Source organism: Rutidosis leptorrhynchoides, chromosome 1, assembly GCF_046630445.1.
Source record: "Rutidosis leptorrhynchoides isolate AG116_Rl617_1_P2 chromosome 1, CSIRO_AGI_Rlap_v1, whole genome shotgun sequence".
Classification (NCBI taxonomy): Eukaryota; Viridiplantae; Streptophyta; class Magnoliopsida; order Asterales; family Asteraceae; genus Rutidosis; species Rutidosis leptorrhynchoides.
In genome coordinates this window covers 628536479-628602500 of record NC_092333.1, presented here as the reverse complement: position 1 = coordinate 628602500, position 66022 = coordinate 628536479, and the positions used below count along the sequence as shown (strand labels likewise).

The 66022-nt window shown below is 34.4% G+C and overlaps 1 protein-coding gene across 1 annotated transcript; it reads right to left on the bottom strand.

Annotated features, from left to right (window-relative positions):
* Positions 1-24859: 24859 nt before the first annotated feature.
* On the bottom strand, positions 24860-38000 carry LOC139885623 (cullin-associated NEDD8-dissociated protein 1-like). Its single transcript, XM_071869372.1, has 28 exons — positions 37803-38000; positions 36687-36766; positions 36373-36542; positions 34937-35147; positions 34084-34249; positions 33843-33972; positions 33307-33421; positions 32982-33139; positions 32760-32883; positions 32047-32097; positions 31889-31971; positions 31352-31436; positions 31133-31234; positions 30924-31022; positions 30402-30512; positions 30097-30321; positions 29191-29283; positions 28949-29070; positions 28372-28534; positions 28052-28291; positions 27648-27896; positions 27337-27513; positions 26800-26946; positions 26546-26662; positions 26182-26350; positions 25648-25725; positions 25400-25538; positions 24860-25171 (listed from the first exon to the last, which is right to left on the bottom strand). The coding sequence occupies exons 2-28, from the start codon at positions 36720-36722 to the stop codon at positions 25075-25077; spliced, it is 3657 nt and encodes a 1218-aa protein (XP_071725473.1). The 5' UTR covers positions 36723-36766; positions 37803-38000; the 3' UTR covers positions 24860-25074.
* Between the last annotated feature and the right edge of the window lie 28022 nt (positions 38001-66022).

Here is a 66022-nt window from a genome sequence, read left to right as displayed (position 1 = left end):
AGTAAAAATACATCATAATATAAATAATATACAGATTACATATTTAATTAGTAAAACCAATGTACATATTACATATCACATATGATAATATTAGGTAATCCTAATCTAAACCCTAAACACTATAATCTAAACCTTACACTCTAAAATGTAAAGTCTACACCTTAAACCCTATACTTTTCTAAGTCCTTTGATTTAAAAAACTAAATCTAAACCCTAACCCTAAACCCTAGAATCTAAACCCTAAACCTTAACCTAAACCCCAAATCTAAACCCTAAACCCTAAAATCTAAACCCTAGATCTAAACCCTAAACCCTTAATCTAAACCCTAAACCTAAACTCTAAACCCTACACCCTAAATCTAAACCCTAAACCCTAACCTAACCCCTAAAAACTCTAAACCCTAACCCTAAACCTTAAGCCCTAAAATATAAATCCTAAACTCAAAACCCTACTCCCTAGAATCCTAGAATCTAAAAAAGGGTTTAGATTATCTCGTGTTTTTTTTTAATTATTAGAAAAGTGTATTTTAGGGATAAGTGTTTTAACAATTGATTTATAATTTAAACCTATAAGATGCAAAAAAAATTGAAACATTACCGTTTGTATGAAACTCGTGATTCAGGAAACGATTGCGATGAAGATATGCAGCTTCAATTCACCCATATGAATCAACCTTTTAGGCCCTAGTCGACCTTACAATTAATGCGCGAAGCCCTAGATAGAATCTCCGTATTCAATCTTCTTCAATTAATTGATTGAAGGGTTTAGATTATCCCGTGTTTTTTTTTTTAAATATTAGAAAAGGGTATTTTAGGGATGACTGTTTTAACAGTTGATTTATTACGTAAACTTTTAAGAATTCGGGTGCCTTTAAAGTGTTGCGATGGACCGATTTCATTTATGTAGAAGATGATTGAGATGTAATGAGATAAAATTTAAGATTAAAAAATGCCACTTAAAACATCACATAATGAAAAAAAAAAAAAAAAAAACTTCTTATTCCTAGTCATATGATATATTTTTTAAATATCCCTTTTATGTTAACAGTAGTGATTAAGATAAAAAAAAAAAAAAAAAATTCGACACATTTAATACGAACAAAAGACGCATTTATTAATAATGGGTCGAAATTGCTACTTCTATACAACAATAACGGAAGAAGCATCAAATTCTCTTATTAGTTAAAGTTTTTATCTTAAAAATTATGACCGTTAATAAAAATTCATAACCCAAATCGACTGATTTAACATGAATAGGTTCAAATTGCAAACTCCACATTGGCTACATGCTGAAAGTTGAATATAAGGACAGTTAATAATAATGGTAACAATGTAAAATTAGCAATCTCTTGTGTATATAATACGATTCCTGGTTAAAGTCATACCTTCAAATTTCATCAATTTTGGCAGTTATATTCTGCTGCTCAACAATGCTCTGGTTCCCATGCCATGTGAATAACGATGAACCAGATTAAAGAAGAAAGCAGTAACAGAATTTTAATGACATTGCCACCTGAGATATCGTATTATATATCGAGTAATTAGTGTAAGTACAAAAATCTCATCTTCCACCATATTTATAAGGAATAATAAATTAATCTTTTTTTCGTCAGATTTGAAGAATAGCACTCTCAACTATCTATAAAGTAAAAAATTAATTTAAAAGGGGAGCATACGGGTTCCACTTGAACGGCTTTATATGGCAAATAGAAATCTTTAGTATCAATCACATCACTGATCAAGAAGATAACTGCAACAGCTACACAATTTTAGAAACCAATAAGAAACATAAATGAGGCTCAGATTAGTGAAAGAAGTCAACCAAGAGAACATGGGCTGCCATGAATGGAATCCAGAGTCTGCATGCCAAGATACGGACATACGTTTTCTCATTGATTGACCTCTCACATGTTTAACATCATAGCCAGTTTCTTTATATCAGTCTAAACAGAGAAATACATAATACGAATTTACGCTGGAAGCGGGCAGATGAATTCAACTTCGGATCACATTGTTAAGATCCTTAAGTTGGTCCTGGGAATTGATAATTATATATTATACATAATATAAATAAGGAATGGCAAGGGTGCAGGGTCGGATAAACCTGGCAGGTTCAGAGTGGCTGACCTATCCTCGAAAATACTATCACTCATGGCAACAACTAACATGTTGCCACGCCAAGATATGACATGTTATTATCCCATTGTAAGGCTCAAGCTATGAGCATTCATGATCACAGCCTCATATTAACTATCACAGTATAACATTCAGAATGCTTCACAACGTATAGTCGAAGCAAAATAATAATTTCAGTTTAAATGAAATCAAAGCAGTAAGGATAAGAAATCGTAAATAGAGAAAGGAGATTACAATCTATGTGAATGAAACTTACAATTGAACACAGCTTACAGCCACCATTACCAATCACCATCTCAATTGAATCCCAACATGTATAGTATAAACCCACATATAATCTCTGCTATAACAACGAAAAGTTACTATTTCAAATAAATACAAATACCTAATATTAAGAAAATAATAAAGGAGTATAATACTCACCAACAGCGATGGTGACGGTTTCTGATGAATCGTATAAAGTCATAAAACCCTAATTTCCAACGGCAAGCATATCGGCTACAATAACAATCACCTGGGTTACCTATTTATCGATCAAAACTCTAATATCTGGTGAGAATTTCAAAGGATTCTGAATATTTCAGCCAAAAGATATAGGCTTTACATAATCTGGCAGATCCGATGAATAACACCGGCAAATACAGGTGGTAGTAACAACCGAAATCAAAACAACAGTCGATTAATCTGACAAAGCTATAAACGACGCACCTCCGTTCCAAACCCTAATGATTGTGGCAATTAATAACTAAAATACATATCAATATCAAGAAAATATATAGCCTGTAAATTCTAACCTGGAAGTGCTCGAAAGAGCTCGTAACAGAACTATCAATTATAGTAGCAACGTTGTGACATGCAAGTTCATAAAAAACTTTCAAATTTGACCTCATTTTGATCCACTATCATTGCACCTGAGCATAATCGCTGATCAAGTTACCTTCAAACTGCCTCATGTAGGTATTGTAGTCTATTGGCTCCAGCCTGACATATGAGAAAGTGCAAGGTCAAGGTCGTAAATCTTGTTTATATTTGACTATGTCACTAACAAAATTGCTCAAAGTTATATTGTTATGCATCATAAACCTATTTTCCTTCTCTATTCGGTAGGCTACTTCGTTAACAGCTACCATATTCAAATAGAATCAAGTAAAAAAGCATGGCGTATCGTAACATCAACCAAATCCCCATTTCCCTTTAGTCGGCCCTTATACATCTGCCACAAGAGGCTACAATATTTCACAACAAAGGTAACCTTTAGGTTGTTTTTTCTAAGATAATATAACTCACAGATCAATAGACCATATTTTCAACAGCTCAATTATTCAGAATTTACATGAGAAAAATAATTATAACGTACAATTTAAATGGCATAATTTTGAAAAATTATAGTAATAATCACAAGATACCCTCACTTCTGTTGGATGATGAACATTTACTTTTGCTGGAAATAATAGTCGACAACTTCGGTTGAACACTTCACACACCAAATAATGCAACAATATCCACCACCATCACATTACCTTTAATCAAAAATAAGAAAAAGTAAATTAATTATTGTTGACGATGATCAAAAGTACCTCATCCACCATGAAGATATATTAGCTCCAAGACATCTACTTCTCGCTCGAATGCAAAAATAAAATTACCAAATCAAAAACATCTTCGTAAATTTACTAATTGCCAACAGGGTTGCACTGTCTTTGTCGTCGTCCATTCATTTGGTCTTCTACTTCCATCACGATCCATATTTCATTAAAGACCAAACGTTAGCTAACTTTTTTGATGACATGTTCTACAACAAAATAGGATAAATGTTAGTCCCTCCCAAAGTGTCCAGTGTAAACAATATTCTTACATGGGTTGGTCTTTTTTTAGATCGAGATCTTCATGCGAGTCATGAAAGTTAAAGACTCACTGCAACAACTCACAATTAAGAGCTCTCTAGTCCATTGGTCAAAAGATATTTTAAGTATATCTTAATTCATAAAAACTCCTAAATTGATTTATTGATAAAAGTATAGTTTAATAGAAATATATAAAAACTTTTGCATTCATATTTGATAAACTATTTATAAAATTAGCACAACCAAGTTGTCATTATCATCTTTGACACCTTCATTAAAACTGACCAAGTAAAAATATATACAAAACAATAAAGAACATACTTTTTAGATAATTTGGGAGTAAACATCTTATAGATCTATCTTCAAGAAATAAAGCATGTATATATACATTAAGTACCAACTTCTAAATATAATAATATGCATATAGTTATATAGTTAGCTTAAGGTAAAGAAGGAAAATCATTATTATTTCTATTATCAATGAGTGATTCCTAAAAAATGAAGTTTGTAGGAAAACTTATTTGTGATTGATCTGTAACAACCCAAACCAACCCGCGATTAAACCGTGTAAAATTACAAAAAAAATAAAAAAATTTGCTGAACTGCCACCTGGCGCGGCGCGCCACCAGGGGTGCGCGGCGCGCCAAACCTGTCTGTCCGGAAAGTCTTTAAACGCGAAAATGTTTGACTAGTTCCCGACATATTTAGGCGTAACGCTTTTAACCCCATGTTCCATATATAAAAACTAGCACGTTCTATTGATAAAATTATGTTTACGAAGCGGGGCCCACATCGACCCAAATTACCTTTTAAGTATCAAAATACAATTTTCGACCATAAGACTTTTAATACAAAACAAAGCCGAGCATGGCGATTGGGGATACGCTACCCAATCCTAATAAATCCAAAAGCAAGCCTTCTACGCAAACTATGCAAGTCCTCTAATCCTCGCGCTTACCCGAGCCACCATCCGCATGCAATCTATAAAAAGAGTCAACAACGAGAGGGTAAGTTAACGCTTAGTGAATGATAATATACTACATACATATATATGTATAAAATGGACACGCCACAAAATAACAAATACCGCATACCGAGGCATCCATATAAGGCACTACACTAAGCATACCGTACGATCTCTAAGCAACGAGCTAAAGATACAACAACAATATAAGTTCACCAACGACGATGTGAACAACGCCAAATAGCTACACCCGGAGGGTTAGCTACAACACAACAATACATTAATATATAACAATATAAACGAACAAGGTTAACACCTTAACCCAATACCGAGAACCAAATACCACAATGAAGATTGGCCGAACTACACGAGCCTTAGTAATCCGAAACCACACGAGATTACTATCTTCACAACATCGAGATTGGCCGAACTACACGAGCCTTAGTAATCCGAAACCACACGAGATTACTACCTCAATAAGATGACCGTACTACACGAGTCACCATGAATCCGAACTACACGAGATTCATTTCCACAATACAATAAGATGACCGAAACCACACGCGTCATCGTGAATCCGAATACACACGCGATTCACTTCTCAATATTATACCCTTCGCCATTGGGGTTATATCAACCACATCACAACCACGTGTGATAATGTACACGCGAACGCGTACTTCGCCAAAGATGGTCAACCAAAACGCACAACCGTGCCAATTGGACTCATACAAAATTCCATCAAATCCATCTATATGTGAAGTGAGCTCTATAGCCGAGAATCACTTCACCCGACCCGCACCCATCCTACACATACATATGCACATAGAATATTATCACTCACCTTGAAGTCTTGAAGAATGCTTCCAAGTAATCCGCAGCTCGCCAATGGAAAGTACCTATTCCATTATCACAATTACAACAATACACTTAGAGTGGATTTACAAATCAACCCAATTCGTCACTTAGTGCAATTTCGACCCAAATGCACTTCCAAGCACAAACCGTGCCCAAAACTAACCAATAATCACTAACACAAGTGAGAATGGTCCTAATACGCCAATTAAACCCGAACTCAAGTGTTAAACACGCGTCATACCCATTTTGACACTAAAACCCTAGTTTTGACCCATTAAGTCAAAATCTCACCATTTACAAGTTTTAACACCAAAACACATTTAACTCGGTTTAATACTTCAACTTAATCCATTTTAAGTTTATAAACCTCATTAAATCGCCAAATGGGTCATAATCACCACCAAACCCTAATTTGACCCAAAGTCACAATTAGTCAACCAAATAACCTTAAATGGGTTTCAATACTTCCATAATCACTAACTTAAGTGATTAAACTCAATTTCAAGTCCTAAACATGGCCAATTAGTTCACCAACCTAAAATCCACCAACAATTAACAATAAACCCAATTACTAGCATCACTAAACCCATTTCATCATCTAAAAGGGTTTTTCATCAAACTAACTTAAACCCTAACTTGAATATCAAATCAAATAGATGAAATTCGGAGTTTGAGCTTACCAATACCACCACAACGTAGCTAGGAACGAAAGGAACAACTTTAGAACTCGAGCTTTTGATCAATTCGGCCTCCTTCTTCACCAAAACCCTAAATCTCTCTCTAGAATCTCTCTCTCTCTAAAATAGTTTGAGAGTGATGAATGGATGTGAAAATGATCCAAAACTGATCCAAACCAGCTAATATGGTTCACAAATCTGGCCCCAAGTGAAATTACCCAATTGCCCTTCATTTAAAACAATTAAAAAGAAGAAGAGAGCTGTCTGCGTGATTTGGCGCGGCGCGCCCCTGACCCGCGCGGCGCGCAAGTAGCCAGTTTCAGATTCTTTTACCTTTTTAATTACATAACAATATTCAACGAAGCCCGTTCTCGAATGTCATAAGTACACAAGTATACAAGATAAATATTCGGGTCTTACAACTCTCCCCCACTTAAACTCGATCACGTCCTCGTGATCCTCGTCACTTAACCAAATGGACCCCACTCAATGGTCCTCAACATACGTCCCAATCCGACTTTCCTAAGCAATTTCTCCCAACGAATCGCCTACAACAACTAAAATCGTCACCCACGATTTTCACAAATCCACAATCCGAGCACTAAAACTATGCTCCTTCCCTAACATCGGGAAAAACTCAACTAATCTCGTACCGAGATATCAATCCCTTAGCGTACTATTACCGAGTATAACGCCAAAAGCAACAAGGTCTCAACCTAAGGTCAACAACCCGAAACGATGAAGACCGAACCAAACGAACCCTTACGGATTACACCAATCACTAAACATCCCTTGTAGTGCGCCATACGACCAATACGCAACTACCGTAACATCATAATCCAACGGCTAGAACCGATAGCGCCCAAAACGACTATGGAAACGCAAAACCCAAGGTGTACGAAATCAACCATCGTCACACCCGTAACAAACATGTGAGCGAAACACGGCTATCGTGTAATAATCCGAAACTAATCCATCCGGACGTAGTCTTCAACAGTTGGTCCCATTGCAATGATCGATTCCAAGATATGTCCTTAACATGAGCAAATGCACAGCGGAAGACTTAATTCGTACCTGAGAATAACATGCTTTAAAAAGTCAACATAAAGTTGGTGAGATATATAGGTTTGATGCTAGCAGCGTTATAACAATGGACCACAAGATTTCATATGTAAACATTTAAATAAAAATATTCTAAGTGGTTGAGCACTTGGTAACCATACTTAACATTTAATCACGTCGCATATTCCCTTTATTATGAAATCTTACTACACCATACCAAGTGTAGTCACAAAACGAAGTACTGTGCAACCGTTGAATACTGGTCGTCCAGTCCGGTTGGGGTTGTCAGGCCCGATAGATCTATCAACAGGATTCGCGTTTACAATACCGCTGTAAATAACAGTTACCAAGCTACAGGGAAGTATGCCAGTGGTACAACTCAACGTAGAATATATTTTTCAGTTACTTGTGTCCATAACGTAAAACATAAAATACATGTATTCTCATCCCGAAATATTTAGAGTTTAAAAGTGGGACTATATACTCACCTAATGTATTTTGTAGTAAAAATACATATAACATCATTGAACAAATGTAAGGTTGGCCTCGGATTCACGAACCTATAACAATTATTTATATATATTAACACATATAATTATGATCGAACGAATATATACTATTGATGATATACTTGTTATTATGTGTTTCACTCGTAACTTAATTAAATAAATTAAAATGTTACTATAGTTTAGTTTAGTGTATATATATATGACTAATTTTGATCGTAATAAGGAGTAGTAATTTTGATAATAATAGTAATATGATTTTTATAAAAATAATAACGATATTAGTAATAATAAAGTGATAATTATAATATTTATAAAATTGATAATAATATTAATTAGATTAGTAATAATGATAATAAAAATAATGATAGTTTTAATAATACTTTTAATAATAATAAAATGATAATGTTTAATAACAACAAAGAAAATAATGATACCTTTAATAATAATAATAATTTCTATAATAATGTCAATTCTAGTAATGATAATAGTAATATTGATAATAATAATTCTAGTAGTAAAGATGTTAAAAATAATAATATTACTGTTATCAATAATTTTACTTATGTTAATAATAACAATAATCATAATCATAATAATACCAATAATACATGTTTAGTGATAGTAATGATGATAATAATATTAGTAATAAAGATAAGATTAGATAGTGTACCCTTATAAAAGCTTCTTAAAAAAAATGCCCCAAACCGGGTTTGAACCCGAGACATCACGCTAGCCCAAACCGACATCCAACCATTCGGCCACTCTTGTTTTTCTGTTATAATACCGAACTAAATTCTTTTAACCAGTTTATTTTCTGTTCTAACTCTTTCATCATCTTCAACACTTCATTGACCAAAACCAAATCAAATCATTCTCTATTATATCATTTAGTAATAATACAGAACCCAGTAACCGTTGTAACATAAATATCAGTCACAAAAAAAATGAATTAAAAGAATGGGTCGGTCACTGTTGCTCGAAAAGTAATGAAGAACCCAAATCCAAGTTTCGAATTTTAGGATGTTTTAGCCTATACTTATAACTTGAAAAAGATGTGAAATTACTCCTAGAATCTATCTGTAACCATAATTGGATCAGAAACATCGAATTGAGGTCGAATTTGTTGATGAACAAAAATTTGACTTTTTGACACATAAACTTTGATTCGATAATTAGAGATGGTTATAAGGAATTAGGAGTTCAAATCTTGCAGATAGTTCAAATGAATAATTCCTAACATATCTGCATTATTGGATTTTGAAAGAAAATGATTTGAATTCAAGTTTTGAAAAAAAATTCCTTAACAGAGGTCACGACCTCTATTCAGTGTTCATGTGATATTTCTGTTAATTACCAATTGATTAGAAACTGTTAGAGTAAATGAAGTTGGTCATTTGCAGCGTGAATTCGATTGGTCTTTTCTTTTTATAACTGAGATTGATCGATATTTAACAAAAGAAGTCGACATCTAGATTCCCAAACAAATGAAAGAGTACAAAAATCAAAAGGTGATTGTAACAGGTTTTTGGACATATCTTTCAGATTTAGATTCTTGATTACCGAATTTTGTAGACAAAATTAATTTAATACAATTTAATTGATATGTATAGCAAAAACGTTCAAGTTTATATGTAATTATTTATAATTATATTAATAATAAATATATTTTCTAATAATATTAATGGTTAATGATATAATAATAAATAATAATTTTGATTTCCTTATGTGTATATATTTGTATATGCATTTATATACGAATCTGTATCTTGTAATTATATATATATAATGAATCATAATAATGACATTATTTATATAAATTTTAACATCTAATATTACTAATAATATTATTAATAACAATAATTTATAAGAGTAGTAATGTTGATATCAATAATAAGTTTAATAATAAAAATGATAATAACTTTTATTATTAATGATACTGGTATAATTAGTTATAATAATATTGATATTATGAATGATAGTAATAATATCGATAAATATAGTATAACGACTTATACATATCTAGTTCTTATATATACATTTATATCCCAGATCAAAATTAATAATATCAATAATACAAGTATAATATCAATATTAACATTTAACAATAAAAGTAATAATAATAATATTTATATATCATTTATATTTTAATTTGTAATTAAAATTAGTATATTAACTTTACACTATATTATATAATATCAGTTTACACATAAATGTTCGTGAATCGTCAGGCATGGTCAAAGGGTAGCTAACTATCCGAATATAGATTTCGAACTTTCTAGACTCAACATTAAGGATTTTTGCTTATCGTGTCGGAAACATATAAAGATTAAGGTTTAAATTTGGTCGGAAATTTCCGGGTTGTTACAGTACCCACCCGTTAAAAAAATTTCGTCCCTGAAATTTGAGTGAGGTCGTCATGGCCAACAATAAGAATGTTTTCATGACGAATATGCGGAAATAATGGAGTTTTATCATTATTGAAAGATATAGATAAAATGATTCAATCATGTGAAGCATACGAGTGAAGCTATCACAAAAGAGTGAAATAAATAAATATGAAAACGTTTTAACCGATGACATAGTTAGGATTGATTTTTGGGATTTAAGGAATTTAAAGAAAATCTTTCGTAATGAGATTTGGTTCTTCGGCGATCAGGATCTTCTTTGATTTGATGCGGCAATCTGTTTCGATTTCTCTTGTCGAATATTTCACTATAAATCCACCTCCTTCATTTCTTTACAACTCATACCTCCTATTCTTTCTCCTCGATTCATACCCTTAGAGTATTCGTCCTTGATATCCTTCTAACTTTCATATCTATCGTTCTTCTTTTTCATCTTCCACCAGAAGAATCTATTTACTTCTACTATCCTCTTGTGTTTTTAGTGTTTCTAGTTCTCCCGTGTCTCTATATCGCTATCTGTATCGATATACACGGTTTGTAATTTCGGGATTGTTATCGGCCTTTGTATTCTTCATTATTTTTCAGAGCCTCATGATTTTGTTTTCTTTTCCCGACTTCGAGTCAAGCGAGTAATGGTCCGAAATTCACACATATGGATTTTGGAATGAACATTGTTAATGTTTTAAGAAAGAAATCGTAATGGCACGATCTTGATTCGTTAAATTACCAGAATACCCTGGAAAAGACTGAGTCATCAAGAAAATATTTCCTTGATATGTTTAGAGATTAGATAGAAGGTAAGAGCCGTGTAACATGGCACATGATGATGGTACTGTAAATCATCACATTCCATTAGAAACTCAACATGACTTACTGTAATATAATGAAGTTGATCAAGTTTCATTATATTATACTAATTCATGCATCAATTCCCAACACTACTCCAAAACATTCATATTTTAATTTCGAAGGTTTCAGAATTTAGAAACTAACACAGTTTCTTTTATTTAATAACGCAGATATTACTGAAAGATACATGATCGCAGATAGGAATAGTTGTGAAAATATCTCCTGAAATATGGAGAATATGTATAACAGAAGATATGAAGATATCTTATAATATCTAAGGTAAGATGATGAAGAATATCATCCGGAAAAGTTTAGAATATCGAGTTGAGTTCTTACTAACGGTTTCAGCAGGTACTGAATCGTTTGGATTCTTTGAAAGAAGATTCAGTTCTTGTGATTTATCCACACCTTCTTTCATACTCTGCTCAATCCGTTTTTCCAGTTCCAAATCTCCTCTTTTTCTGAGCTTTACCATCACATTATACTTTATCGTCAACATTTGACTGCTAAATTCATTTACAGTTTTTGCTGCTTCATCAGCATTTCAAGAACTACTTCATAGTTCAGGGTGTTTTTCAGAAACTTCACATTCGGAATATGAAATTCTTAGGGATAGATGTTATAAATATAACTGGAGAAGTTATGCGAGATTTCAAAATACTGATTGCGGAGTTCGCTAAAGAGATGACGAGCTGCTGGTACATCTGCTGATGACATCACGGAATATAAAAGATTCTCCGGTAACGATGATGAAAGGACAAGGTATAAATATCGCGGTTATAATAGGAGTAGTTTTACTGAGAAGTTGAAGTGGAGCTGTGACAAAATTAGCTTCTTGAAAAGGAATTGTAGAGTTGTTTTTGCTAATGGATGATAAGGAATTTGACGCGGATAAGTTTTAACTATAACTTCGGTTTCGAAAGTTTTTCAGGTGCATAATTGTATGCATAAATCTTTTTCCGTAGACGAGATGCGGCTGGTTCAACTTCTCAATCGAGATGTTTTCAAGAATTATGAAAAGATTTGAACGCGGATTGTAATTTGTCGAGATACAAATGAGGTTTAGGATGAAATCAAGTGGCAAACTTGAAGAATTGTTTATTTTCATATGTTATAAACAGCATTTTAACTCATTTTAATTGTCCAAAGTTAGCAGGACTATTGTCCAATGGTTCAATAGATTCATATATAAATTAGATATATAATATTCGAATTAAATAATACGTATCGTGACCCGTGTACCGGTCTCGGTGTCGATCACAACTCAAAGTATATATATATTTTGGAATCAACTCCGACCCTGTATAGCCAACTCCCACCTTCACATATAGAGTGTCTACGGTTGTTCCGAAATATATATATAGATGGGTCGATATGATAAGTCGAAACCTTGCATACGTGTCCCGTTATTTAAAGTGCGTAAAAATAAATAACAGAAATTAAATGACGATAAATAAAATTGCGAGAATGTAAATTGCGATAAATTAAATGTTAATCAGTTAGCTGGGAACAGTTAGCCGGAACAGTTAGCGTGAAATCCTATCACAATTTCAATTAATTAATTCGTTTGTTTCTAACACTTTTTATTTTGTCTATTGTTTTCTTCTTTATGCCACTTGTTGGATTCTGATCGGTCAAAATCCGAATATGAAATTTGAATAGAAATGATTATTCTGTGGTGAACGGATACGAATATCGGTGGTTGTAAGTAGGGTAATAGATGACCGTTGAATCGGATTCGAAGAATGTACAATGTAACTTGTTAATGTGAAATCTAAATATTCCTCGGGTACTACCCACCCGTTAAAATATTTTCATCATTAACAGTTTGTACGAAAGAATTTTTAATTACAATCTTTATGAAAATATACTTGCATATATATTTTCATCGGATGTAATCATGGATTTAATGAGTCAAAAACTCATCTGATTTACCGTTAATACTAGATTACATAATCTCTAAAACTTTAGGAATTACATATTCACCATGTCGAACGAGAAAAATGAGGTAGAATGATACGTAAAGCGAAGATAGCCGATGTAGATCGATGTGTAGAACGAAATTCATACTCGAAGTACAGATAGTGATATTGAGGTGAGTGATGTTGATATCCGAGGTACAAATTGTGATGTTGAGGTTTACGACGCGGTTGTGGTTGAGGGTGATATGGGTACTGTCGGTGTTGATGATGGTGGTACGGATTATGCTGCTGGTGCTGCTGCAGGTGTTTGTAACCTTCGCACCGTATTCTCCAAAGCCGTCACGCGAGCGCGAAGTTCGTTAACTTCTGCTAGTACACCGGGATGATTGGTGGTTGGAGTGAGCGAATGAACAAGATCTGAAATATGAGATAGTATATAATCATGACGAGATACTCTAGAAATGAGAGTGAAAATGGTTTCTCGAACAGGTTCGCCGGTAAGTGCTTCAGGTTCGTCGCCAAGAGGGCAATTTGGTGGATGGAAGGGATCACCCTCTTCATGTCTCCAGTGACTTAGTATATTACGAACCCACCCCCAATTCATCCAGAATAGATGATGGGAGATTGGTTGATCCATTCCGGTGATGCTGCCTTCGGAGCTTGAATGAAAATCCATATCGGCATAGCTGTCATAATCTGAGGAATTCGAACTAGATGCGGAATCCATCTTGTATAATCGGAAAAATGAATTTTTGGTATGAAATAGATTATAGAAGTTAGATTTGATATTATTCTATACATACTTTACATATGTATATATAATACCAAAATCCCGTAAATTACGGAGAATCTTTGAAAAGATGTCAACTAAAGTCCAAAGTAACAGATATGCTAAGATATGAATTTTGTCTATACACTATCGATGCACTAAATGCAGTAAGACGTGTCTAGACTTATGAATGATAAGCAGGCAATTCCCTAAGGATGATAAGTAGATGATTTCCGACTAGAAATGATAAGCAAAACTTTTGACATGTAGACACGGTCAAAGTCCAGACTCATTAATGTATCCTAACAACTACTAGTCAGACACACTAATGCAAGACCTGGTTCGCTAAGACCAAAGCTCTGATACCAACTGTAATAATCCGAAACTAATCCATCCGGACGTAGTCTTCAACAGTTGGTCCCATTGCAATGATCGATTCCAAGATATGTCCTTAACATGAGCAAATGCACAGCGGAAGACTTAATTCGTACCTGAGAATAACATGCTTTAAAAAGTCAACATAAAGTTGGTGAGATATATAGGTTTGATGCTAGCAGCGTTATAACAATGGACCACAAGATTTCATATGTAAACATTTAAATAAAAATATTCTAAGTGGTTGAGCACTTGGTAACCATACTTAACATTTAATCACGTCGCATATTCCCTTTATTATGAAATCTTACTACACCATACCAAGTGTAGTCACAAAACGAAGTACTGTGCAACCGTTGAATACTGGTCGTCCAGTCCGGTTGGGGTTGTCAGGCCCGATAGATCTATCAACAGGATTCGCGTTTACAATACCGCTGTAAATAACAGTTACCAAGCTACAGGGAAGTATGACAGTGGTACAACTCAACGTAGAATATATTTTTCAGTTACTTGTGTCCATAACGTAAAACATAAAATACATGTATTCTCATCCCGAAATATTTAGAGTTTAAAAGTGGGACTATATACTCACCTAATGTATTTTGTAGTAAAAATACATATAACATCATTGAACAAATGTAAGGTTGGCCTCGGATTCACGAACCTATAACAATTATTTATATATATTAACACATATAATTATGATCGAACGAATATATACTATTGATGATATACTTGTTATTATGTGTTTCACTCGTAACTTAATTAAATAAATTAAAATGTTACTATAGTTTAGTTTAGTGTATATATATATGACTAATTTTGATCGTAATAAGGAGTAGTAATTTTGATAATAATAGTAATATGATTTTTATAAAAATAATAACGATATTAGTAATAATAAAGTGATAATTATAATATTTATAAAATTGATAATAATATTAATTAGATTAGTAATAATGATAATAAAAATAATGATAGTTTTAATAATACTTTTAATAATAATAAAATGATAATGTTTAATAACAACAAAGAAAATAATGATACCTTTAATAATAATAATAATTTCTATAATAATGTCAATTCTAGTAATGATAATAGTAATATTGATAATAATAATTCTAGTAGTAAAGATGTTAAAAATAATAATATTACTGTTATCAATAATTTTACTTATGTTAATAATAACAATAATCATAATCATAATAATACCAATAATACATGTTTAGTGATAGTAATGATGATAATAATATTAGTAATAAAGATAAGATTAGATAGTGTACCCTTATAAAAGCTTCTTAAAAAAAATGCCCCAAACCGGGTTTGAACCCGAGACATCACGCTAGCCCAAACCGACATCCAACCATTCGGCCACTCTTGTTTTTCTGTTATAATACCGAACTAAATTCTTTTAACCAGTTTATTTTCTGTTCTAACTCTTTCATCATCTTCAACACTTCATTGACCAAAACCAAATCAAATCATTCTCTATTATATCATTTAGTAATAATACAGAACCCAGTAACCGTTGTAACATAAATATCAGTCACAAAAAAAATGAATTAAAAGAATGGGTCGGTCACTGTTGCTCGAAAAGTAATGAAGAACCCAAATCCAAGTTTCGAATTTTAGGATGTTTTAGCCTATACTTATAACTTGAAAAAGATGTGAAATTACTCCTAGAATCTATCTGTAACCATAATTGGATCAGAAACATCGAATTGAGGTCGAATTTGTTGATGAACAAAAATTTGACTTTTTGACACATAAACTTTGATTCGATAATTAGAGATGGTTATAAGGAATTAGGAGTTCAAATCTTGCAGATAGTTCAAATGAATAATTCCTAACATATCTGCATTATTGGATTTTGAAAGAAAATGATTTGAATTCAAGTTTTGAAAAAAAATTCCTTAACAGAGGTCACGACCTCTATTCAGTGTTCATGTGATATTTCTGTTAATTACCAATTGATTAGAAACTGTTAGAGTAAATGAAGTTGGTCATTTGCAGCGTGAATTCGATTGGTCTTTTCTTTTTATAACTGAGATTGATCGATATTTAACAAAAGAAGTCGACATCTAGATTCCCAAACAAATGAAAGAGTACAAAAATCAAAAGGTGATTGTAACAGGTTTTTGGACATATCTTTCAGATTTAGATTCTTGATTACCGAATTTTGTAGACAAAATTAATTTAATACAATTTAATTGATATGTATAGCAAAAACGTTCAAGTTTATATGTAATTATTTATAATTATATTAATAATAAATATATTTTCTAATAATATTAATGGTTAATGATATAATAATAAATAATAATTTTGATTTCCTTATGTGTATATATTTGTATATGCATTTATATACGAATCTGTATCTTGTAATTATATATATATAATGAATCATAATAATGACATTATTTATATAAATTTTAACATCTAATATTACTAATAATATTATTAATAACAATAATTTATAAGAGTAGTAATGTTGATATCAATAATAAGTTTAATAATAAAAATGATAATAACTTTTATTATTAATGATACTGGTATAATTAGTTATAATAATATTGATATTATGAATGATAGTAATAATATCGATAAATATAGTATAACGACTTATACATATCTAGTTCTTATATATACATTTATATCCCAGATCAAAATTAATAATATCAATAATACAAGTATAATATCAATATTAACATTTAACAATAAAAGTAATAATAATAATATTTATATATCATTTATATTTTAATTTGTAATTAAAATTAGTATATTAACTTTACACTATATTATATAATATCAGTTTACACATAAATGTTCGTGAATCGTCAGGCATGGTCAAAGGGTAGCTAACTATCCGAATATAGATTTCGAACTTTCTAGACTCAACATTAAGGATTTTTGCTTATCGTGTCGGAAACATATAAAGATTAAGGTTTAAATTTGGTCGGAAATTTCCGGGTTGTTACATATCGCCTCACTAATCCCACAACATGGTCCTCACGACCCCACCATCGACGTATAAAACGACCGATAGTTCCCGCAACATGGTCCTTACGACCCTACCATTGGTGTATCAAACAACCAATAGATCACACGACACGAAGGCTGGCCGAAAACACACGCGCCCTAGTGAATCCGAACTACACGCGACTCACTACCTTCACCACAACAACAATCGGGAATGGCCGAACTACACGCGCCATAGTGAATCCGAACTACACGAGAGTCACTATCCCGGAGGAATGACCGAACTACACGAGTCATTTGTGAATCCGAACTACACGAGACTCACTCCTCAATACAATGACCGAAACCACACGAGTAATTTGTGAATCCGAACTACACGAGATTCACTTCCACAACATCGAGGTTGGCCGAACTACACGAGCCTTAGTAATCCGAAACCACACGAGATTACTACCTCAATAAGATGACCGAACTACACGAGTCACCATGAATCCGAACTACACGAGATTCATTTAGTTAAGATGACCGAAACCACACGCGTCATCGTGAATCCGAAACCACACGCGATTCACAATCTCAACATAGGAATGGTACTCGCATTTCCCACCGGTACTCGCATTTCCCGATAGTGTTACACTATACCGACATAACACTACTCCCTTGATGAAGTCAGCGGACTCCGAAGGTCATACTCCACCAATCTCAACACCGGATGAAGTCAGCGGACCCGAAGATCATGCTTCATCGATATAACACCACGCTCATGATGAAGTCAGCGAACCCCGAAAGTCATGCTCCACCAATCACGTATTCCCATGATGAAGTCAGCGGACCCTAAAGATCATGCTTCATCAAACAACCATACCATAATCGAGCAAGAACCACCTATACCAAACATAGGTACAAAACAATAATTCTCTAAAAGAGAATCCGACACACACATCCCTTAACCGAGGGATTTCACCATGCTTGCCAAACACGTCCATTATCTCTCAACGAGATTTACCACATTACCACCTTGGTGATAATTCAAATCCAAAATCATAAGTACAATTTAACCGAAATTGTACTCTACCACAATCGACCAAATCTAGGTCCCGACACAAGTTTCGGTTTACTAAAACATTGTCTGAAATCTCACACTAAAACCTGCTCGTGCGGGAGTGTAACTCCTCCACTTGGAATTGCGTTCCATAACTGCATCTCGTACACCCGTACAATGCTACCAAAGGTAGACTTTACCAATAATTGGGCTCACACGACCCATTACCACATCTTGCTCCAACCTTGAGCACACGAAGGATTTTAACCAACCCTTAAACACTTTGTACGAAAAGTGTACCGCAACACAATCGGAGTCGAACACCACGCTAGTAGGTATAAAAGAGGCACCTAATGTCGCGTCATAAAGACTCCATTACCAACACACATCGAGATTAAAAACACTCGATCTCAAGGGTTCCAACCAACCGACGAACCTCATGATTTGTCACTTCAACATCAAAGCGAACACGCGCTTAACAACCAAACACCAAAACTATTTTTGTGGCTTGGTAGAAACGTTTCCCAAATACTAAGGAATGCTTGGTTACGCCAAGTCTTACGCCCTTCGCCCGTCAATCAAACATCAACATAGGGTACTTCCATTAGGAACGTCACCCACAGCATAACATGCACAACAAAGGCACGCAACTCAAACTCAAACGGCATTTAATAAATAATCAAAAGACATATTTATCAAAATTAAACGTACCTTAACGTCTCTTGGCCGCACCCGTCCCCGCTAACTTGGGACATTCTGACTTACGATGTCCTTCTTTTTGGCAATTGAAGCACACCATACCATCACCCTTTGGTACCGAACATTCCCAAGACTTGTGACCCCTCACGCCACAATTGTAACATCTAGCCGCACTAGAATCCGACATACCCGTTCGCGTACCACCCGTGCTCACACTCGGACCCTTAGCCCTCTTACTCGGAGCACCATAAGAAACGACCCTTCGCTCACTTGAAGGTTCACCCTTTTTCGATCGTGAATACGACTCGAAACCTCTAGCCAAGTCGAATAATTCCGAAAACGATTTCGCTTGACCCCGGCTAATTTTACTTTTCAAGTCATCATTCAAGGTCCGATAGAAATCTCCCATCAACAAACGATCATTCCCCAAATACTCCGGACAAAAACGAGCCTTCGCTATAAAGGTCGTCTTGAGAGTACTCAAATCCATAGATCCTTGTCGCAAATTTCGCAACTCATTACGCAATTCCCACAAATCGGCCGAAGTCCGGAACTCCTCGAAGAATTCCTCCTTAAAGTCGTCCCACGATAAAGCCATAAACGTCTCGCCACCGACAAGATCAATCTTACCATCCAACCAATCCCTTGCCCTACCCCGCAACAAACTCGTAGCGAGTCTCGTCTTTCTCTCGGGAGGGCAATCAATAGTACGGAAACACCCTTCGACGTCCGAAATCCAAGTTGTGCTTACCAAAGGATCCGGCTTTCCGTCATACATCGGGGGTTTAGTCCTCATGAAGCTCTTAAGATAATGCTCCATTTCACCACTACTTTGAAGTTCGGAATACCTCCTTTCCATTCTTTCTTCTAACTCACCCATTTGCTCCGCAAGGGCGGCCGCAACCCTAGCGTTAAACTCCACGTCATTCGCCTCGGTCTCATTTCGCGTCGTCATTCTAAAGAATGCAAAACGATTAGTCCACGAACGTGTAAAACCGTACGCACGACACAGCCCCATCTTGCTAAACACTCATCGTACATCACTTGTTAGACACGATTTGCACCCGTAATAAGGTTTGCAAGTTCTTATTACGCACACATGCCGCATCGACTCGTTAGTACAACGACCGTCTCGCTCGATGATATACACAAACACAACCAAAATTCTACGCGGTACAAACACACGCGAGAATTATTATCACAACACAACAACATATTAATAATATCCGCATTACTAATATAAACGTTAGTCAACCTATAGCCAAGGCACTAACCAAACCCATTCCGACCCGTAATCCTACAAGTCTCGCAACAATTTAAGCACACACAAGTCTAAGTCTAGGCACCTATCTCAAGTCACCTAAATCCCTTAGACCATGCTCTGATACCACTTGTAACAACCCAAACCAACCCGCGATTAAACCGTGTAAAATTACAAAAAAAAATAAAAAAATTTGCTGAACTGCCACCTGGCGCGGCGCGCCAAACCTGTCTGTCCGGAAAGTCTTTAAACGCGAAAATGTTTGACTAGTTCCCGACATATTTAGGCGTAACGCTTTTAACCCCATGTTCCATATATAAAAACTAGCACGTTCTATTGATAAAATTATGTTTACGAAGCGGGGCCCACATCGACCCAAATTACCTTTTAAGTATCAAAATATAATTTTCGACCATAAGACTTTTAATACAAAACAAAGCCGAGCATGGCGATTGGGGATACGCTACCCAATCCTAATAAATCCAAAAGTAAGCCTTCTACGCAAACTATGCAAGTCCTCTAATCCTCGCGCTTACCCGAGCCACCATCCGCATGCAATCTATAAAAAGAGTCAACAACGAGAGGGTAAGCTAACGCTTAGTGAATGATAATATACTACATACATATATATGTATAAAATGGACACGCCACAAAATAACAAATACCGCATACCGAGGCATCCATATAAGGCACTACACTAAGCATACCGTACGATCTCTAAGCAACGAGCTAAAGATACAACAACAATATAAGTTCACCAACGACGATGTGAACAACGCCAAATAGCTACACACGGAGGGTTAGCTACAACACAACAATACATTAATATATAACAATATAAACGAACAAGGTTAACACCTTAACCCAATACCGAGAACCAAATACCACAATGAAGATTGGCCGAACTACACGAGCCTTAGTAATCCGAAACCACACGAGATTACTATCTTCACAACATCGAGATTGGCCGAACTACACGAGCCTTAGTAATCCGAAACCACACGAGATTACTACCTCAATAAGATGACCGTACTACACGAGTCACCATGAATCCGAACTACACGAGATTCATTTCCACAATACAATAAGATGACCGAAACCACACGCGTCATCGTGAATCCGAATACACACGCGATTCACTTCTCAATATTATACCCTTCGCCATTGGGGTTATATCAACCACATCACAACCACGTGTGATAATGTACACGCGAACGCGTACTTCGCCAAAGATGGTCAACCAAAACGCACAACCGTGCCAATTGGACTCATACAAAAGTCCATCAAATCCATCTATATGTGAAGTGAGCTCTATAGCCGAGAATCACTTCACCCGACCCGCACCCATCCTACACATACATATGCACATAGGATATTATCACTCACCTTGAAGTCTTGAAGAATGCTTCCAAGTAATCCGCAGCTCGCCAATGGAAAGTACCTATTCCATTATCACAATTACAACAATACACTTAGAGTGGATTTACAAATCAACCCAATTCGTCACTTAGTGCAATTTCGACCCAAATGCACTTCCAAGCACAAACCGTGCCCAAAACTAACCAATAATCACTAACACAAGTGAGAATGGTCCTAATACGCCAATTAAACCCGAACTCAAGTGTTAAACACGCGTCATACCCATTTTGACACTAAAACCCTAGTTTTGACCCATTAAGTCAAAATCTCACCATTTACAAGTTTTAACACCAAAACACATTTAACTCGGTTTAATACTTCAACTTAATCCATTTTAAGTTTATAAACCTCATTAAATCGCCAAATGGGTCATAATCACCACCAAACTCTAATTTGACCCAAAGTCACAATTAGTCAACCAAATAACCTTAAATGGGTTTCAATACTTCCATAATCACTAACTTAAGTGATTAAACTCAATTTCAAGTCCTAAACATGGCCAATTAGTTCACCAACCCAAAATCCACCAACAATTAACAATAAACCCAATTACTAGCATCACTAAACCCATTTCATCATCTAAAAGGGTTTTTCATCAAACTAACTCAAACCCTAACTTGAATATCAAATCAAATAGATGAAATTCGGAGTTTGAGCTTACCAATACCACCACAACGTAGCTAGGAACGAAAGGAACAACTTTAGAACTCGAGCTTTTGATCAATTCGGCCTTCTTCTTCACCAAAACCCTAAATCTCTCTCTAGAATCTCTCTCTCTCTCTCTCTAAAATAGTTTGAGAGTGATGAATGGATGTGAAAATGATCCAAAACTGATCCAAACCAGCTAATATGGTTCACAAATCCGGCCCCAAGTGAAATTACCCAATTGCCCTTCATTTAAAACAATTAAAAAGAAGAAGAGAGCTGTCTGCGTGATTTGGCGCGGCGCGCAAGTAGCCAGTTTCAGATTCTTTTACCTTTTTAATTACATAACAATATTCAACGAAGCCCGTTCTCGAATGTCATAAGTACACAAGTATACAAGATAAATATTCGGGTCTTACATGATCTCTTATTGTTACCCATCATGTAAGTTTGTAAGTATTTTAGCGAGCAAGTGAAATTAGTAAAATTAAGATTAACAAAAAAAGTTGACATGAGGCGTAAATAAAGGGGCGTGAGAGATGGTTGGAGAGTAGTGAATGAGCTCACCTACGAAATTTAGATGGGGCTTGTACTTTATCGCAGTTAGGTTTTATCACCATAAATAATCATGTTGGAGAAAGTAACTGTTTTCTACTGTAGGATTTATGGTTTTACAACAAATAATTACATGTCAGTATTCCACCATCACAATGCATCTTCGCTATCGAACCTTTCAGCCATTGTTTTAGCACCATCTGGTGATTGAAACACATACAACTAACTCAATAAGTCACATGAACAATAAACATATAAATAATGGTGTTTTACAAATCATGTTCATTTTTAAGATGGTCAAATTCAAAAATCAAATCAAAATGCTAGAATTAACAACTTAAACATCATGCAACGGCCTACCTGATGCTTGAAGGAAAACAAAATTCCAATTGTTTTGAAACCATCTGCCAATTCTTTTACTTGAGTAACGGTTTTCTAAATAAGCATTTTCATTGGACGATGTTAAATGTCGCGTACATAACATACCTCAAAACAATGTCGTCGGCATTAAATCGAACAGCTTCAGTGTGTCCAACACCTGCAGACACGTTGCTATCTATTGTAGCCCAACTGTCAACTGATAATAAACAAACAATATGTAAACATAAATTAGTTATATATAGATATACAGATTAAATTTAGATTAAACAATGAAAACATATGTAAAGTGGCTAAAATTTCTCATTGATAACAACAATAAAAAGAAGCATATGATTACGTTAAATGTTTCTCTGGTAGCTGGTCAACATATGTAAGACACATACTTAAACAAATCTGGATTAAATTGCGATTAAAATCTTATATACATAATGATGATATATTATATCGATTTTGATTAATTAGAAAACACATACGAAGGACAGAATCTAATTAACATGTCGTACCGGTTAATCATAATAATTTATCCATTAAAAATGAAGTCTAACGTGATTTAATCCATTAATCCGAATCGCATATTTGATTCTATGAACTTTAAGTAAACTAATGATCGATTAAGAGACATCATGAATATGAATTGATTACCTGACTTCGTAGACGTTAGGGTTTCGTTTGTAAAACATAATCTTCGATGATCGACGGATTGTTAATTCCATGTAGTGAACGATCCTATAATTTGTGAAAGAAGGATTAGGTATTTTTAGCCATTGTCTGAAGAAATTAAGGTGTTGGAATTAATTCTAAGAACGATATGCACCTGAATGTATGACTTGTTTTCGATATTGATTGAATGTAGAACGATTAGATCTTAGATAGAGTTTTTTTTTTTTTGATGTTGAGGAGAGCTACGTGATAATGAGAATGAGCTGTGAGCAAAAGGAACCCTAATTTGCCTTAACCTTCCGTGTTATTTTGTATGATGAGGGTATCTTAGACATGGAGTTTATGTCAAATTGATTTATTAGCTAATATTTTAAGTGAATAATTAAGGGTCGTTGGATCAAGGGGTAGTGTAACGTCATTTTCTAATCTAACGGTAATTAAGGGAGTTTTGAAAACAATTATTAGGTAATCGAAACTCTCTCTTAATGTATATAATATAGTAATAATAATTATGTAAGAGAATGACATAAGTCTTTGAAAAAAAAAAGATCTCCACAAAGGAAAGCAAACAACACTTTATTTTCCTTTTTAATTCTTTTAGCTTTCCTTTTTAATCGATATATATGTATATGATATGATACATATAAACTATCTTTCAGTACTTTCTGTTCTATCATGTTTTCTTTCATTCTCACCCATTCTTTTTCCGACTAAAACGTGTCTTGAAATTTAGACACGTTAAGCACTTTTCCCGTACAAATATAATATGAACTTGGTGAACATAACGAATCCACACACGTGAATAGTCAAACGCAATATTTTTGGATATAAATTGGGAATCAAAAATATCATGAGCAGAATATAACTCATCTTGTTTCATTCTCATATCATTCTCCCAATAATAATGACCAAAAACGATCCCTATTTCAAGGTTAAAAACTAGGCCAAAAACCAGGCGGCAAAATCTAACACCTATCCTATACGAAAAAAGTTGAACCCAATCATATTCATAAAATTTATCCCGGCATGTTCTCACCTAGGTACACTGGATTAGACTCCATGTTCACTCGTTGCGGATGGAACAATATTTCTCCCATAGTGGCGGTGATTTCGCTATTTCAGCCATTAGATTTTTGAACTTGTGGCTGCAATCGCCTCCACTGCAAAAAGTGAACTGGTTATGAGTAGATGCCGCATTTTCAATTTCGACCCATTTAAAGATAAACTAATGTTGGGTTTTTTTTGCTTTCAGGGGTCAGATTATAGAGTAAAAAGATTAATTATAAAAAACCCGACTCAAATAAGTTAACATTAACTTTGTACGAAATATCAAGTACATACAAAATTAAAATAAGAATTTGATAAAATATAAGACATGAGGGTCACACCTGATACTATTCAAAGATGCAATAGCTCTAAGTGCACTCCTAATCATGTCTTCATTGCGATCGACTTCTTGCTTTACAGCATCTTGTTTTGGTCTGAAGGTAACAGTTTTCTGGAGTGGGTCGACCAATGAATCTAAAACTGTAAAATTATCAAACATTAGTATTACTATTAGCTAAGATGATAATAATAAATTAATAATGTTTTCAAAATCTAAACTGCCAAAAGATAAAGTCAAACATGTACTAACCTGCCAAGATAGCTGAAGGACACTTGTCAGCAAGTTTTGACAGGATGAGATGGCATGGCATCTTAACATCATAATGATCTGTGATGGACAAATGATAGTCATTATAGCACACTCAAGGTTTTGAACCATTTTAATATTAAAGGTGGGAATCTCAACCCATTCTATCATAAATGGGTCATTTTGGATTACAGATACCAACTTCTAACAAACATGCTGCCCCGATAGGGTCAAATGGGACATTCACAGAGATCAAGAATCAAGATTAACCCAAAGTGTAGTTTCAATGCATACCAACATATATATCGCATTATCCAAATAATAAAGGTATCCTGTACACAAAGTGTTTCGAGTGACCTACATGTGCAAGAAATCACCCATTTTTACCATTCCACGACCCACCCACTTTCTCAACTCTACACATTAAAAAGTTATCGATACTTGAGTAGAAATTTGTGATAAAATCTTGTTCAGATTATACAATAGTCCCAAAATCTATAAGTACAATTACGAATAGAGAGATCATTATGAGCTTACCATCAAGACCAGATTTGAGGTAAGGCACAATAAAAGATGAAGGGTTCAACTGATCAAGGCAATTGTCAAGCAATGTATCTACACATTCAAAAGCTGCTTTCCTCAACTCAAGGCCATCGTCAACTGTATGCTTAAAAGGACCAAGGTCAACCGTCCTAATCAGTTCTTTCTGCACAAATGTAATGAAGTCAACACATGATACATAAATAATGGAAACAAAACAAAAACTTAGTAAGAGAAAGCTCCAGTTAGTTTATCAATCAATATCATTATAATTTATAATTTGCATGATAATCTCTAAAGATAACTTTAGGAAAACTCATTTGATTGCTTTTGACAGGTGAAAGAAAAATATAACAATTACCTTAATAACCGTCTGATCATAAAGATATGGCAAAAGTTCCGGAAGAAGTCCCTTGACGAGGTTTGGCTTGTTGTGACCAGCTGTACTCAAAGCCAGAACAGCAGCACGTCTAACATGCTGCCCATATTTAACACAAATTCAAGCGATCAACAATACAATGTTATTATATATTACAAATATATTAATATTAATATATAATCCAAACCTAAGCCAAAACTATACGATAAAGGAAGTAAACTCTTCATAATACTTACCCGGTCCTGATCCTTAATAAGCATAAGGAATGAGGAAATCTCTGGGTACAAAACCGAATCAATCTTCTCGGGTCTTTCAACTATAGAATACTTCACAGCAACAACTACTGTTGCTCGGGTGAATGCAGCAGGCCTCGTTGTTCGCTCCTACAAAAGTACACACATAAAAATATGAGCTTCAATATGGAACACAAAAAGTAGGCATTCTTCTACATAAATAGGGTGGCATCTTTGACTGATTTTACTTATAATCAGGTCAAGTTGCAAAAGGTATTATCTCAAATGAGTCAGCAGGTGGAACTCGCCAAAGTCTACTTTTTTGCACACAGTATCATATATCTTTTTGTTCAAATATTTACATAAGTATCTCTAAGTTTGAAACAATGTTTCTTATGTGTTCATAAACTGGCTTACTACTCGGTAGAAGGTTTAGAAAACGGACCATAGCAACTCATGTTAAACATGACAGTATTTGACCCATTGACTACCCACATCTAAGCTTAGCCCATAATACATTATTGAAAGATGATAGTATACCTTGAGAGCAAGAACAAGTTTTAAAGGCTTAATCAAAGAAATTTTCCCAAGGCACTCTGCTACCACATTACGAACACCCTCTTCCTCACTTTCACAATAATTGAATAGCAAATTGAGTATCTTTTCAACACTGGAATCTTGAAATTCTGCTTTATCTACAGATTGTCTCACTATCACCTGTAAAATATAAAATGACCATGTCTAAAGTGATGGTTTAAGTAAGACTCTATTTTTTAAATCATTATCTTGCTCATCTACAAGTGCTTGCGAATCGAGATTCTAGCTATAAATAAACACAGGGTAGCAAATACCTCTTTCAAAGAATGGAGTAAAAGATACTGCTTTTTCTGCTGATTATCGATCTGGTTCAAGATAAATGGCAAATACTTGGGTAGATTCCCAACAGCAATATTGCCAAGAGCATAAGAGGCTGCAGATTTGATTTCTTCAAAGGGAGACTGAAAAGATTCAATAACTATGTTTTCTATGTGTGCATGCGAGCTCAAATCTTTTCTCCTCCCAATTTCACCCAAACATAGCAAGGCAATATGTTTCTTGGCCTAAGAAAAAGATGCATACCATCAAGAAAGAGTATTGCAAAATAAATTTCAACAATGTAAATGCTGAAGAGGTTCATGAAACTTGCCAAAATGTCAACTTAACATCCACATGAAATCAGATTACTATATAAGACTGATAAATGTGAGAAACTTACTGAGTTAGAAGTGCTATCATCTTTCAAGATATTTGTAAGCATTTTTACAGTAGATGAACATTTGTTCTCACCAGCAGCCAGGCAAAGTACAGCAACACACTGCGCTATGGAAAACAAAGCTTGTTTTGCAATACCACCAGATTGAGGAGATGATTTAGCGGTAGAAAGAAGAGATTCAAGCAGAACATCAAAACTCGTGTTTGCAGAGTAAACCAGAGTAGCAAAGAAGTTTTGCAAAGCCTACAAAAAACGGGATTAAAATAAAACACACCATTATCCACAAAAATTGAATGCGATAATAAGATTAAGGTGGTAGGTACCAAGAGGGCCTGTCCTTGAAGTAATGCACTTTTGACTAAAGTCAGGGCCTGGGGAAGAACTTTATTTCTGACAGTCAAACCGATAGTTGGACCAGACCTCCTGTCTGACATCAAAGTACAGCAGAGTTCTAGAGCAAGAGCCGTCATATGCAAGTCTGAATCACTGGTAAGTTAGACACGCAAAAGTTAGGCAACACATTGAAATGGGTTCAGATTAAAATGGGTAATTTGTGGATCAAGTCAGGTCGTGTCATTTGACAATACATAAGTTTCATAAATAGATGATGTATTGAACTGTTTTTTGAAGTAAGAAATATATATCTAACATTCTTATTATTAAAAACAAATGAAGTTCTAAGCCTTGGATGAATACACCTTGGGTAACTTTTGACCCGTTAAAATATTAACTACGTTTTTAAATGTGCCCATTAGATATATAATGATAACCCAAATCAACCAAATTTTAAGTAAATGGGTAAGAATTACCACCTCTAGTAGACACATAATAGATTAATGTGAAAAACAAAAGGACATGCAACAAGCACAGGAAACAATTCCAAAATGTCAAGTGGCAAACCTGATCAAAGTTGAAAGTTCCACAATGATAACTTCATAAGCAGCAGATCCAATTTTATCACCATAGGCAACAATCAATGTGTTTAATGTACCAAGTGTTGCCTGCCTTAATGCTCGATTAGCCTATTGTATACAAATTCACACACACAAAAAGAGATCAGACATGATTCATGCTTTGCTCCAACTTCTAATAAACATGGAACAATACCCATCAAAATAGTTAAACATCGGGGTTGCATATACCTTCCGTAGAAATGCAGTTAGCTCCCCAATGACATGTTGTAGCACACATGAAAGGTCTAGATGCAATGGAGATGCAGCTATGACTGCAAAAGCCTGAAATTCAATTCGATAATCAGAAAGAAAACGTCATGCTGTTGCCTACTTGTATCTTAGGGAAACTAAACACCGCAAACTTTAATAAAAAAACAGCTGCACTTGAAAAAGAATCCATTGTTTTATCATTAACAGACACAAAACGAAGCCATAAATCCATAATGCTTACAAGAGAGATATTTGTCATACTTGAAGAATGATATTATATTCATTGATCTCCTTATTATGTCATTTTTGGCAGTCCACTAAATAATCGAGTAAGATATGCTAAAGGTATTAATTTACTCAAACACAAATTTGCAGATATGGACACAATGCATAATTCGTCTGGCCTAAAAACGAGATTTTATTCACCTACGGAACTTTTAGTAATCTCTTAGTAATACCTTTTTTGCTGTTTACAAGATAATCAAGTAAATAAATTAAACTTATAAAGTATTTATTTACCCCCACACAAACGTAAAAATATGAACCGAAAGTAATATTCTACCAAGGTGAACATTCAGGTCAAATCTCCTTCATTTAATATAACAAATGAGGCCTGCTAATTGACTTAAGATATCAACTTCACATCTCAGTATATCTAATCTAATCTACTTCTAGATAAAAAGAATGGCATAAAAAATGTTGTGCCAAAAGAAAGTCAAGAAAGGTACTGAATCAATATGTCTATGGGTTGAATATGTGGAAAGAATATCATTTACCACCCCTCATTTATGTAGGACTACAAGCTAAAACTTACTCCTTTTTAAATGAGAGCTGAAAATTGTCAACTTATTAGAAGTGAACTTTAATGATGGCATTTAAACAAACCTTTACAGCAGTAAGTCTGGTTATCTCGTTTCCCATTCGGTCCACAAGAACAGGAAGGCACGCAGGTAGTTGTGCCGTGAGGTGATCACCAAACGTTGAAACAACAAGCCCCATACAAGAAATAGCACATTCCTTGACCTCCTGGTCTTGATCTTGGTTAGTCAAGCGTGACATGATAGCATTATATATTGGGTGGACATATGGTTTGAAATCATAATCGAACACCTAAAGGAATCCAAAAACAATCTCAGAGACGTAATTGCTTGCTAAAAAGCTTATTTGTCAAAACAGAAATGGGAAATGACCTTGATGTTTGGGCGCACAACTCGAACAAGTTCACCGCATACTCTTAATGCCTCAGCCGTAACTTTGTAGTAGCGTTCACCAACAGCAAATAAAACAGGATCAGAAATAGCCTAAAAATATTAAATTAAACATTAAGTCTATGTACTCTAATCAACCCTACATAGAATAGTCGTTTTAATGTACACGAGAATTGGAAATTTATAGTAATTCTAATAACATGAGAACCGGAACCTAGAAATCCAGCAACAATAATGTAGCACTAGAATTTAAAAATTACGGAATATATATCAAATAAAAATAATATTATCTTGAAAATGTCATAAATGGAGCGAAATATTAACCGTGACAGTACTCATCAAACTTTAAAAACTATTCTTTATATATAAAAAAAAGTATCATAACCTATAGTTTATGATAACAACTTTTGAATACAGCTAGTTTTATAAAAAAACTACAATCAGATTCAAAACTTAAGCTCCTTATATATATCCAGAAAACCAATATAGTTTCTAAAACATTACCTTGATGTACGGATGAAAAACAGCAGGAGAATGGGAAGATAAAACTAATCTTGTAAATATAAGAGCCTCGATCTTCAGGTTTGAGGTTGAAGATTTTTCCTGAAAATAGAAACAATAACAGATTTACACTTGCAGACATACTTTATCATATCACCACAAACAAAAATCCTAGAATTTATAGAGGCGTAATATTAAATAATTTCACTCACGCAAAGAGCTTTGTCAATTCCAGGAATGAGCGATCCAATGTGTTCAGCAAGGCAATCAGGCAAAACAACAACAAGCTCTTTTAGAACCGAAAAGGCACCGATCTGTATGACAACAGGATGGGGATAAAGATCAACCAATTACAAGATATATAAATATATAATTGAGAAAGAAAGAAGTGTAATGGTTAATGTAAAGATACCACAGTTATATTGAATTACCTTTGTCTTGACAGATTTTTCACGCAATTGCTTATTTATAGATTTGACAATCTTGGGTACTTCTTGCTTCAGTGACCATCTGGGGCTACAAGATAGATGAAGAATTTGGATTATAAGCTATAATCAGTTCTTAAAACCACAAAAAGTGAAAAGTGAATTTTGACATACTCGATGAGTAAGCAGTCAAATGTTTCAACACATACACATGATATCAACATTAGAACTACTAACTTCAGGTTTAATCAACTATATCAAAAGCTAAAAAATAAGCATCCAACTATATTGAAAATTACTAGCAAATACACTTTCCCGAAGTTCAGAATTTACATATAAAATGGAAACGGACAACAAACAAAAAAAAAAAGAGTGGTTTTTGTTTCAATTAGATCTATATTACATACAACTTACATGTAGCCTACAGGTTTCCACATACTAGTATAAGATGCTTATGCATAAAGCACAACAAAGATAAACTACATAAACAAATTTAGTACAAGAATCAACAAAAGAGACAGATGGTAGAGTGTGTTCACTTACCTTAGTTTGTCAATGTCAACCTGCCCCTTTGTTACATTTCCTGTTTGACGTAGCAACTCGATGAAGGTGTTAAAAACATCCATCTGCAGCAACACACGAAACTCAACATCAGTAATGCAATCACTTAATGATATAAACAAGGTAAGTTTTCCCTATACCTTGACATTTTCCTCTCTCTCTTTAAACCTATCGATCAACTTCGGACAAGCCTGCATGACATGCACCCAAATTATTAATCAATTTCATGTGCATATTGTGCATGAACACTTGGTAAATTAACCATTCAAAATAAGAAACCAGTGTAGCAAGCCATTGTCCTTACTCCTAGCCTACATGTAAATTATATCAACGTATTCAGCCCAATAACTACCGTCACTTGAAGTAAAACAATTGTAATTGTAATAAGTGAATAAATAATTACCCGTATTAAACAATATCATATACGCACAGTTGTAAACAGATTTGGATATTAGAATGATTGATGTATTCATCGTTCTTGTATTCTCCTATTTACTTTTGTTTAAGTAGCCACAATTCCCATACTTCATACTCTTAACGGAAACCTAAACGTCACATCTTATCCTAAAAGAGATGAAACATTCATTCTAATAAACATCTATATCACTAATGGAGTTAGCATTAGGCTAACCATCACATCTTCTTAGGTGGTCAAACAAAGGGTCAGAAACGCTCGGTAAATAACCCAGTTAGGCCGTGTACTTCTGAGTAAAAATACTCACCCTCCCGGAGTGTTTTAAAAAAGAAATAACTGTTTTTGCTGAGGGTTGTTACAAATAATACTTCATTACTATTTCCAATAAACTTAGGCTAAGTACCAACTACTATTTCCAATAGGTATAAGTAGTATTACCTCGTTATACAGATTTGAGAGCATCTCAGGACGAGAAACGATTAGTGCTGCCAGGCACTTTGCAGCCGCTCTTCGAACTTTCCAGCTGGCATCTTCGTCATCAGTATATTCATTAGCACTATCACTGCAGATCAACCAAACAAGCACAACTCATTAGACCAAAAATTGTCAAAGAAAACCTTAAAATTACCAAATTAAAAGAAAGAGCATTGGCAAACTTACTCATCCTCCTCGTCATCATTGACTTCATCATCAGTGTCCTCTTCCATATCATCAGTGAAGTTGGGATCATAACTAAGATATTCCAAACTAAGATGTAATATTTCATTACAGTATGAGAAAATGTCCCTGGGGCATCTAAGTAGGAAACTTTCCAGGGCCTGCACCACAATTTTTAAGTCCGTATAATAAGTCACCCGCATTAAAGCTTCTGAAATAAATTTAGTGAAACTTGACAAATTTATGGGATCAAACAGCACAGCTAAAAAGGTTAAAAAATACAAGTATACAACAGAACAAATAACATAATGTTGCCAGATAGTGATACCTGCAAACTATACTCGCGAAGCTCCTCATCATTCTCTGATGCATTCATGCAATATTGAATAAGAATTGGAACTGTATCTCCGAGATGTGGACCAAACCGATAACCGACAGCACGGCTAGCATATAAACATTTCAAATTCATTACTCATTTACTCATCAATTATGCAAGTAAAAGGAATAAATGAAGGAAGATGTGACCTTGGAACAAAAAAGTTGTACACATAGTTCTACCTACTCGGTTCTCAATGTACAAACTGAACACTTGAACAAGTATCCTTTCCTTTCAGACATATTATATGATTTAAATCATATGTTTAGCTTATTCTCTTAAGGTGGTCTAATTTAAAACAATCATATGTTTAGCTTATTATTTTCTCTACAATTATCAAAGAATGATCACTAAATGTCATTTCACGCTTTCGGAAATTTTTATTATTTGGTAGAACTGAAGTGCGAAAGTGAAACTAGAATAATTTGAGGCAACACGAAACAATTGGCCTTTAATCATTAAAAGAGAACGTAAGTACACAAACAAACCTTAAAGCCCCAATCATCTGAATGTTTGTACGGGTCAATTCAGGTTTTGTTCCCTTATTTTTTAGAAGCCGGACAACTTCAACGGTGGCCTTAGCTAACAAGTCATCTGAGAGGCTTGAGGCTAGGGAAGCTGCAAAGCAACGCTATTGAGTTAGATATCTGTAAACTAACAAGGCCTGTAGAAAAATACTTTTACAGCAGAAAAGTAATGCTCATTCTAAATAAAAGCCAATCTACTTACCTATACATGATACAGTCTTCTTTCTAACAGTAGCTTGATTAGAACTTAATTGAGGCAGTAGCGCACTTAACAGCAATTCATGATCTGATGTCATCAAATTTCCAAATTTATGCAGGATGTCACATAAGATATCAAGGCATTCACATTTAATATCTGTCTTCAATGCCTGGAACACAATGAACATATGCTTCTAATGAGATGACAAAAATTAAATATTAACTGGTAAGTTGAAGGGAAAAGCTGACTTGACAAGTGAAACATGTCAATGTCAAAACAAAAAATAAAAAGGCAATAAAAATTAAATATGAATGATAAAGATAAAGATAACTAAAAAGGAATAAATAAGATCAAGACTAAAAAAATCATTACAGATCCAATTCACAAAATCCTCCAAGCAACATACAGATCTAACTATCAGTATCTAGTGTTAGTTATGATATCATGATAAGTTTCTCACATTGAGACTTGTAGCTTATGATGTATAGCTTTATGTTAATTAGCACATATATGCAAGACTCTTTTAGCTATAAAAACCAAAAGCAACTTTTTACAATACCAGTCCAACAGAAACAACAATATGTCAATATATGAATTCACCCTCCTAGGCCATTTTTCATCATCAACTTATACCCTTGCAGATAAATTTTTCATAAACTTCTCGTGTAATAAAAATCAATCACTGACAATTAACCTTAAATGAAAATCCCAAATGAATCCTGTTGTATTGGCACATATTATATAGTATACTCAATTATAGCATACCATCACATATATGTCTTGCTAACTATATGACCCAACTATTGAGTCTCGGGATTCAATCATAAATTCGGCTTTTACTTTAACAGTAACTCACCGGACTTGTAATTCCTCCTATCAACTTTGGAGAAATAGAAACAAGAACTGATTGTGCAACCGAGGATATATGGATTTCAGAAAATATGGTCTTCAAAGCTATGCTTGCAATGTCACGATGCTGATCTTTCCCGTTCAACAACTTATCACATAGCTTATTGGTCATATCCAGTACCTGTGCTGAATGGATCTTCTTTACCAGAGGAGCAAGACTGGAAAAAAAGTAATAATGTCAAAAAGACAGAGGAAAAAGCATTAACTTAAAAACCAACTAAATACTCATTAGTCGTGGTAATAAAATATCCAGAAATGAAATTAAATATAACTAAAAACCAACAAATATACTCATTCGTGAGGGTGGCATGAGGCAACTGTTCATCCTTTTCAGATCATGTGTGTATTTCTATATATGTGTATATATATACATATATACGCATATATATATATATATATATATATATATATATATATATATATATATATATATATATATATATATATATATATATGCATGTGCATGTGCATGTGCATGTGCATGTGCATGTGCATGTGCATGTGCATGTATATGTATATGTATATATATATATATAGGGGCAGGATCAATGGGGAAGTAACCAATCGGGGGGAAGCGGGGGGAAGCAATTTTTTTTTTTTTCCCCTCGTTTTTTTGGAATTTTCTTTTTTCAGGCATCAAGATCACACGAAAATATGAACATTTAGAAAAGACACTTCGTGATGAATGTTATTATTTTGGCGGGAAAACGATCGACAAAAATAACATTCAAGATAATATTGTTCGTGAAGAATGTTAACGTTTTTTTTTTTCTTCATGTTTTGTGAAGTAAAATTTAGCCCGATTTAGAGTTTAGGGTTTAGGGTTTAGGGTTTGGTGTTTTGGGTTTATTCCATAAACCCAAAACCCTAAACCGTTCGTGTTAAAAACTTAATCTAAATCCTAAATCTAAACCCTAAATCTAAACCCTAAACCCTAAATTTCTAAACCCTAATATCTAAACCCTATAAACCCTAATATCTAAAACCTCAACATACGCTCGAAAAACACGATAATTGTTATATATTAGTTCTTCGAGCGTTTTTCCGCCAAAATAAAAACATTTATCACAAAGTGTCTTTATTAAATGTTCATATTTTCATCCAATCTACAATGTTCATGAACAAAGTTTTTTCAAAAAATGAAAAAAAAAAAAAAAAAAAAAAAAGATTTTGCTTCCCCCCGCTTCCCCCCGATTGGTTACTTCCCTCTTGATCCTACCACTATATATATGCGTGCATGCGTGCGTGAGAGTGCGCGTGTGGGTAGGTGTGTGTGTGTGCGCGCGTGTGTACAAGTGTGCATATGCATGTAAGTATATGCAAACATTTACTATTGACTAGTGATTCATATTAACTAACTACAATAGAAGTTAACAGGCAAACCATTTAACAGCCAATCCAGACACGTCACCGGCTGCATCATCAAGCTGCTGTAGAACGGTATTAGATAATCTTAACTCTAGGTCACTTTCAAGTCTAAAACCCTCTTTGTTTAATTCATTTAAAAGATCAGAAGTTGCCATATATCTGTAATCTTTATCTTTCCCAGTCATCTGCACATTAACCGTGAATTTTTCACTCGAACAATTTATAATCTTTCAAAGATAACATGACATAAAAATGCTCTAAAAATAAAGTCTTTTGTAGAAGTTATGGACACATGACATATAACAAGAAAAAACTTCTTAGCTTCTCACCTTCTCAAGGATACCAGGTATGGATGAACTTGCCATCTTGATACACGTCTTTCACAAGATCTAACGGTTACTATAAATACCTGAGGAAGTATATGAAAGAAAGAGAAAGTCAGAAGAGAAAACGCTTTCAAATAATTCAATGCACCAAGAAAATGTCCAGTGCATAGACTAGGTGATAATATTACTAAGATGGACAAATAATATGTATAAAAATACACTAAAATTGGCAAAGTCAAGCTAACAATGTCGTCATGGTTAAGGTACAAATTCCAGATATATGCCATGATTTGGTACACAAAGACTTCTTCCTTAAAAGCAATGCACTATTATCATTGATAAAGGAGCATATCCTAATAACAACACAGGCGGCTGAGAATTGTTTGCATTATCACAAGTCGTGAAAAATTGGAAACGTAAAGAGATTACAGTAACCACCTGAGGAAACACAATGCACGTTTTTCCTCAAGCTTACCATATAAAAAGTTTTATGGTGTTCGCATATTTAGAATTAGCCTTTGCTATGATCAATACAAATATTCATAATTAATAGGTAACCACTATAATGCACAACCACGTAAATCAGTAAAATTACTTTCTACTTATGAGTTATGACCAACTGTGTTTGCAATACTATCATATACGTAACAAATAATATCGCATGCGGTCAACTGAAAACATTAACCGCCATAATCCTACTTAAACTTTAAACACCAACCCTCACATTGGCTTCGTTACAAATCATTCCTACGTTTACTTTACAAAGAGACCACCAGCTTCGATAGATTAACCCTAATAACTTGTACTTGTCTAGCTTCCAGTTACTCAGTTCTATTCAATCTAATCACCCTCAATCAAAAACCTCACTAAAACCCTAACTTGTCTCTACATTGCCTCTGAGTGTTTCGCAAATTAAAAAAAAAAAAATAATAATAATAAGTTGAATCGATTTTATTATACGGCTAAAAGCCTAACTCCCTTGAATACTACTTCATACTATTTGCCAGATAAAGTTAGCATTAAACAAATACATAAACGCTATAGAAAATTTCAATTTCGATACAGCTATATATATATATAAATATATTAAAAATCAATGATTAGCGGTAACTAACTTACTCGAACAATTTAAATGGAGGAATACAGTCGTAGTTGATGTCGGATGTCGGATGTCGGAAAGCGGTGTCGTACGGCGTAGTAGGATGAGTAAGCCAGGCAACGAGAAGCAACAGTTATGTAAGCAGGCAGATGAGGAAGGGGAAAGAGGGTGTGCAGAAAATTTATGTGGGAGACTGTTGTTGATTACGATCGCAGTATCTTTTTCCCCAATTGAATCGGAACCTACAGGGATTGATTTAATAGTGTGGGCTCGTTTGTGACACCCGGTTTAAGCGATCTTTGTTAATTAAAGGGCCTTTATGGGTTACATCCTTTAAAAGTTAAGAAATCTAAAATTAAAAATAATTCCTTAATGTTATGATTATTATTAACTCTTACACACTAATTGTGGTCGGAAAAAGTGTAGTTTTAGTTATATATATATTTTTTTTTTAACGGCAAGATTGCATCAGTCCGGACCGAAGCCTAGTCATCATTTGCACACACACACACGTTCGGGCAGGAAACCCGAACCACGATCACAGGGATCCGAACCCTTAAACCATCCCGAGAGGCAGGCGGGCCGGATCTTAGTCCCGGATCGGGTCGGTAAAACCTTCCCTTTGGGCTGACCTCAATGGAGCCTATTTCAGTCCATGTTTAATTTGGTCATTCAGAAGCCAGGTTCGAACCCTGGACCTCTTACCCGGCGAGGGTTCAATTGTAGTTTTGAGTTTGCGCCCACATTACATCCGGTCCCTCAACTTCAGCTATATTTACACAACGACCTCTCAGGTTTACATTTTTCCAGGTGTTAAAAGTGTAAATATATAATTTTATTAAAATAAAAGAAACTAATTCCACCCGAATTTATAACGGGCCCTGTCTTCTCGCTCGGTGCGAGTTAAATTTTTTCGAGACCGCCGTTCAATTCGGAAAAATCTTACGAACCCAACGGGACTAACTATACGCGAAACGGACAATTTTTTAAAAAAACACTAAACATAACGACAACCTGTACCTTCCCGCTCGCCACAAGTTAAATTTTTTCGACGGCAACGTCAGACTCGAAATAATTTTATGAACAAAACGAAACTAACCACGTTCGAAACGGACACTTTTTAAAAAAACGTTAAACACAGCGACAGCCCATATCTCTCTGCTCGCCGCGAGTTAAATTTTTTCGACGGCACCGTTACACTCGAAAAAATTTATTGAACAAAACAAACTAACTACGTTCGAAACGGATACTTTTTAAAAAACGCTTAACACAACGACATCTAAAACGGCGTTTAACACATGGGTCGTGTTCCCCTCTGTAAATACACAACGCTACGTTAAATATGAATACGCAGCCCGAAAGCCCCGGCAGTAACGCGCGGGCCGGTCCGGACTAGTTATATATAAGAACAAAGAGAGAAGAAAATAACAAAGAGTACTCTATAAGGAGTATATTGATATTTCAAGAGAATTGGTACATCTTTAAATGGCTACCATACATGCCTATTTATACTACATTAAGAGTGTTACATATTTGACTTTTATGAATTATATATAAAATTGTTAGCCACCTTCAATAATTGATTGTTAGCCACCTTCAATAATTGATGCATTATTATAACACTCCCCATTGAATGACAATTTTAATAGCAAACAACTAGTACTGCCTCGTTAAAAACCTTGCTAAAGAAAACCCAGTGGGAAAAAACTTTAGCTAAGGGAAAAAGAGTGCAGTATAATGTTGTCTCCCCCTCAAGTAGACATTGCTGAGTTGTTACATCTTTTGAACATGCTTCATGCCAATATTGTGAACATACGTTCTGAAAATAGCATTTGTGAGTGCTTTGGTGAAAAGATCAGCAGAGTTTTTGCTGGATTGAACATATCTCATTTCAATCGGGTTGTCCTTAATGAGATCTTGAGTGTATGAGAAGAATCTAGGAGGTATGTGTTTTGTTCGGTCACTTTTGATATACCCTTCTTTCATCTGTGCTATGCAAACTGCATTATCTTCATAGATAGTTGTTGGACTTTTATCGCGTTCTAGTCCACAAGAATCACTAATGAGTTGTGTCATTGATCTCAACCAAAAACATTTCCGAGTAGCTTCATGTAATGCAATCACTTCGGCATGATTTGATGATGTTGCAACAAGTGTTTGTTTTTTAGAATGTCATGATATCGCGGTACCTCTATTTAGGAATAAATATCCATTTTGAGATTTAGCTTTATGTGGATCAGATAAATAACCTGCATCTGCATAACCAACTAAATCTTGTTTTGATTCATTAGAATAAAATAATCCTAAATCAGTAGTTCCTCAAAGGTATCGAAATATGTGTTTGATCCCATTCCAATGTCTTTTGGTAGGAGCTGAGCTGAACCTTGCCAACAAATTAACTGCAAAAAAAAAAATGTCAGGTCTTGTAAAATTTGTAAGATACATAAGAGCTCCAATTGCACTAAGATATGGAACTTCTAATCCGTTAAGATCTTCATGATCTTCACGGGGATGAAATAGATCAGTGTCAACATTAAGTGATCTAACAACTATATGAGTACTTTTTGCATTGCCCATACTGAAAACGTATTAAAAAATTTTCTATATAAGTTGTTTGATGTACAAATAAACCATTAGGCACATGCTCAATATGCAAACCAAGGCAATACTTGGTTTTTTAGAGATCTTTCATTTCAAATTCCTTTTTCTTTTTTTTAGAAATTAAATGGCTTCATGGATCTCTTTATTTGTACCTATGGTGTTAAGATTATAGACATAAACAACTTATAATCACATATTCGGACATTGTTTTCTTAATAAGAACACATGTGCAAATAAGATTATTTGTATACCCTTTTCTTATCAAGTACTCACTTAATCGGTTATACCATTTTATCAACCCATATAAAAATCTTTGTGATTTAATGGAATACATTTCCTTGTGTTTTGCATTAGATGCTTCTGATACCTTATACCCTTCATGTATATTCATGTATATATCACTATCAAGTGAATCATTTAAATAAGTATTAATAACATCCATTAGATGCATTTCTAAATCTTTAGAAACTGCCAGGCTGATTAAGTAATTTCATCCATAACTGGAGAATAAGTTTCCTCATAATCAATTTCTGGTCTTTGAGAGAAGTCTTGAGTTACAAGTCTAGCTTTACCTTGTAACTTTATTTTTTCTCATTTCCTTTTCGAATTAAAATTTATTTGTATCTCATACGTTTCACATCTTTAAAAGTGATAACTATTGATCCGAAAACTTCTCTTTTATTGAGCGATTCAAATTTAACTCGCATTGTTTCTTTCCATTGATCCCAATCATGTCTATTTTGATATTCCATGACAAATTTTGGTTTTGGATCATCATTATCATTCATGATGTCATATGTAACATTATATGAAAATATCTCATCAAGATTTTTCATTTCATTTCGGTTCCATAATATATATTTTTTTTTAATGTTCATAATGGATTGAAAATTCTGTATTGACATCATCAATCTCCTCTGCAGAAGGAGTATTGATTTGTGGTTCTTCTTGAACACTTTCTTTTACCTCGTTATCAGCTGATTTTCCTTTTCGAGGATTTTTATCTTTGGAACCAATTGGTCTCCCACGTTTCAGACGTGGCAAAGACTCATGAGTGACATTATTGCCAGCTTTTAGAATTTTAATTCTAGCTGAAGCATTTACTGCTAGTATATATGATTTAGTCACTCTTTTTTGTATATGTAAATACATCGGGTAATTTATTTGCAAGTTCTTGCATATGTATTATTTTTGAACTTTCTTTTCGCATTCTTTTGTGCGATGATCAAGATACATTAATTTATGTTCACATCATGAAACATCTTTTTCTTTATTTTTATTTCTCCTCCTAATATAGGGAACAATTTTTCATTATAATGACAATCAGCAAAATGTGCTGTAAAAACATCACCCGTCATGGATTCAATATATCTTATGATTGAAGATGTTTCATATCCAACATATATTTCCATCCTTCTTTGAGGAACCATTTGTTGTGGTGGTGCAATTAAAAATACACTGCACAACTAAATGTTCTAAGATGAAAAATATTTGGCTCTCAACCAAAATTAAGTTGGTAATGGAGAATATTTATGAATTGCACTTGGTTTAATGCGAATTAATGTCGCATCATGTAAATTTACATGTTCCAATATAAATATTGAGAGTTTTGTACTCATTTCCAATTGTCTAGTTATTAGCTGTAAGCGTTTATCTATTGATTCAGCTAAACCAATTTTGTATATGCATATGAGCAACTGGATGTTCAACAATAATCCCTGTAGACATATAATAATCATTAAATGCTTGAGATGTTAACTCACCAGTATTATCAAGTCTCATCCTTTTAATGGTGTAATAAGAATAATGTGTTCTCAAATTAATAATTTGTGCAAGAAACTTTACAAATGCCATATTACGGCTTGATGACACACAAACATGAGACCATCCGCTAGATGCGTCTATTAGAACCATGAAATATCAAAATGGTCCACATGATGGATGAATTGGTCCATATATATAACCTTGAATTCTTTCAAGAAACATTGGTGATTATTTCTCAATATTCTTTTCATTAATCACCATATGCGCTTTTTCATTAATCACCACATGTGCTTTTCATTAATCACCATATGTGCTTTTCATTAATCACCATATGTGCTTTTCATTAATCACCATATGTGCTTTTTCATTAATCACCATATGCGCTTTTCATCATATATCCTTTACACCATATGCGCTTTTAATCATATGCGTTGTGCTTTTCACCATATGCACTTTTCATCATATGCGCTGTTAATCATATGCGCTGCGCTTTTCATCATATGCGCTTTTTATCATATGCACTTTTAATCATATGCGCTGCGCTTTTCATTATATGCACTTTTCATCATATGCGCTTTTAATCATATGTGCTGCGCTTTTCATCATATGCGCTTTTCATCATATGCACTTTTAATCATATGCGCTGCGCTTTTCATCATATGCGCTTTTCGGTGCTACATAGATATTTCTCATTTCCGATTATCATTGACTGATAATCATATCCATTATGATATATATCAGAGAAACTTAACAAATTTCTTTTTGATTTGAGAAAACAAGACATTATTTATTAGAAAATTCGTACCATTTGGTAACATGAATTTTGCCTTTCCCATTTATTTTTGCAATTCCTGATATAGTATTTATAATTCCTTTAGTTGATTTTAAATCAATGAAATATTTTTTAGATTTGATCATAGTGTGTATGTTACCACTATCTGCAATACATAGGTCTTTACTATTTAATTGATGTTGTATTTCAGCAAAATTCATGCTAAAACTTAAAATAAGATAAGCAAATAATGAATAATATTTCAGCAAGATAATCAAATTATATTACCTGCAAATAAGTTACAATCTGAAGTACATAAAAGATAACACTTAATAAACATATATATGTTATGGTCTAAAATCGTTTATTTAGGGGTGATACGTAACAAGCTAGGCATTTTAGAAAATTCAAATCCATTCAAGTCTCAAGGTAGCTCAGGGTTTATTTATCAAGATTTTTCAACATATTCACTCTCGTTTTCTTTTCTTTTAGGACTTTTTTGTAGAGCTAAACAAGATGTTCATGTATTCAAGAAATACTAGACTGATGATCCATGTTACCATATCATTAATAAGAATCTCTGGGATTCTTATAAGCGCGTCTACTAACATCTTCAATTTTATTTGTTCATAGATCACGATTGTTTCTGAATAATTAATATCATATATATCTTTGGGCTTTTTCCGCAATACACTTGAATCTTTAATCATATATGTATGATTAAGAAGTTTGGTTTGATTATAATAATTTTCTAAAATATACAAGTAGCTAGCTAGCTTGTAATTGTTGATTACTCGTTTATATTTTATATATAAAATAATCGTACGTGGATTGATTAAAGTTAGTACTGGGAGCTAGTGCTTTTGTAAGACCCGTTTATTTGTTGTGTACATAAGTGTAATTAAGATACTTGAAGTGGGGTTTTTGTTGTACATCTTAAAAAGGGGACAGATTTTGATCTGGGGGATCTGCGCGTCGCGCAAGTATATGGCGCGCCGCGCCAGTAGCCTGTGACAGATTCCCTTCTCTTTTTAAATTAGATATTTTGAGGGCTTTTTGGTAATTATACATGGGGGCCCGAATTAAAGGCTCTAGATCAGTTTTGGAGCCTCATTTACTCCATTTCCATCTACCTTATCACTTTTCATTAAATTCTAGAGAGAGAGGAAGTTCTAGAGTGAGAGAGCTCCATTAAAGGAAGAAGGAGGTTAAATCGGGTCTTAGTGCGAGTTCTAAAGTTGTTCATCTAGTCGCTAGCTACGTGGTGATTGTGTTGGTAAGTTATAAAACCCAATTTCTTACTTTAATTGTATTAAGGGTTAGTGTTTGGGTTAGTGTTGCACATAAAACCCATTTTGCTAGTGATTTGGGGGTTTAGGGTAAATTTGGGTCATGTAGACTCAAAGATGACTAACTAGGGTTTCCAAAGTATCAATTTATGTTTATGAGCCTAAATTGGTTAGTGAAATTACTAGCACACTTATACATATGTAAATGGGTGTTAAGTGGGTTAGTGGATGACCCGAAATGGGTGTGTTGACCTTAATTTGGTCAAATGGGTCAAAATGGACCTAAGTTAGTTAATGTTGTTGTGTAATGCATAAACCTTGTGTTGAAATGCGTTTTAAACCTAACTTGGCTAATGATTAGGGTTTTGGGGATGTTAACCCAAATATTAGGGTTAAGGGTGTAAATGGGTCGAAATTGCACCATGGGTCAAGATAACACTAGAATGGAGTTTTAGTTGGTTGACCAACTTGAGTTTGTGATTGATATTATGTATAATGTAATAGGTACGTTATATTGAAGATTTTCGAGCTTGATTATCTTTCACAAGAGATTTTGAGGTGAGTGGAGTAATTATACGTATGTGTATATGACGCGTTTATTTGTGGGTGTTATGGTATGAACCATCGAGCCGGTAGTGCCATAACATGTGTGCGATAAGATGTGAACCACGAGCCAGTAGCATCGAGTGTGAACCACGAGCCGGTAGCACTATAAACTAGATGTGAACTACGAGCCGGTAGCATCGAGTGTGAACCACGAGCCGGTAGCACTATAAAATAAGATGTGAACCACGAGCTGGTAGCATCGAGTGTGAACCACGAGCCGGTAGCACTATAAAAGAGTATGACTCAATTGCGTATGGTGTGAACCACGAGCCGGTTGCACCATAGCATTTATGGTTAACCATATTGAGATTGTCGATTATTTAGCATATTGTTTATATATATATATACATTGTGTTGAGTATAAGCTAATGCGGTTTTGTGTTAATGTACGACTTGTTAAGTGTTTTGGGTACGATGACATGCTAATTGAGTTACAAGTTCGTATGAGGTATTTGGTGAATGTGATTGCAAATAGATGAGTTATATATATGTATGTGTAATTATTGCATTCACTAAGCTTTGCTTATCCTCTCGTTGTTTACCTTTTTATAGGTTCGGTTGTGGACAAGGGTAAGGGCATCATCTTAGATTAAAGATCTCGTCGTTGTTAGAGAACGCTTTTGGGATATTTGCTTTTGGAGTTTGACCGAGACTTGGGTAGTTTAATCCCAAAAACCATGCTCGTAGTGTAGTTTGGTACTTAAACTTTTGATGGTCGAAACTCATATTTAGTATTAAACTCGTAAAACGGCCGATGTGGGCCCCGCTTTGTAAAACTTATTTTATGTTTGAATAGTGTTAGTTTTACATATTTGAATATGTTGTTAAAAGCGTTTTGTCTAATTATGTCGGGAAGTGGCCAATCTTTTTCGCATTTCAAGGATTTTTGGATAGACCAGATCGGCGCGCCGCGCGGCCTTCTGGCGCGCCGCGCCATTAGCTGAACAAACAAAATTTTTTTTTTTTTTATATTTCCACTGGTTCGATGGTGGTCTGGTTTGGGTTGTTACAGCTTTAATTAGTTTAATACTTTATTTGGGAAATGTCTATAAGAAGTTGTTATACTATAAAATATGTTTTAATCTAGTAGAAATCATCACTAAAGCTTTTATAAACAATTTAACTTCAAGTAGTACTACTCATTGATATTAAGTGAGGCGTTGAAATTGAAAGTTAAATAGAAAACTCTGTGCAATATGCTTCTTACAAACTCACCTCTTTTACATAAAATGAACATTGTTATTTTCATTCAGGGTTTCTAAAATACCGATTTATTCGAGATGTTTTTCCACATTTATAACCCATGGTAAGTAATTATTCCCACTTGATTCTAAAGAAGCAAATTTAAGACTTTTCAAATTCGATATTTTCTATTATCAAAAAGATGAACAACATAAATCATGATCATAATCAATTTCTATTCATAGACAAATAACAACATGAAATTAGAATCATTTTAAATTCATAAGTAGCAAACAACAGAATAATGGCATGATTATAAATGATAAAACCACAAAGGCAGGATAGAATATAGGTTCACCCGGTGGTATATTAGCAACAATGATGATACTTAGTATGACCAATACAATAGGAAAAATAATCCTCGGGTGAGTCATCTTTACAAAAACTTTTGAGAGTGGTAATCCGAGAAATGAAGTTTGATTTGTGAAATTGTGAAAATGAAGATGTTTATTTTATATTTAAAAAAATATAGTCGTTGTAACGTCGTCAGTTGACGTTAACAACCGTTATTTATATATGACCGTTGTAACATCGTTAGTTAACGTTAACGACTGTTATGTACTGTTGTATTAATAATAATTTTTAATAAAAGAATTTTATTAGTATAAATACGGTTACTATAAATACATTTAGTATAAATATTTCTAGTATAAATACGAAGATTAAGAGAATAAACATATTATGCATAAATAATAAATTTAAGAATAAACATTAGTATGCATGAAATAAATAATGATTAATTGCATAAGTAATCATAAATGTTAGATAACATAAATATAAATGTTAGTGAAGTTAATAAGAGTTAGATTACAGAAATATAATTCAGGCGGTATAACCGACCATATATAACATAAATATAAATGTTAGTAAAGTTAATAATAGTTAGATTACAGAAATATAATTCAGTATAACCGACCATATATAACTTAAATAACATAAATATAAATGTTAGTTATGATGATAATAATATTTACCTTACTAATAAATAATAGAAGATATCGTTAAAGAATTTTTTTTTATTACCTTGGTTAGTGACTTGTGCTTGCTTAGATAAACCTTGATTATACGGAGCACTTCGTGCTGATAACGTGTTATGATTATATATAAGAACAAAGAGAGAAGAAAATAACAAAGAGTACTCTATAAGGAGTATATTGATATTTCAAGAGAATTGGTATATCTTTAAATGGCTACCATACATGCCTATTTATACTACATTAAGAGTGTTACATATTTGACTTTTATAAATTATATATAAAATTGTTAGCCACCTTCAATAATTGATTGTTAGCCACCTTCAATAATTGATGCATTATTATAACACTTAAACATTTATTATTCCATTTATTTTATGATTTTGTCAATATATATTGTCAATAACATACATTAGTATTCTAGATTTAATAGCCGTTGCTGAAAAGTTAACAAGTAATTGTTAGATTATTTTTAAACAAATTAATCGGGTTGCTCACTTAAAAATGTTTGTGCCTCACGGATGGTGCCATATGATCAAACATAAAACTTATGGGTTTAGTTTTGAGTGATAAATTTAGAAAAAAATGATTGATAGATTGTTTTATCTGCAATAACGGTGCAACCCCGTTCGAAATCTGAATTTCGAGGGCGTAAAACAATCAATTAAATTGACCTACTCAATTGGATCAAAAGACCAATAATTTGAAGTAATCGAACTCGGTGATGACCGGAATTCGATGTGGTTGTCTGTAGGTAGTTGAGCACAGTAACGACATGTTAATTGTGTGTGTAATGAATGATCCAAAGGTGTATTTATAGACGCTGGTAGTTTGTTAGAGGGAATGATGACGTGACATATGTCCTTTTAATGATTGTAACAAACTATCGTAACAAACTTTCTTGAATATTCAGACTAACATGGCACAGACGCTCCATTCGTGTGTTAATGCCCGTATATTTTTGGTATCCGTGATACATGGAATCCTACACACTTGGCCGGGTGAAAGGGTTTACGTGTAAACACAGCCTTTGGAATCGTCAAGTGTCTCTTCACGGTATTTTCCATCCGGCGTTCTCCATCTGGCTATATGTTTTACTTGTTCCATCCGGTCTTTTGCTTAGTCGCTGTATACGTCAGCCTGCACCATGTTTATCTGGCTGGCGTCAGGGTGGTTAGCACGTCATCCTATCATCCAGTAGCCTGATTTATTTTAACTGTTGTAGTGCTCCCGGCCAATATTGTCGTATACTTTTTGAATTCTTTTGACAAACATGGTTATGGCTTTGTGTGAATAACTTATTTGATACAGATCGGATATACGTATCATCAGCTACCATTAGTGGAACATGACATTTTGGATGGTCTTTGAAGACAAACAAGCATACTTCATATTGAAGTTCTTCAACTAAGTAGTAAGATATAGTCATCAACCACTTTTTTATATATGTCTATGTCATTTTGGTGTTACCCCATGTGTATGGAGCCTCGTTATAGATGGAGTTGAATTTGTGACACGTTTCGTCGATATATTGTCATTTAGGGAACAGTTTATTATCACTACACACTCAATTGAAGATTTTGTTTTTTGAACTTTTGATATATTGTCATTTAGGAACAGTTTATTTCAAGCAGCTTTTTGCCATGGAAATATGATTGTATCATACTCATGGCGACTCATACTATGTTTTACCTACTTATAGGTCGGAGGTCCTTTTGGAATCAATCTCTCTATTCATAGAACATTGAGATTGATGACTTTATCTATTCTTGGGGTGTTTGACCATGGGTGAAGAAATGACTTCTCTTTATTTTAGGATGTGGAAAAATTCTCTACATCTTACATCTCTCATACTCTACTTTTGTGAGATTGAGTTTTGTTGTTCTTATTGCATAAAGCGTCTTTCTTTAGAAATTCCTTTTATATATAATAACAAAAAGTAAAATAGATCATTTAAACAAGCCACCACTAATCTTAGTCATCCATTCAATTCCCCATCTATGATCTTGACCATTCATTGTTTCTTAAACTTGATTATGACCTCATAATTTTGAGCTTCAATTACTTGATTACTAAATTACCCTTTCAATAGCATTAAATTGCAAGGTTCTATGCATATTTTAAATTCAAATTACATTAATACTTGCTAAATAAGGTATTTGACTTTTTCCTTTAATTAAATTGTAATTCAATTTATTTAATGTATAATTCTTTTCTAATTAAGGTATTTTACAAGAAACCGTCATATTATATATATTGTGTAACGACCCGACTTTTTTGACTTGCTTTTGTGCTTTGTGCTTTCACGAAACTGTGTATTTGTGCGTACTGAGCTATACTATACTCTGGGATCTTACTACATGTGGATTACTTTCATTTATATGTGAAAACGTGCCTTTAAGTACGTAGGGTACTTAACTTGATCCCCGGAAGCCTTTATGACCGTTAGTGTCACTTGACGTTTAGAACGAACTGCGTACTGTGTACACGTTTAACTTTTGTCGTAACCGGAATATTACGACTATGAAATATTAATTGTTATTTTATAATAACAATTACTTGGGTTTTTGGATGCTTAATTACGCTTAGTAATTTACTAGAGCACACTAGTTGGTCTTGTTCGACTTTCTACCTGGTTGGAATTTTGCCCACCTACACTAGCTAGTGGACTATTTAATTAGCCCAATTATAATAAGTTAGTGACCCATATTAATGAAAGACAAATGCCCATTTATTAGAGGGAACATACTAGCATTTTTGTTAAGCATTATCCTTAATGTTGCATGGGATCCTAACATAAGCACCAACTTTAGACAACCATTAACCAAAAAGCAAAAAGTTGTCCCCCTTGTCCCCTCCCATACCCACGGCCACCACACCCCTCCCACCTCCTCACCACCTATAAATACAAGCCTTATTTCACCCATTCTACATTTGATCTCATTTGCAATTTACACACACTTACTCTCTAATTCTCTCTCCAGTATTTCTCACTCTAAAAAGTGCAAGTTTTAAATTTTCTTCTTCTTCTTTTCTTCTTCATAAAGTCGACATCATCATCATCATTTTATGGATTTTAGCTTTTGATCTTGTTGTATCTTATAGATTCAAACTTGGGTTTGAATCCTTCAAGAACATGAAAGATTCAAGCTTTCTAGCTTGGAATCTTCATTTACTTGTTAGATCTAGCTTGTAATTTCTTTGTTTTGTTATAAAGATCAAAACTTTGTTTATGATCTTCATGTATCTTAAAGATCCAAGCTTTATGCTTCAAGATCTTCAAGAACACTAAAGATCTAAGCTTTCTAGCTTAGGGTTGTGACGATCCGAAAATTTTTGACCAAATTTAAACTTAATCTTAATATGAATTCGACACGATAAGCAAAGTCTTTAAATGTTGAGTCTAAAATTTTGATCTGATTTCATATATGCAATTACCCTTTGACCAATCCCGACGATTCACGAACAATTATTTGTAAATAAATATGTGAAAATATATATATATATATATATATATATATATATATATATATATATATATATATATATATATATATATATATATATATATATATATATATATGTATGTATATATATGAATTATATACATAAATAATATTATATATTGTAATTAATAAATATTAAAGATTCAATATATTATAATTGGTAAATGAGACATAATTAATAAATTGTATTATATTAAGTTTAATTACAAGTTTGAATAAATAATGGTTATACTAATATTATTATCATTACTTTCATTATCATTAATGTTAATATTAATGCTTGTATTATTAATATTAAATATTTCTAAAATAAAATATATATATAAAAATTGATATGTAAAAGTGATGATATTATTATTATTAATACTACTATTATCATTAATAATATTATTATAACTAATAAGATTATTATTATCATTTATATTATTACTATCATTACTAGTAATTAATTTTTTTAAAGATTATCATTATTGTTAGCATTAATATTATCATATTATTATTTATCGTTTATTATTAATAGTCTTTATCAATAATTGTATTATTAACATTATTATTATTTGTATTATCAATATTATTAGTATTGATATAATTATACTAATTAATTATCAAAAAAGTAGTTATATATATATATATATATATATATATATATATATATATATATATATATATATATATATATATATATATATATATATATATATAAATACATATACATATATAAAATACAGGTATATATATAATATATACATACAAGTAAATATATATATAAATACGTTATATACATGTATATAAATATAGATAAATACATATATACAAGTATATAAATATAAATACGGTATATAAGTATATAAATACAGATAATGTACGTATTCTGTTTTCTATCCTTATCAAACTGTTTTAAATTTGTTCTACATCTGTAATCTAGTACCAATCAGTTACAGTTAGTCATATTAAACAACAACAAAAAAATGTTTTGAGTCGTACTCTAATTTCTCTGTGATTGAATTGTTTGTCGACCCAATTGTTCACTACCCAACAATGTGGATTGTTTATATGTATTACAAGTCATTTAATTTCTCAGACACAACCTGCAATTCATAAAAAAATTCGATTTTTAAAACAGAAATAATAGGAAGAACAGGTACTGCCCTGTTCGCAGTATCCTAAAATCATACCTCGAATTAGAGTTCAATTTCAAAATCCTTTATTGCAGTTAGGTTAGCAATCTTTTGTTCAAATTATCTGCAAGGTATCAAAATCCAATTTTCATTATCGAGTTCCAATTTTGGAGTCAAATTTTATTTTTCAAATGTCAAACTATACGTTCTTGGTAAAATTCGAACACTAGTTGCTGTTTCTGTTTCAATTGGTGATTTATAAAGTTTCTTTGAAAGATTTAAAGGGTATTTCATGTTGTAAGTATAACCTAAAAGTGTTTAGAAATCAAAATCGCGATTGGAGTTCATTGTGTGATGAAGGTCTGCTGCTACTGCTTTTTTTTTTTTTTTATTGTTTGTCAATCAAAACGTGCCATACACAATGGTTTCTGTTTGTTAGCTAGACGTAAATCAAACCATAAATTCATGGTCTTGTAGTTATAATCATGGTTAGGTCGATTGAATTTATGGGGAAGAAGAAGAAGTAGGGAAAAACAGATAGATAGAGGTTAAATAAATGAAGGGTTTGTATAAAGTCAGAAAAACAGAAACAGACTGGATGGTTGAGTGTGGTGTTGGTGAGCTGATGGTCGTGGGTTCGAGCCTGTATCTGGGCTGTTTTTTTAAAAAAACTCTATGAGGTAGTTTCTAATTATAATTATTGTTATTATTATTATTATTATTATTATTATTATTATTATTATTATTATTATTGTTATTACTATGATTATTATCATCATTATTATTATTAATATTACTAATTAATGTTGATATAGGATTAAGTATTAGCATTTAGTGTTATTGTTAATTTTTTTAGTATTATGAATATAATTATGTTAATATTATTAATATGATTATCAACATCATTAATATAATTTACATCTATTAGTATTATCATTTAAAAATTACTAGCATTATCATTATCATTACCAATATTATTACTATTAGTATTGGTATTATTGTTATTATTACTATAAGTGTTAGTATTAGTTTTACAATTATTATTATTAACATGATTTTCATTATTAATATGATTATTATTATTATGATTAAGTTAATTATTAGTAATACTATAATAATGCAATTTTATAATATTATCATTAAAATGAGTATTATTAACATAACTATAAATGTTATTATCATCATTAATATTAATTTTAAGATTATTATTATTATTACCACTAATATGATTATAAGTATTATTATTTATATTATCATGAGTATTAATATTATGTAATTACTAAAATCATTATCATAACTATCATTAACAATAAAATTAATATTTTTATATACAAAATGAATATATGAAACATATATATATTACTAATATGAATATGATATAATTAATAAATTCACATATAAATAATTGTTCGATTACAAATGTGTGTATTAATATATATATACAAATGATATAGGTTCGTGAATCTGAGGCCAACCCTGCACTTGTTCAGTGCCGTCATATGTATTTTTACTACAAAATACAGTATTGTGAGTTTCATTTGCTCCCTTTTTAAATGCTTTTGCAAAATATATATTTTTGGGACTGAGAATACATGAGCTGCTTTTATAAATGTTTGACGAAATAGACACAAGTACTCGAAACTACATTCTATGGTTGGATTATTAAACTGAATATCACCCCTTTTAGCTTGTTAACCTAAGAATTAGGCAGACGAGAGGTTCTGTTCCTAATTGACGCGAATCCTAAAGATATATCTATTGGACCTAACAACCCGCATTCAGGTTATGGATGGCTTTAGTACTTCGAGATTATTATTATACAAACGAGAGGTTCTGTTTTGGGATATTCTATGCATTAAAGTTAATGTCGGTTACCGGGTGTTCAATTCATATGAATGATTTTATCTTTATGCAGACGAGAGGTTCTGTTTATAAATACGAAAATCTTGTGGTCTATTAAAATTATGAAAATGATCGATTATGATAAACTAATGAAATCACCAACCTTTTGGTTGACACTTTAAAGCATGTTTATTTTCAGGATTGAAAGAAATCTTCCGCTGTGCATTTGCTCAATTTAAAGATACTACTTGGAGTCATTCATGACATATTTCAAAAGACGTTGCATTCAAGTCATTGAGTTCAGTAAAGATTATGATTGAGTAAATGACAGATTAGATCATTTATAGTTGGATATTATGAAATGGTATGCATGTCTGTCAACTTTTAATGTAATGAAAGTTTGTCTTTTAAAAAGAATGCAATGTTTGTAAAATGTATCATATAGAGGTCAAATACCTCGCAATGTAATCATATGTTATTGTATTCGTTCTTATGGATTAGGACGGGTCTTTACAAGGGTTTCATTATTATGTTAAAGATCTTAGCTTTTTAACTTATGGTCTCATTACTTTCATTATTTTGTTAAAGATCTTAGCTTTCTAGCTTATGGTCTCATTAATCTTGTAAAAATTCAAGCTTTCTAGCTTAGGGTTTTCTTAATACTTGAGATCTAAGTTATTATTGTAGATCTCACTTACTTGGAACCTTTTTGTGATTGTTGTGATGATAAAGATCAAGTCTTTATCATCTCATATGATGGAGATGCATAAACTTGTGTAAAAAGGACAAATGTTGAAACTTTATTGGATCTATGCAATAAAGAGACAATCTTGATTTTCAAAACTTGTAGAATGATAGATTTTACTCTTAGTTGTGTATTGATAGTTGAACATTGGTCAAAGTGATGCTAAAACATCAAAGAGTTGTACACTTGAAGCTTACAAGCATCAAGGATGAGAACCGTGATGAGCATCAAGCACCAAGAACCTCACCGGAGCACTTGTTTTCTGTTTTTCAGGATCTGATCAGACTTCTGGACTTCTGGAAAATTGATTTTCAGATAGTTCGTTTCGATTAGATGACTTTTTGTTTAGGCCTCGACTTAATCCGATATACGTTTTAGGATTTATAGCCTTCCGAAAGTCACTACGCCTTTGTAACGTTGTGCTGAAATTTCTGACTTACTCGCACTTAAACCATCGCCACAGTCAAACGAAGACGAGTTAGATTCTAAAAATTGGTCAGCTGTTAGAGGACTCACATATGGAGCTATGGCCCCTGACTACGCATCTTTTAGATTTGTATAGAGGTCGTAATAGCTGTCCAAAGTCAGTCTTTTGTTTCAATCTCTATTCTTGTTAAACTTACCTTAGTGTTGATGAATGATGATGATAATGATGATGTTGATGATGACACTTAAACTTAATTTATTCACTTTTACACTTATTGGGACAACATACTGACCTAGTGACCTTTGACTTAGGTTGACGACCTTTCGGACCGACTTACTACTTGCATACTTTGCATATCGACTTTACCGCATTTATCACTGTGATTTATAGCTTCCCTTTTTACATATACTATTTTTGGGACTGAGAATACATGCGCTTTTTATGTTTTACATACTAGACACAAGTACTTAAACCTTACATATGTGTGGGTTATATAACAGCATAAACTTTCCCCTTAGCACGGTAACGTTTAATCATTGGTTTTTGAACCGGTGAATGCGAATATTAGATATGGATCTATAGGGTTTGACATCCCCACTCGGGCTAGTTGCGCTATTATTTAATGGGTGTTTGATACTTCGAGGACATACGCACTCACCAAGTGTACTTTTAGGAGGTATTATTATTACGTTAAGTTAGTTACCGGGTGCCCACGGATAAGCATATACTTTTCATACTATTTGAATACGAAATCTCGTGGTCTACATTACATTACTGGAACAAACAAACTATAGCTAACCAACATTCGTGTTGACTTTTAAGCGTGTATTTCTCAGGTGCTTATACGATGTTACTTCCGCTGTTAGACTTGCTGTCTTGGTGTTATAGACTTGCTGTTATGGACCTGCTGTGTTAGATTTCCGCTGCATTACTTAGAGATGTCTCAATCATGAAACTTTTATCTTGCATTCACAACTTATGTTATTTGAATAATGGCTCTGTAATGACCTCTGTGTCACGTTATCTTTTGTAAACGCTATCTTTTTATGAATGCAAAACTGGTTTTCAAACAGCATATAGTGTTTGACCGTGTAAAGATCCTGTTGTTGACGAATCATACACGATGGTTTTATACGGGGCGTCACATTTGGTATCAGAGCCAGGTTGTAGGGAATTAGGTTGCATTAGTGAGCCTAGACCAGACCGAGTAGGATTCACTAATAGGTCTAATCTACAACTTGCTCGTTTACTTGTTACTGCTTACTTATACTACCGTATGATCTTGCTGCATGCTACTGCTTACCCTTACTGCTATGTGAACTTGCTGTATGCTATTGCTTATCCTCGTTACTGCATGCTACTGTCTGCTTTTGATTGCATGTTACTTTGTTTAGTACTGTTGTTATTGCCATGCTATGTACTGCGGTAGACGATCTAGGTTGCTGTAGTGCCTGATTACGTGCTTGCTATATGTCTTACTGACATGGTAAAAGTTATTTTTCCTTGTTCAGATGTCAGACATGCTGCCCATGACCTTTGTCTTCACCGTTACCCTTCGACGACTCTGGCGATTCACCTTCTGCAGATAGTGGACTCGTGCTTGACCTGACGGACGTCTCAGACGGAGACGAGGATCTCGAGATGATTCCAGCACCACCCAACCCTAGACTCCCGGAGCCACAGCACTATTCCGGTGGTACTGTGATTCCTGGGGGAAATGGAGACGGTCCTTTCCGTAACTAGCATGGACATTGGGCTAGACGCACCGCTGATGGACGTATTGTACCGATTCCACCTTTCAGATACCGACTTATGACCACCGGCCAGGCACATCTACCCTAAGATGATTCAGACGATTCATCATTCGATGATACCAGCGAGGAGGATCCCGAGGAGGATTCTGAGGAGGACCCTGAGGAGGAGCCCGTGCAGCCGCTCTCTACCCCGCTGAAGAAGCGGTATCGTTTCGATGGTACTGTTATCCCAGGGATTAACGGAGGAAGACCGTTCGTTGATGTACATGGACAGTTGGTTAGGGTCACAACCCGTAAGAGGGTCGTACCGTATCCGGCTGATCCATTCGTGCGTAAGACCTCCCGCACTGTGCCATCTACTTCCAGTGCTACGTCTACATTATCTGGACCATATGCACCACCGGCGTCACTTGCACCACCGGCGTCACCTGCACCATCTGCACCACCTGCCCCACCAGCATCCCCCGTCGTCGAGGAACTGACGAGGGAAGTGCATACCCTCCGTGCTCGGGTAACTGAGCTCGAGGATCAGATGTCCCACCTGATGGACATCATTTACCCACCATCACCATAGGGCTATCATATTAGATTTCGTTATGTAATCTCGTTAGTAGTTTCATGTTTACTCAAGTATTGTACGAACCTTATGAAGATGTATGCAACTTTCTTATTAATGAATGGAATTTAATGTTGTTTAAATATTATACGGTGTTCTATTTAAGTTATTACCTGATGGTTTTTGTGCTATCTGCAACTAGCTTTCCATGCTTAGTTAACGTGTACTGTGATGTTTCCCAATTGACTACCATATGCTATAGCATTATGAATTATTGAATGCGGAATTTTGACTTAAGTCGAAACTTTTGTTTGGAAGATCCATGGCAAACGGAAGAGGTCCGCGAGAAATCCCCACCGCAACTCAGCTCGAGGAGATTATAGCTGCTCGAGTAGCTGCGGCTATGGCGAATGCCAACCCTGCTCCAGCTCCACCGGCCAACCCAGCTGTTCAGAATGAGTGTATATTCAAGGAGTTCCAGAGCTGCAAGCCCCACAATTTCAGTGGTACTGAAGGACCAGTTGGGCTGACGAGATGGTTTGAGAAGTTGGAATCTGTATTCCGTGTGAGTAACTGCCCCGAAGTGAACAAAACTAAGTACGCATCCTGTACGCTGTCGGATGGCGCTTTGACCTGATGGAACACACTTGCCCAGGCTAAGGGAATTGACGAGGCTTATGCTACATCATGGGAGGAGTTTAAGAGTGCTATGATCGAGGAGTATTGCCCCCGAACCGAAATTCAGAAGATGGAAGCGGAGTTTTGGGAACTAAAAGTTGTAGGGACTGATCTTGATGGCTATAACCGAAGGTACTTGGAGTTAGCTTTGATGCGCCCCACGATGGTTACTCCTGAATTTAAGCGAATGGAACGGTATTTGTGGGTACTTCCCAAGACCATTCAGGGAAATGTTACCTCTTCGAAACCGGCAGATTTCCGGAAGCTATGCGCATGGCGCACACCCTGATAAATCAAATTACCCAACAAGAGCCAGAGAAGGTAAAATCGGAATTGGGAACTAGTAATGGAAAACATAAGTGGGACAGAAACAAGGGAAAGGTCTTTGATCAAAACCCAGCGAAGAGGTATGAGAATTTCAAGGGAAACAACGACTGAAAGAATCCTAACCCGAACCCTAGATCGAACCCTAACTACAAAGGTAGCCTTCCACAATGCAAGAGATGCTATAAGCATCATACTGGGTACTGCAACGTGGTTTGTGAAAAGTGCAAGAGGACTGGACACATCGGAAAGGATTGTAAGATCACCACCCCAGCAGTGAGGACAAGCCCGAATGGGCCAAGGAAGTGTTTTGAATGCGACTAATAGGGCCACTTCAAGAATGAATGTCCGAACAAGAAGAAGGATGGCGGGCCAGCACGTGGAAGAGTCTTCAACATGAATGCCAGAGATGCCCGTGAGGATCCTGACTTGGTCACAGGTACATTCACTATCAATATCCTATTAGCTTCTGTTCTGTTTGATATGGTGCCGATAGGAGTTATGTAGATAGACACTTTTGCTCTAAGATAGATTGGTCGTTAGTGCCTTTGGACGAGAGTATGGTTGTCGAAGTAGCCAATGGAAAACTTGAGAAAGTTGACCAAATTGGCCGAGGAGGTATTATAAACTTAGCTGGTGTAGATTTCGAGATTGAATTGATACCCATTAAGTTGGGAAGCTTTGATATGATAGTTAGTATGGATTGGTTGTCCAAAGTGAAAGCAGAAGTTATCTGTGGTGAGAAGATTCTTCGTATACCTCGCGAAGATGGTGAGTCACTGATTGTTTACGGTGATAGATGTAGCCCGAAGCTAACCCTTATTAGTTGCATGAAGGCACAAAAGGTTATGAAGAATGGGCGTTTTGCTATTTTAGCGCATGTGAAGAAGCTAGAGACTGAGGAGAAGTGTGTGGATGATGTACGAATTGTGAACGAATTTCTCGACGTCTTTCCAGAAGAACTACCGGGATTACTGTGATGACCCGAAAAATTTCGACTAATTTAAACCAATTCTCTATACGATTTATTATTTTAACACGTTAAACAAAGTCTGTTAGATTGAGTCTCAAAATTTTAGAACTGTTTCATATATACAATTACCTTTGACTACTCTCGACGATTCATGAACAACTATATGTATGTATATATATATATGTACAAGTAAAAACGACTTTCCTACAGTAAAACCCTATTTGCTACAGTAAAAATTACTTTGCTACAGTAAAACACAATTTGCTACAGTAAAATACTATTTGCTACAGTGAAACCGTATTTTGCTACAGTGCTACAGTAAACGAGTTTGCTACAGTGATTTGCTACAGTAAAACACTATTTGCTACAGTAAAACACTATTTGCTACAGTACACTATTGCTACAGTAAACACTATTTGATGTCGACGAACTAGCAAACAAAAACGGAAAAGGCGGCCATGCGATCGCATGGCAAAAACACTGAAAACTCATGCGATCGCATGAGCTGTAAATCGAAAAGTAATATAAATACGCAGTTCGTTCGACGAATTTTTTTCACATTTATCTCTCAATATTTATATTTATATTATAATTTTAATTTTAAATTTAAGTTTAATAATAATAAGGTATATACGAGGGTGTTTTTAATTCGGGTTTCAAACCGCTTTAAGCTAAGGAAATATTGGGTATTATTCGGGGTATTGTTCTTGAATCCAAGGCCAACCTTACAGTCGTCTACCATCATTACGTCTACGCAATTTGCCTACAATATTGAATCGCAATATTGAACTGTGAGTTATACATCCCTTTTTAAATACTTTAAATATTTTTGGGCTGAGAATACATGCAATTTATTTTAAACGCGATAAGACACAAGTACATACTAAATTCTACAGTGCTACAGTAAAACACTATTTGCTACAGTAAAACACTATTTGCTACAGTAACACTATTTGCTACAGTAAACACTATTTGATGTCGGCGAACTAGCAAACAAAAACGGAAAAGGCGGCCATGCGATCGCATGGCAAAAACACTGAAAACTCATGCGATCGCATGAGCTACAGTAAATCGAAAAGTAATATAAATACGCAGTTCGTTCGACGAATTTTTTTCACATTTATCTCTCAATATTTATATTTATATTATAATTTTAATTTTAAATTTAAGTTTAATAATAATAAGGTATATACGAGGGTGTTTTTAATTCGGGTTTCAAACCGCTTTAAGCTAAGGAAATATTGGGTATTATTCGGGGTATTGTTCTTGAATCCAAGGCCAACCATACAGTCGTCTACCATCATTACGTCTACGCAATTTGCCTACAATATTGAATCGCAATATTGAACTGTGAGTTATAGATCCCTTTTTAAATACTTTAAATATTTTTGGGCTGAGAATACATGCAATTTATTTTAAACGCGATAAGACACAAGTACATACTAAATTCTATACTGAGTTAAACCGAAAATCCCTTAGCTTTGGTAACTAGTAGCTGCCAGTATATAGGATATGGACTGGTGGGCGCGAATAATTGTATATGGATCCATAGGGCTTGACATCCCCGTCCGAGCTAGAGCGCTAGCCTTTTAACGGACGTATGTTATTTGAGTTTAAGACACGTTGGTTTGCGTGTATTAAAACGAATGGGGTAATTATCACTATAGCATTAAGTTTAGTTACCAGGGTGCTCTGTTACGTAGAATCTATTGATAAACTTTTGATGAAATCTTGTGGTCTATCTTTATATATGTTTATGACTCGAGCAATTAAACCTATAACTCACCAACATTCGTGTTGACTTTTTAGCATGTTTTATTCTCAGGTCCTTAGAATGCTTCCGCTGTGATGTGCTTGTTGCCTGCATGGAGTCTCTCATGCTTTGTACAAAGTTTATTGCATTCAAAATAAAACTGCGTTGTGTAATAAATAATTGGACTGTGATGTTAACCTGTAAATTAAAGACTTATGTATTTCGGGGTTTTGCTTATACCTAAGCACTTGCCCACATGTTTATAACTTTCTATGTTTAGAAAGTCACTTACTTTAATGAATGCAATATTTTATCAAAACGTATCATATAGAGGTCAAAACCTCACTGTGGAATCAATGATTAACGTGCCGCGTCAATAGCGATTTTGGCGGGTCGTTACAGTTGGTATCAGAGCTTGAGGTCATAGGGAACCAGAAATTACATTAGTGTGTTTAACTGGTAATTGTTAGGATGCATTAGTGAGTCTGGACTATGACCATATCTGTTTTTACTGATTTTTGCTTATTATTTGGTCAAAAACATTATATGTGATATATTTATATGCTAACGTAATTGTTGTTTCAATTATGTGATAGATGACTTCTTCTAATCCTATCATTTTGTACGACTCGGAATCGGACACTGAATCTATTCTGTCCACAACTGAAAAGGGCGTTCCAATACCTATTAAAGAAGAAATTGTGTTAGCCGGGGAATCTCAACTCCCGGTAAACCCAGAGGAGGTTCCAGCTCCACCCAGCTTTAGTTTTCCGGAGCTACAGTATCGTTGGCATGGACCCATGATCCCTGGAGTAAACGAGGATCGTCCATTTATAAACAAATATGGACATTGGTCCAGATATACCGCCGACGGGCGGGTTGTGCCGATTACGCCTGGCAGATTTCGGTTCATGACCACCGGTACATATTCTTGCAGTTCGTCGTCATATTCTCCTACACATGACTCAGACAGTTCGTCATCAGACGAGATCAGTAAGGAGGAGGATTTCGCTAATGAAATAAAAGAGATCACTAAGGAGAAATTCCAACTTGCTATAGATAATAAAAACAACCACAATAATAAAATGTCCTTAATTATTAAAAAAGAACAGGACCATTCGATCCGTAACCACCCTTATTGTATTAAATCCACTGAGGCAACGGGTACCTCAAAATCCCAACCAAAAATAAAATACACTGCCAGAATGTCTGTCGGACCATGTGCACACAAACAATTGGCAGAGAGAACCAAATGGGAAGAAGTTTCTGATAGTTCTGAATAAACGACCTCGCAACCATAAATCTTCCATGCGCTATTCTATTGCTTATGTGTGCTACTCTATCTTGTTATGTAAAATAAGCATATGTAAAATATGAGTATTGTATGGTATTGTATTATTTTGGTTTATTAATAATAAATGCATGGAATGATTATTTGTATTATTACTACTTCTTATTATTATTATTACATAATAATGTAGTAACTCGCTATAATTTTTCATAGTGGAATATTATTAGGATTTTAGTAGTTAATTCCTTGTACTAGCTATTATGTATGAACTTAACGGGTAGGTAATACCCTAGAAATAATTATAAAATGCTAATAAGAAGAAAAGGCTTTTATAATAATCGGTTCATATTATTAATATGCTACGATTAACTATTGACAACTCATTTTACCTATAATATTCTATATGATTAAATTATATCTGTTATGTTTATTGAAGAAACATGTCTCAAATGTCGGATGCTGAGTTTGAGCAACTAGTCGAGAAACGTGTGAATGAAAGAATTGCTGCAACCGAAGCAGCAAAAGCAACAGCTGAAGCAGCAGCCAAAGCAGCAGCCGTAAACACAAATTCACGAAACGGATGCTCATACAAAACTTTTCAAGGATGCAAACCACAGACGTTTAGTGGAACTGAGGGACCAGTCGGTCTAACCCGATGGTTTGAAAAGATGGAGTCCGTTTTCAAAATCAGTAATTGTGCGAACGGAGACAAGTCAAAGTATGCTTCGTGCACGTTGCAAGATGGTGCACTTACTTGGTGGAACAATTATGCTAAAGCAGAAGGAATAGATACGGCATATGATATCTCTTGGGAAGAACTGAAAAAGATGCTAATCGAGGAGTACTGTCCTCGAAACGAGATCAGAAAAATGGAATCTGAGTTACGTAATCTGAAGGTTATCGGCGCGAATCTCAATAACTATGAAAAGCGTTTCATGGAACTAGCCTTGTTGTGTCCCGAATTGGTGCCAAATGAGAAACGAAAGATAGAAATGTATATTGACGGTTTATCGATCAATATCAAAGGAAATGTTACATCGTCCAAACCAAATACGATGCAGGAAGCCATGACAATGGCACACCAACTCATGGACCAGATCACAGAGAGTTCGATTAAGACACCAATTACCGAAGTTAAGACAACTGAAGGAAAGAGGAAATGGGAAGACTATAAGGGCAAAAGTACTCACATGAAGAAACAAGAAACTTTTAAAGGTAAACAAGATGGGGCAACTGCAAGTCCAAACTATAAGGGACCTCATCCGTTCTGCAAAAGGTGTTACACACATCATGCAGGTTATTGCCAAGTGGTCTGTGATAAGTGCAACAAGAAAGGACATGTGGCGAAAGATTGTTATGCCACCGTTTCTGAAGTAAAGACAAAATTGACCGATGTCAAGAAATGTTATGGATGCGGGAAGTCTGGTCACTTTATAAATCAATGCCCTGATAAGGAGAAGAACAAAGAACCCGCACGTGGGAGGGCATTTAATGTTAGTGCCAGTAAAGCACGTGAGGATCCTAATCTTGTCACGGGTACGTTTACCGTTAATAATCAACTAGCTTCTATTATGTTTGATACGGGTGCTGATAGAAGTTATATGTGTAAAGACTTTAGTTTTAAACTAAAATGTGCATCATTACCTCTAGACGATAAATATACTATTGAATTAGCTAATGGTAAACTGATAAAAGCCGATAAAATTTGCCATGGTTGCGAAATGAATCTTGCTGGTGAAACCTTCAAAATTGATTTGATACCCGTAGAATTAGGAAGTTTTGATGTAATCGTTGGCATGGACTGGATGTCCAAAACAAGAGCGGAAGTTGTTTGCGCTGAGAAAGCAATCCGCATCCCTCGTAAGGATGAAACGTCATTAATGATTTATGGGGAGAAGAACAACTCAAAACTGAACTTTATCAGCTGTATGAAGGCCCAGAAACTTATAAGAAAAGGTTGTTATGCTATTCTGGCACACGTAAAGAAGATCGATACTGAAGAAAGAAGCATTGATGACATGCCGGTTGTAAGAGAATATTCCGGAGTATTTCCCGAAGAATTGCCGGGGCTACCTCCACACAGATGTGTAGAATTCCAGATTGATCTCATACCAGGAGCTGCACCTGTAGCCCGATCTCCATATAGACTTGCACCTTCAGAAATGCAAGAATTACAAGACCAGTTGCAAGAATTATCGGACCGTGGATTTATTCGTCCTAGTTTTTCACCTTGGGGTGCTCCTATTCTGTTCGTCAAGAAGAAGGATGGATCTATGAGAATGTGCATAGATTACCGAGAATTAAACAAATTAACGATCAAGAATCGGTACCCATTACCGAGGATTGATGATTTGTTTGATCAATTGCAAGGATCAAGTGTTTATTCTAAGATTGATCTACGCTCCGGATATCATCAGCTGAGAGTGAAGGAAGAAGATGTTCCTAAAACAGCGTTCAGAACCCGTTACGGTCACTATGAATTTTTAGTCATGCCTTTTGGATTGACTAATGCTCCAGCAGTATTCATGGATCTAATGAATCGCATCTGTAGACCGTATTTAGACAAATTTGTCATTGTTTTTATCGACGACATATTGATTTACTCGAAGAACAAGGAAGAACATGAGCAACACTTAAGACTGGTACTAGAGATACTCAAGAAAGAAGAATTGTACGCAAAATTTTCGAAGTGTGATTTCTGGTTACAAGAAGTACAATTTTTGGGCCATGTTGTCAGTAAACATGGAATTAAAGTTGACCCCGCCAAGATCGAAGCCATTAGTAAATGGAAAACACCGAAGACTCCAACACAAATCCGCCAATTCTTAGGTCTTGCTGGTTACTACCGAAGATTCATTCAAGATTTCTCTAGAATTGCCAAACCCTTAACTGCATTGACTCAAAAGGGAAAGAAGTATGATTGGTCCACAGAACAGGAATCCTCATTCCGGTTATTAAAGAAGAAGTTAACGTCTGCACCCATTTTGTCATTACCGGAAGGAAATGATGATTTCGTGATCTATTGTGATGCTTCACGCCAAGGTTTAGGATGTGTATTAATGCAACGCACAAAAGTTATCGCATATGCCTCACGACAACTAAAAATTCATGAAAAGAACTATACGACGCACGATTTGGAACTTGGAGCAGTAGTTTTTGCACTCAAAATATGGAGACACTATCTATATGGCACCAAGTGTACAGTGTACACCTACCATAAGAGTCTTCAGCATATTTTTGATCAAAAACAACTCAATATGAGGCAACGTCGCTGGGTAGAGTTGTTAAACGATTACGATTGTGAAATCCGTTACCACCCCGGAAAAGCTAATGTTGTAGCTGATGCCCTAAGTCGAAAAGAAAGAGTAAAACCTCTTAGGGTCCGAGCTTTGAATATTACAATTCGTACTGATCTCACAAAGCAAATTCAAGCAGCACAGTTAGAGGCTTTAAAAGAAGAAAACGAAAAAGGCGAAATAAGCAAAGGGTTAGAAAAACAACTTGAAGAAAAAGCCGATGGAACCCTGTATTTTGCTGGTAGGATATGGGTACCAAAACATGGCAACCTAAGGCAACTAGTACTGGATGAAGCACACAAAACGAGGTACTCAATTCACCCAGGAAACGGAAAAATGTACCACGATCTCAAGAAGTTTTATTGGTGGCCTAATATGAAAACAGAAATTGCTACTTATGTAAGCAAATGTTTAACGTGTGCAAAGGTCAAAGCTGAGCACCAAAAGCCGTCAGGATTACTGCAACAACCAGAAATTCCGCAGTGGAAATGGGAAAGAATAACCATGGATTTCATTACGAAATTGCCAAGGACTGCAAGTAGTCATGATACTATTTGGGTGATAGTTGATCGTCTAACTAAATCAGCTCACTTCCTACCAATAAAGGAGACAGACAGTATGGAGAAATTAGCACGCCTATATTTGAAGGAAGTAGTTTCCAGGCATGGTGTACCCATCTCCATCATATCTGATCGCGACACCCGATTCACATCACGTTTTTGGCAATCA

What these genes read in the sequence shown, in the direction of transcription:
- LOC139885623 (XM_071869372.1), bottom strand. Translation starts at nt 36,722, where the DNA reads ATGGCAAGTTCATCCATACCTGGTATCCTTGAGAAG. An exon ending in TACCTGGTATCCTTGAGAAG is followed by an intron (nt 36,543 to 36,686) that starts GTGAGAAGCTAA and finishes GTTAATGTGCAG; the next exon opens with ATGACTGGGAAAGATAAAGA. An exon ending in TTTTTCATCCGTACATCAAG is followed by an intron (nt 30,513 to 30,923) that starts GTAATGTTTTAG and finishes TAATATTTTTAG; the next exon opens with GCTATTTCTGATCCTGTTTT.